The following is a 72089-nucleotide window of genomic DNA, read 5'->3' as shown; positions in this document are numbered from 1 at the left end:
GTGATGCTGATCAAGATGTATTGTATTCATAAACTTCTTTGTTATATGGTACCTCCTTTGTACAACAACTTTAAAATAATTTTAGAAAATAAAATAAAAAAAGGTGACAATTGGGTGCTGATGGCTCATGCCTGTAATCTTAGGAACTCAAGAGTCTGCGATCTGAGGATTTGGTTCAATGCCAGCCCAGACAGGAGAGTCCAGTGAGACCTTACCTCCAATTAATCATCTCCAATTGGAAGTAGCACTGTGGCTAAAAGTGGTAGAGCACTAGCCTTGAATGAAAAAACTCAGGGACAGCGCTTAGTTCCTGAGTTCAAACCCCATGAGCAATAAAAAATAAAGTAAAATTTTAAAAAAGAGTTCCCCAAAATATAAACAATGTAAACTCTTTCTTACAGATATAAATAAATAAAATTACCTGTAGAAAATTAATAGATATTCTTTTTTTTTTCCAGGGGCTGAGGACCGAACCCAGGGCCTTGCGCACAGCCGGGCAGGCGCCCTTCCTCTGGGCTAAACCCCCAGCCCCTTAATAGATATTTCTAATATAAAACTACTCTTAAATAAAATATATATAACAATAACACTTGGACTCTGAGACCTAAAACGTATTAAATAATGAGTAGGCAAACCATAGTAGATCCTGCTCTTAGCTGAATTTTATGTCAACAGTGGCCAATTTTCTAATACTAAATGTCTATTAATTATCCCTAGTTTAAAAGTCACCAACAACAACAAAAAAACACCTTATGACCAGAAAATAAAGAAAAAAACTATAGATAAGACATAGATTTTATGTCTAATCTCTGAAAAGTCTTCCTTGTGGCTGCACGTTGCTCTCAAAAAATTATTCCCATGGAGCCAAGATGCAGGTGTGTGAACCAGTGGAATGGGTAGATGAGACTCTTAAGATACAGAGTTTGTGTCTCAGAAAGAATCAGTCAGTCATACTTAGTGGAGAGTAATGGGGACCAGATTCAAGAGGTGTATTGCAGGCTCTAGGGCAAGAATAATACAGGCAGTTCCTGCGTTTTCTGGTTACTCTCCACTCAGATTTTCTCTCTAGATTTGGGCTTTAGGCTTTTTCCTCTTTTGTTTTCCTTTACTAATCTACTCTTATTTGCTTCTCACCCTTCTCTTTTCTCCTTTATTTTCATATATAACTTCACTGTCTTCATTTTCTTCTTGCTTTTTCCTATTTATCTTTGGCTAGGACAATGAACTGAAGTAGATTTCTATTTGTTTATGTTTATGGACAAAGTTTCAAGTTCTATAATATTCACCTTATGATTGAGCAAATTAGACAACTGTTTTGTCTGTTCTCTCTCTGAAATTAGTTCATTTAAAATTAGTTTATCTTAAGTATATCTGGGATGCTATCCTTGAGCTGATTCTTGATAAATCTACCAGAACACAACCTGAGCGGCTCCCAGATAGGTGGGGTGTGGGGAAGGGACCAAAACATTGCAGAGAACATTCCTTTATAACAAGAGGCAGTCATTCTGTGCTAAAATGCACAAAGCACAGTTGTAAATTTTTGTTTGGGAACTCTCCTTCAATTTCTCATGGTTCTGATGGAATATAAAGATGAGAGGTATTTTACTGGTTTGTTTTTCCCTTTAAAATAACTTCCAGTGTTTAAAAGTCATGTGAAAATATGATATACATTTTCAACTCCATTTAGATTTTGGTTACTGACAAAAATAAGAAATTCACTGTTGCCTGAAAAATGTCTCGTTGTGATTCAGGTAATATACAGGGTAAATCAGTATGAATTTCAAACTCTTGAAAGCATTAAAGACAAAGGCCTCTATTCTAATGGGAATGTACGAAGTATGAATAAATCATAATGTCCTCAATCTTAAGGTATTACTAGAGGTCAAGTGGACTTTGAGTTATATGGCAATTTCTTATCCAGGTATTTTAATAGAATTTCATATCTCTTAAGAAAGATAAAAAAATTTTGCATCATGTATTTCAGATGAGGGATACTCATTTGAATTAATATCAAGATGCATCCCACGCAGAATTTTTAAAAATCATCAATCTGCCATCTTATCCACATTATTTTGTACCTTCAGGCTCTTGATGTAGTTTTTATGAACAGGATTCAAATAAATTGGCTCTTTTTCCTTGGTGGCTTCTTTAATTACTTTGTTATTATCCAAGGAACTGGGTTAATTTAAATGAACACTGTGTTCCTGCTACTACTATCCGGAGAAAACACAGACTCAGAACATGCTGTTTTGTAGTTAAAGTGTATGTCTCTGCATGGGGATGCCAGAATCAGTGGTTCAAATGTCTCTTTCTATTTTCTATAAAGAGAAAAACCCATTCTTTTCTGTGAAATTACTGACTGCCCCCACTTGCCATTCATCTCACTAGATACAAAGAACAAATAGTAAATACATAAATGAATGGTCTCCTTCAAGTAAATCTGAGAGTATTTCATTCAAGTTAGGCATTTTGATTCACTTATACAGTTTTTTTTTCTCCTAAACTTCTTCACATCTATAAACAAATTATGGGCCAAAGATGATGCAGAAGCCAGTCCTCTACCTCAACCCCTCTACTCCACCCCACATCTTTGACACTATATTAAAATCTTATTAAAACTCATCAAATCTTATTTATAACTGAGATGTTTGCTAACATGTGGAATTCTCTTCCCCTTGGTAGTTCTCAGCCAAAGTACATTGTAAATTTCAAAGGAACCTAATATGAACATCTCTCTCTCTCTCTCTATATATATATATATGTGTGTGTGTGTGTGTGTGTGTGTGTGTGTGTGTGTGTGTGTGTGTGTGCAAACATTAGGATGCTATAAAATATTTTACAGATATTATAAAAATAAAAAATTGTATTTCATTTCCTGAAATTATTTATTTCATTTATTATTCATTTCCTGAAAACATTTTCATCTCCCACTCTTGTGTGGTTAACCAAAGCCATGTGTGAGAAAAACAAGTTTCATCTTTGGAAATACACACTTGGAGACCATTGGCTGAAGCCCTCCACAAATCCTGGTGGAAGTAAAAGAGGAAACAGAGAAAGTAAATGGTGCTTTGGGGTAAGGGTTCACCTGTGACAAACTGCAGTCTCCTGTGTCATTTCATTTTAACCTTCATTTCAGAACTAAGATTTCTGTAAGGAACACAGCTTTTTTTTTAATGTTCAAAGAAGAATATTGACATATGACCTCTTTGCAGAGGTGATACAAAACCTGTGGTGCCTTTAAAACGATAGCATAAGGTGTGTGTGCTGAGGGAGGAGGAGAGGCTGTCACTATTTGCAAAGGATAGTTGTGTATTGCAAGGTCAAGCTACAATTACAGTTTAGGGCTTATCTCTTTGAATGGCATACAAATATATTTAAATTTCTGTTTTCCTCAATTGCTGTGCGAACATACTACAGTAAGCCTCAGTTTCCTTATTCCTACCAGGTGGATAAATCATCTACCTCTTTGGGTGGTATTGGACAGAATCAATGTGAAAATGAATGTAAAAAGCCTCCAGGCACACAAGAGCTCAACATCATCATCCTTATTAAATCAGGCTTAGAAAAGTCCCTTGATCCCCTGAAACAGACTGTCTGCTATGGTCCCATCAATTCCCCTAGATGCTATTTCTCAAAATGTCGTTTTGGACTCTGCACGAGACTCACTTCCACTGCTTGTTAACAGTGCAAAAATCCCGGGCCCCACCCCAGACACCAAAGGCTCCAAGGGTAGTGAGTCTTTACTTTTAACAAGTTTCAAGTTTGAAAGCCACTAACCTAAATGAGGTCACTTCTCAACCCATCCTCCAAAGCATCTGACCCTGACACAAAGCCACTTGATTCAGATAGCTCCAGTCATTACAGATACCTGCTGAGCCCCCTTTTATAAAGTACTTATTCAGATACAGAGTTAATGAGGAAATAGTGTTAATGGAACAAACTCTCCTAAAGTACTCCGCCTGGAACCCACTGTGCATTCCTCTCCCACTGGTCTTTTGCTGGGTCATTTTATGTACTCTCTGCATCTCTTCCCTTCTCTTTGCCTGGTAAATCCTGCTAATCCTTCAAATCTAGCTCAGCATTTGCTTCCTCAGGGAAAAGTGCCTAGCCACATTCCTTTCTCCCATTTTTGTATTCCTATACCAAACAGAATCTGTGAAATCTTCTGGCTCGTAATTATTTCTGTACTTTCCTTGTGTACTAAACCTTATATTGTTACTACTTCAAGTCTTATGCTAACTCTCTTATCTTTCTGTCTCTATTGTGGGAGTATAAATCTCTTAAAGGCAAATGCTGGACAGTAGAATTCTTAGACTTCTCAGTTATCCTTAAATTTTCAGCCCAGATCTTTTGAAGTTTGTTTCCTGGAAATGTCTGTTGGGCAGGTGAACGTGGACCACACTTTATTATTATTATTTTTGGCAAGGATAAGAAATAGAGATAAATCATCCCAGAAGCCACATTTTAAAATATAGAATATTGGAGTCTTTATTATACAGTTAACAGGCTGCAGGCCACCACTTGTTACAAAGGCCTGCAGCAGGCAAATACACAAAACACAGCTAGGAAACATGATAAAGAGGAAAGAAATAAAAACAATACCAACAAGCCAATTCAGCTCCAATGGACAGCTGGATTGGGATGCCATGCTGACTGGAGACTAACCAGGAGACAGGACACAGAACATGATCACAGAGACACACATGGCATGGAGTCCTGGCAGATAGGATGGTCGGGGGCCTAAGTAGGTGGGCGCAGGGGGCAGATCCTCAGGAAATTCCCAGTCCCAGGCACTGGACTGACAGCTTCAGTAACCTATCAGCTAAGTGCCTGCCCCTGCCTCCAGGGGTCCCAGCATGCCCATTACCTGGGGAACAGGTGATGGGGTGGAGAGGAAGGAGGAGTTCCTTCCCCCAGCATGAAGACAAGATGCCAGACCCTACCATCCACCATGTGGCCAATATGGCACTGGCCAGACCTGGCCTCCTTACTTCAGACTTTTACTCTCATTAACCTCAGAAACAATATTTTACCTGAATCCACATAAAGCCTCTAGATTTAACAATACAGAAAATATGGAGGAATGAATCAATAAGTTAAACAGCACATTGCAAATTCATCCGTCAAATTCCAAGAGTAGGAAGGGCTGTAGGACAGAGGATGAATGGGTAGCATGGAACAGTAGGGTAGGATGCTCTTAACAAGTAAAATTCTCGGAAGAGACTTTATGAAAGTTTGAGTGGCACTGTTTACAATATCAGAATTTTGTGATAATCAGGGAAGTTTGATTGTGGATTAACCTTTTCAATGAAATGATTAAACACTCTTAAATATTTTAGATGTGCCTTTATCTGTTCGATACTATTGAAATGTTGACAAGTTAAGTAGGATTTTAAAAACAATATGAGGCGGTGTGCCCATGAAACCACGGACAGTGTCAATAACTATGAAAGCTGATAGATCTAACATTCATGTGTGAGTAATTAAACCTGTAAAACACTTGCACAGAAAAACACTAATCTTCTGAAACAGGCTTCACACTCACCTTTTCAAATGCAGTGTGACTAGAAATGCTTATTTCAAGTATATAAAGTATATAAAGTATATAAAGAAGCAGTAAGATTTTTGTTTACAGCAACCACTTGGAATACTTTAAATTTATTATTTATGGATATGTCTATATGCTGGCTAGTTCTACAAAGGATTGAGGAAGAAGTTTTTGGAGTGGATATAATTGCTACAGAAAACATTGCTTATGCATTCATTCATTTAGGTCACTTGGAGGCGGCTGCTGCACCAGAGGTCTCTGGTTGCTTGTTCAAAGAGATGGAGATAATAATCTCAGGGACCCCTCACCTGGATGATTCTCCCATGTCAATCAGGCAAAAAGCTTGATTGAACAGATGGGCCTTAAGCTGTGCCCTGAAGGCCAGCTGACTGTGTCAGAGCAGAGGGCAAAACAAACCAAGTCACATGCCCTCCCTGCAAGATCTTTTCTTTTTGGCAGAAGCAAGTAAGTGAAGTTCAGGCATTAAAGCCCCAGTTGGCTGATTAAAAATTTATTCCATTGCTACTTCCAAAGAGGATTTGAAGTGGTGTCACGGAAATATATTCCCATGGCCTCCTGCCCCAAATCTGGGAGTAAAAGATGTTGGGGAGGGTTAGTAAGATATACGGCTACAGGAATGCCTGAATTAATTATGTAAGTGCAACTAGAAAGCCAAGCACTCCAGAGCACAAGAAAAATGCTTCAAATGTTGAGAGTTAAGACAAGGTTGAGTTGTTTCCTAAAGGGACCTGAATCTAAACTTCATTAATTTCTCATAAATCCTGAGAGACAGTTCTGAGCTGCTACTGTGTTGGAATGATCCATTTGAAATTGCCTCTATTTGGCCATGTTTGACATATAAGATTGGCAATTTCATAAGATTCAACTTAATAACTCAATTGTTGGTGAATTGTGGGGTGGCAGTACAAAAGTACACAAAGGATTGCTAGAAAAGAACTGACAATACGGAAACAACGAGGACAAAAGTCAAACTTTTACTTTCTGGTCTTTTATTTGTTTATTTTGAGGCTAAGTGTTTGGAATATTATGAAAACATTAATAGAAATCAGAAAAGACTCCAGACTGGAATGAAGAGGATAATAAATGTATCATAGGCATGTTCAAGATGATAAAACTGTATTTAGATAAAATGCTCCTTTGGCAGTTGGAGAGATGAAAGACAACAATTTGGAAATGATCTGGTGTATTAACATGAGCCACATATAAATATTTGTTGACAAAAAGTACATATGACAAAGAAAAGAATAATAATTTGAACATTAGATCAGAGCCAGAAATTTTGCTTGCCACCAAGGAGAGAGAGGGCTAAATAGGTGTAAACAGATAAAAACCTCTAACAGGAGAAGAACACATACCAAGTACTGCAATCTGATATGCAGAAACAGCAATTCATAGAAGGAGATTTAAGACAGAGGACTCAATCAAGCCAGAGAATTCATAGGGTATGACAACTTCTAAAACAATAAAATTATAATGCAGAATTTGTACAGAAAACCCTAGTTGGTTTGAATAATGCAACTCAAGGTCAGTCTTATCCTCTTATCATTATAATTAGTATTTGTTCCTGAGAGGACACTAGTACATACAAAAGTTATTTCAGCCATAACATTGGAATTTGTAAAGCAAATGTGTAAAGCTTACTTTTTTGTGTCTTTTTTTAAAAGAATTGTTATGATAAAGGTGATGTACAGAGGGGTTACAGTTACACAAGTCAGGTAATCTGTACATTTTTTTGTGTATGGGTGTCGGTCCTGGGGCTTGAACCTGAGCACTGTCCCTCAGCTCTTCAGCTCAAAGCTAGCGCTCTACCACTTGAGCCACAGTGCCACTTCTGGTTTTCTAGTGGTTAATTTGAGATAAGAGTCTCACAGACTTTCCTCCTGGGCTGGCTTTGAACTGTCATTCAGATCTCAGCCTCCTGAGTAGCTAGGATTGCAGGTGTGAGCCACCGGCGCTCAGCATGAGTGCATTTCTTTATGGACAATGTCACACCTTCCCACACTCTCTTCCAGTTTTCCCTCCCATGGCTGCCTACAAGTTGTATAGCTCATCTTGAAAGTAGTGTGGAGGGAGTACCACTGCTGCATTTGTTCACCCTTTGTCACTCCATTTCTTTACCATTATATTTAATTTGAAATCCATGTTTTATTTCCTTATGAGTGTCTTAAACCCTGCTGCAATGGCATGGTGGCAAAATGAGTTGCCAACAAGAGTGGATCCATCCAGCCCCTGCCCCAGCTGTTGGTGTCATAGCATTGATTGGAGGCTGTGCCTGAGTAGAGCCATCACAGTCCTTGCTACAGCCCAAGTCATACTTTCTTCTTCCCTCACATATCTGAGCTCATCAGAGTTTCCATGATTGCTCTTTTTTTTCAAGGACTTTTCCCCCAAGGAGAGTTTCTGTCCATTTGGGAGAATTCTATGAAATCAGGCTGCTATGTTTTCCTTTTTACCAGTACTGGGAATTATCTGAGCCCTGGAAGCGGTGTACATTTTGAAGATTCCCGAGGGTTTCATCCTGATTTGGAAGGATGCCATTGTTTAGGTTGTTGATAATCATCTGAAGTCTTCCCTAGTTAAACTTTTGCTGCCAGGACACAGGAGGAGGAGAGAGAAGAGAAGGGGAAGACATTGCTTTCATTTAACTTGACCTCCAATCACATAAAGCCCAGCAGGTCTTGCTGAACAGCTCAAGCTGGTGTTTCATTCCATCTGACCTCCCAGCAAGAAAGGCTTCATGCTGAACACCTGGGCTCAGCCCCAGCATTTTTGGGCCCAGTCCCAGTCCTGGCACATCTCTCTATTATATGTATCCTGGTCTTTGTTCTCTTGTAAATGGAACCATCCAAACTGGAAAGGGTGGCTAGGATAAGAAGGAGCTAATATGCTCTACAGGGTCTGTGGTCTTTGGAATACATAGAGATTGTACTTGCTAATTAGTTCTGCCCTGCTATCAGTGCAAAGAACCCAGGGAGCATCATGATTGGTTTGACAAAGTTAATGGATGATCTGCTATGAAAGCTAGATCACTGAGGAGCCAGCCACAGCTCTACCTGGAGGCCAAGTCCCAGCTACAGCCAGCCTTTCTGCACTTCATCTCACACTTCTTGAGCCTGCACAGAAATCCCTCTTGCAGAAGCCTGCACTTCCTTGTTCCATGAAATATAAGCAATCCCCAACTTTTCTCTTTCATGCTAAGTCCCCACGGCCTGCAGCTGGCTACATTTGGAACAAGCACCCAATCTGAGACTGTTCCAAGATCCTGAAAGAAAGAAACCTTTGGACCTTCATTGTCAGAGGGAGAACAGAGAGTTAAACATCACTTAGCTCCAGGCCATGCTTCTGATACTTGTCCATTATTTCACTGTTTGACACGGTGAAATATAATGCCTCCCAGATCAACAGCAGCCCAGAAGCCTGTGAATAAGGGTAGCTGAGAAAGTTCATTCCTGTACATTCTTGGACTTTGTTAGATTCTCCGTATTCTGTCTGCCCCAAACTTACCAGAAGTTGTGGTTGGCGCTGATGAACATATCACACAAAAGCCACACAGGTCTTGGCAACTCTAACAGTAGTAAGGATCTGTCCAGAAAGAGAAAAACATTAAGTAATATATGCTATGGGTGACTATCTTAAGCATTCCCTTATTTATCTGATCAGCCATTAATTGAATACTTTTGCTAGGTTATAGTCTAATTTCTGAGGATAAAATAGTGAACTAGATTGAGTGTTTTTCCTGAAGGAGCTTTTACAGTCTAATGGGGAAAACAGGCCTGTATCTTATCCTTTTTGCCATCCCCTGTCCATTATTCCAGACATACCATTTACAGGAAATAGAAGCAGGATAAGGAGTGGCTCTGGTTTCCCAACACACAGAGAAAAGAAAGATTCTCTGCTTAGTTTTACTCTAGCAGACTGTCTGGAACATTACTCTCTGGGATAATTCATCCTTCAATGATTATGGCCAGCCTGTGACTTGCATTTCCAGTATGTTATCTATAGTTCTGGTGTGACAAAATCGTAAGTTCAAACATAACACAATGCCTAAAAGAAGAAACTGTGGCCAAATCATCAATCATGTGGAAAATGGATCTGAAGTAGTAAGTGTTCTTTAAATATCTGAAAACTCAACCCACAAAAAGAATTTGTTAATACTCAAGAGACTGAGATCTGGAGGATATGGTTTGTGGTTAGTCCAGGCCAAAAGTAACCAAATAAACAAAAAAAGAAGTCATATCTAAAATATAATTAAAGCAAAATGGACTGAAGGTATGACTCACGTGGTAAAGTACCTATACAGCAAACCTAAGGCCCCGAGTTTAAATCTCTGTTCTGCAATAAAATAAAATAAAGCTATTAGCAAATATAACTGGAAATAATAGAGCTTGAGTAATTCAGTCATGACTGGTATAGGGAAACTCAAATAATTCCATCAGAACTAATAGTGGCTATATCTCTTTTTCCTGCATTCTTCTGAATTAGACTTATTTATAGGCAATCTCCCTAAACAATTGGAAGCAAGATGACTCCAAACATTCTCCCAGTAAAAAAATCCAATGTAAAAAGGTTCTGCCCTCATTAGCTCCCAAAAAGATTTTTAACAAAACACCAAACTTTTTTCTTATTGAATTAAATTGATCACCTTTGCAAATCTGCATTAATTATTCTAGACAGAGAAATTACTATGTTTCTTGTTTCCAGTTACATATCCAGTATGGAGGTAGGTATAGTTTCAAAATAACTTGAAGCCACACAGAATGAGCAACAAGAGTAGTTATCTTCCAAGAGAACAAAAGGCTACCTTTCTCAGGAAAAAGTAGACATAGATTACCTGTCCATAGAGAAATCACACAAACATCAATTGTAAAAACTTCTACTTGACCTGTGCAATGCAGTTTTGTGTTTATTTTATATTAAAAATAAACAGAAATAAAAATGTGAGGTATTCCTCATTTCTAATATATACTTGGGTAAAATGCATCCAAAGAGAAAGTAAGATTAGCCAATATTGCAAAAGCATAGAGCCAAAGGACAGAGCAGAATATCAGATGAATACTGAGGGCTTCAATCCTAGGAGCCCAGAGTAACTGATGCAAGCTTAAGGCAGGGAGACGACCAACTAGAGTGGTCATTGATATTGACTTACAAAATTACAACAAGGGGCTACAGCCTGTAGAGGATGCAGAAAATACCAGGTACATCAGTATTTGACCTAGAAAAGGTAGACATAGATCTATTTTAAGCTCTTCACAGTAGAAGTTACCTTTTACAATCTTTCTACTAGCAAGGGTGTGAAAAGTCCATCCTGACTTCTTTACTTTGTAGTCCGTAATTCCTCACGTCATACCAGCATAGAGTTAAGTTAGAGCCACTTCATATATCAGCAATAGATGCCTACCATTATAGGGCCTCTAGCTTCTGATTCTCCCCCAAATAACTTATAGTTTTGCCTCTGGAAGCAAGCTTCCTCAAGAGTCTGTAGAGCAGATCATTTAGAACAGCATACTCAGTAGCTCCTTCATGTTGGCCTACATATATCAGGTACCTGTGACCAATTCAACCATCCAATATGTTTTCTGCATCCCTACTTCGTGACAAAAACTGTGTTGAACTTGGGAAATCTTAGTATTTGTGAGATAGGGTTTAATCTGGACCTCTTGTTATACTTTGGAAATCCATTTTTTAACTTTGGAGAGATCTATTACTTAAGAAAATAGAAATTTTAACTTATTGGCATATATATACTAAATTATCATTGTAGAGGGCAGCTACATACATAGAAATAGGCCCTACTTCTACATATTCTGTAATCTGCATACCAATTTTTACCAAACAGTTGTGGACAGATGAAGAACTTGCTTCAGTGAGGGCAAAATAATCATCTTAATTTGTCTCCCAGGATCACTATGAAAACCTAAAGGAAATCCAGAGAAATTCCCTTAGGGATAGAAATGATAGGATCACCTTTACTGCATGTGATAGTGGTAGAAATAATTTCTTACATAACCTCCACATTTATATTAAGGTTCTGGGTTGAAATACCTGTATCTCTTGGTCATTTGAACCCATGGCCTGCCTTTGGATAGAACTATCTTATCAGAAAAGAAATTTTACATTTCATCATGAAACAATAATGACAATAATAATAATAATTCAATAATATAAAATGCTTCCTATAGCTAATTTTAAATGCACAATTCCATTTAGCGATAAAGTCAGGGTGGTTGAGGGAGTGTAGGTGAGCGAGAAGGGAATGGGAAGTAGATATGATCAAATGAAATTTAAAAGATGGAAATCACAGGAAGGTTATATCCCAGAGCCATGCTCCATCTGGTCATCATTGTTCATGTGTAGTAGGTCTCCAGAAAGCCACAATAGCCTAAAATAAGACGTAGGCAACTGTAGAAGGGTAAGAGTGCTACCATCTAGTCACCACAAATGCATCAACTAAGTCATGAAACCTTCTGTGCTATTTCTGTGATCTTGTTATTTCATGACAGAAAAGGGCTGACAAAAGAGCCCACTTTGAAATTCATGCCATTGCTGTAAAGAGAAAATTGTGGACAAGAAATGTTCGAGCTATGGAGCAGAGGGGAGCTGAGAAAAGAACATCTGGGGGCCATCCGTGACACTGCAGCAGATTTATTCCTCGCTGAGCCTACTGTTGTATCATTTCACCCTTCCAGAAAATGGAGATTAAGTGCTCATTTATTATACCTTACCAAGAGAAGCACCACACATTAATGTAAAATATTCTGAAAATGTCACATAAAATCTATTATAGAAATACAAGATGTTACCAATGATTTTTCTTTAGCAGGATATACCAGAGGGGAATTGGCTCCAACCAAACTGGAATTGTAGTTTCTAGCCCCCCTTGCTGGACACTCGATGTAAAAACATCATCTTCTCAGCCTTCCAGCTGCACGGCAGATGTTAATGGAGAGAGGTTGGGGCAGTGCAACTGGTTTGGTTCAACCATCAGGATCTTCATTCCTAGTCTCACTTCAAGAAACCTCAGTGGGTTCCCCATTTCAGCTGGGGTTATTTAGATGGGAAGACTTCCTCGTTTCTCTTTCAAGGGGAGAAAAGAGAAACAATAAAACTCATTGGAAAGCAATATGTTCTGCTTCAAAAAAAAAAAAAAAAGTGTACCAGAGCATTTTATAGCATGTCTGTGAAATTTTATAATCACATTCAAGAAAACCACCTGCCTCTACTGGAGTAACAGCTTTAATACAGTAGACAGAAAAGGATGGGAGGTACTGACATCTAAGGAGGGGGAAAGACACATTGAAGTCAGTACAATGCAATTCCTGGGATGGAAATATGTGGCTAAGACCTTAGGGTTTATAACACATGTGATCATAGGCGAGGTATCATCTGATCTTTCCTAGTGACATGGACACACTGAGTAAGAAAGGGCATATGGAAGGCTTTCAGTAGAGGCTCTCCTCTCCTCTCTGCCACCTTCTTGCATGTCTGAGAGAGGTTAGTGAACCAAACCTTTGAAGGACATTTTGAAGACCACAGACACAGCTTGGAGGTTGAGTTGTTGGTTTTTAATGGACTTGTCAGCAGCCACTCTCATTTGCAACAGAATTCCTTTTCTCCCTTACCCTTTCTCGGGTTTGTGTTTTCCCAGTGCTGTGCCAATGCTGAATAATTTACAAGGGTAGAAAAAAAAAACTGTCACTATCACAGTCCCAAGGCTCTCCACTCACTCATCTGTCACATGGTCAAATGTCACCCCGCCATTATTTGTGAGGGGGGAGATTAACACCACACAGCTACTTGCCTCTTTTCTACCTATTGTTAATAGCACTGAACCCCAATGTATTTTTTTTAAAGATCTGGTTGCCATTTCTGCAACAAATGTCCCACCAAAAGAAATCCAAATAATTGACCTCCTCCTTTTACCCCACCCTTTCATCTCCCTCATCTGTTTCTTCTTATCTGGCATTTCCACCCACAGCATAAAAATACAAATCTAGTTAGGGCTGTATTCAGAAGAAATGCCAGCATTCAAAATGATACCAGTCATGTTGGGTCTGTTTCTTATTAGGGGAGAGAGAGAGAGAGAGAGGGAGAGAGGAGAGAAAAAAAGGCCATCCTAGTTGCAATATTAAGGAGTCACAGTGAATCACAGAAGGAGCTGACAAAAAATTTCTTCCACACAGATGGCACTTACAGAAGGAAATCAGAGGTAATGCTCTCCAAGGAATTACAAAAGTGCAGAAATTCAGGGATCAACATTTTTTTCTTACCCAAAGAGTAAAATACTAGTATCAATTATGTAAAGAAATAGGAGGAAAAATTGTATTATAACAAGCATGTGTGTGTGTGTGTGTGTGTGTGTGTGTGTGTGTGTGTGTGTGTGTGTGTGTGTAAGAGAGACAGACAGACAGACAGATAGACAGACAGACAGAGTCTTAGGGCTTGATCTAAGGGCCTGGATGCTGTCTCTGAGGTTTATTTGCTCAAGGCTAGTAGTCTACCACTTGAACCATAGCTCCATTTCTGACTTTTTATTATTTAATTGGAGTTAAGAGTCTCACCTTCCCAGGCTGGCTTCAAACCAGGATCTTCAGATATCATCCTCCTCAGTAGCTAGGATTATAAGCATGAGCCACTGGCACTGGGATAACAAATATCTAGTTTTAATGTAACAGAAAATAAATACCAGATAATCAGATGCTGGTGTTGAAATCTCAGATAGCAATTCTCACCCCTAATTAAAGGCTAGGCTCTGAAAGGAATGATGAAAATTCTTAGAAGTTTCTACTTTGGTATGTCAAGTATAAATATGCAAAATAATATTAAGTACTCCATAAGTGTTTTAAATGCATTATAACTCATACTCTGGAAGATTGCTACTATTACTCCCATTTCTCTTTGAATATTGGCAAACTAGGGAACAAATGAAAATTTTAATTTACCCATGAGTTTGAGTCAGGCTAACCACCTTACAAAGATTGTATCATTTGTTTCTATCTTTCCCTGTTTGAGTGTCAATTGACTGAATTAAATGTTTAAGAATTAACTGTGGCCAGCCTGTTGAGAGAGCTAATTTGAAGTGACTACATTTATTTGCTTACTGCTCTTGTTTATGACATATGATTGGACTATATTTCTAGTTAATTAACAAGTAAGCTACAGGCACAAGTTATCCTTTCCCAAGTTGTCTTCTCATCCTTTACAGTTTCTTTGTTTCTTTTTGGTTTGCTTTGGGGGAAACCCTGATAACTTATCTCATGTGGTAGAGTAGAAGGGCAGATAAAAACACTAAGCAGCTGATTTCATTTGCTGCCTTTGAAGGGCACAGAGAAACTGTGAAGATCTGCTATCATATTCACTGCTAAGGAGATAAGTGCTCTGGGAGAGACACAAAGACAAAATCCCTAAGGAACCTACAGAGTGACACTTAGGTCCTTGGTGAAGAGACCCAGTCTGAAAATCAGAGGCTTTTTTATGAACGTATAAAATGACCTGGAAAATCCAAGTTGATCCTGACATACAGGTCATTTTAGTTTTTCAAATGCCAACTGAAAACTTGAAAATTTTTTCAAGTAAACATATATAGAACCTTCAATGCCTGTGCTAAGTGAATAGAATTTGACAGTAAAGCAGTCATCTGGGGTGTTATCAAGCATATGAACAAGTGAATGCTGTGGGGAACATACGATCAGCACATGGACAGGGCCCAAACCAGATTCAGGCATTTGCTACAGTTGATCTCCACTTAACTAATACTGAAACGAAGCCATCAAAGCTGATAGGAAATTGCCATAATGTGGACAAAACCTAATGGTGAATATAGGGGTATTAAACAAATGCTAACAAATGCACAGTTTCTTGGTATTGAAGCCATCTTCTTTTGTTTTTTCAATTCCAGATACTCTGAACTAAAAAAGAAAGAAAGAAATTAAAAAGAACAACAGCTTGGAAAAGTGAATGTGCAGTCAATATAGGAAACCATTCTCGATAAGCCATAAACACTAATAAATGTATGTGTTCTCAGGGGAAAAAATGAATGCTTTATGCAAAACTAACAACTGCTGGTCACAAAATTTATCATCTATGTGACCACCAGCCCACCATTAACCCCTGGAATAACAATACAGAGCTTCTTATGCAGCTCACTAAAGAATAATTCTTTGCAATATTCTTGCTCAACAAAATGTTACTGTCATCAAATCCACTTAGAAAAGTTGACTCAAAAAACCATGCCTTGGAGTGGAAATCCAAGAGCAATGAATGGTCATAGGTCTTGCTTTAATTTCCAAAATTCCCCTTACTTTGTGTTTTCTGATCAAGATTCTTTAGCATTCACGGGATTAGACTTTCAATCTTTTCAGCCAATAAACATACATTGCTAGCAAACCAATGTTTTGTGGTGAACTATGAAATAATGTACATTTAAGTGGCATTGCAAGTAACTCATTGGGTGGCTTCACTACCTGACAGAATCTGACATGAAAATTGTCAATAACTGCCAAACATACTAATTCTTTCACCTATCCTTCCATCTATTCAACAAATGATTGTTGTGGCATATATTACATTGAAGGCTTTGCCTTATTCATGCATGGATGATCAATAAATAAGACTTATTCCTGACCTCAAAAAGTCTAGGGCTGGGAAGGTGGCTCACTGGTAGAACACTTGCCTTGCATGCATGAAGCCCTGGGTTTGATTCCTCAGCACCACATAAGCAAAAAGAAAAAAGGCGGAAGTGGCACTGTGGCTCAAGTGGTAGAGCGCTAGCCTTGAGATGAAGAGCTTAGGGACAGCGCCCAGGCCAGAGTTCAGGCCCCACGACTAGATCCCTCCCCCCCCCCCAAAAAAAAGTGTTGTCTAGTGGAAGAAAAGATCACACAAACTTCTGAGTAACATGTTGGGATTGAGCCAGAATATTATAGAAAACAGTAAATTATATATTTCCTATGTTGTTTTCTTTCTTTTTTCCTTTCCTTTCCGTTTCTTTTCTTTTTTCTAGTCCTGGGACTTGAACTCATGTCCTGGGTACTGTCTCTGAGCTTCTTTTGCTCAAGGCTAGCACTCTACAATTTGAGCCACAGCTCCACTTCCAGAATCTTTAGTAATTGGAGACAAGCATCTCATAGGCTTTTCTGTCCAGGCTGTCTTTGAATTGGCTCTGAACCTCAGATCTCAGGCTCCTGAGTAGCTAGGATTGCAGGCATGAGCCACTGGGGCCCTCCTGGTTTTTTTTTTTTTTTATATAGTAGGGGATGTGTTGAAGCTGAGATAGTTTCCTATGCAAGGATATCAAGGTATAATTTTAAAAGTAAATAGAACCATATCTGTAGAAACACCTTCTCTCCAAGAAGTTTTAAAGTATTATAGTATTTTCATATATGGTAATAAATGTGGCTTATTAACAGTTAAATTTATCATTAATTAAAGTGGACTTAAAAGAATTCTAACTTAACAATATGCTATTATTTATCACATAGTATTAAATGTCATACTTTACATGAATTCCTATAACTGGTAATATATTATGTATTTCTTGTTTTTTAAGAAGTCACAGATCAATATTGACATTTATACATATTCCCTAAAATGACTGGACAAAATAATAGACGTGAACATTTTTTTATAATGGAAGATTTCTTTTGTATGATTAGTACAGTGGATACTGTGACCTTCTGCAAGGAAAATTGTTTCTAACCAAATGGAATTCATTTAAATAAGAAAAGAAGAGTGTGGACAGAAAAGCAATGCCTCACAATATTATCATATAACAGTCCTGTCCAGATCTTATCAATAGCAGCATAGCAAATTACAGTCAAGTGAGGTGACCATGATGTCTCTTATTCTAATAATCCATTGCTGAACATTGCATACTGGTAAGGTGTGGAGTTTTTAAACCTTTCTGATTTTTATTAAGTACTATTTTACTGTTGTTGGTATTATTACAGTTCTCACCTTACTTCATATAGTATTTCTTTTTTATGTTAATTTCCACAACTCAGTAAAGCAAATGTACCATGTGTTCAAGATTTCAATACAACTTATATTTTTAGCCACCACCATCATTCAGTAATATAGCTGATTCTGTGTATATGCACATGCGTGTTCATACATGCACACGCATGTGCATATATGTATATGTGTGTGCCTGCCAAAAATAGCAATGCATTAGGCTTTTTAAAATTAGAAAGCGGGGGGGGGGGGGAGGAGGGAGAAGGGGAGATGGGAAGGGATGGGAAGGGGAAACAAAGGAGGCAACAAAGCTTGATAAGAAATGTACTCATTACCTTGCTCATGTAATTGTAACGCCTCTGTATGGTGTTTTCACAATAAAATATTAAAATAAAATAAAATTACAGCAGAACAGTAAGCAATTTATTAATGTTAAGATTAATGTTAATGATTAAAACCACAGAGATTTTTGTTAAGATGCTGAAGAGGCCACTTGAATTCAGTCACATTTTCTCTGTAATCAGCTTCATCTTTCCCCTATTGACTATTTTTCTTTGCTTTGTGATAACATGTGGATTCATTATGATGTCCCATAGTTCCTTGGTACAGGCCTGTCATCCAAAGGGTCAACTTAGTCTGAACTTACATTTTTTGATCTAAATTCTAAAATCTCTGGAAGAAAAATCTAATTGGCTGAACAAAAGTCAGATGTCCACTCTTAGTACAATGAAGGCTAAGGGGGTTGGACCCAGAAGAGTTTCAGATGATTTCCAAGTTCTAGGTGTACAAACGAAAGACATTTTTAAGGGATGAAAAGTATTACTCATTATAAACGTCTTAATCTTGGATGTGACAATGATAAATTTACAGCATTTTAATACTTTACATTATTTTGTATTTTGCAAAAACCCTGATATATGTATGCTATTAAATTCATCCTCATAACACTGTTCGGTATATATTGGTATTCTTGTATTTCAGATAAAAAATAAAAGTGCAAAGATTCAGTTATCCTGTTAAACATTAAGAATGTGAAAGAGCTATGACAACATCTCAGATCTTTTGATTCCCTAAGCAGCACCTTTTACTTACTCTAGGAATAATAATTTCCAAATTTGTCAGACGATAGCTGAAACTTGAAGAAATGCTTTTGTTCCTTATTTTCTTTCTCTGAAGCAGCACCTCCAGTATCTTCCCTGAGGAGTCCCTCCAACTCCTCACTAAATATGTTTATGGCTCTTCTAATGCCTGCCCCCCATATGTTTACAGGTAGTTTACTACCAGGCTTATCATGAAGTGTCTCTCTGCTTTATTCAACTTTTCCTTCTATTGCTTTGTCCATTAATTTCCATCCACTGCTCTTAACGTGAAGACCCTCACCATCACCTCAGTGGGCAAGGTTCATCTGTAGGACGCTCATGTTTCTCTCCAAAAGCAGTCTCTGAGGCTCTCAAAGCTGTCCCCCTTTTAAGTTTCAGAACCATGCAAGATCCCAGTAAAATGAGATGATGGCCCTGACTCTCACCATACTTTTGTCATCTGGGCTTTGAAGAAACAATGGAGTCAAGTCAATGTTAAAAGAAATTGTCTTACTAGCTCTCATAATAATAGCTCCAATAAAGTCAAAAGAACACATGAGCAGAGGACATAATCCTTGACCTACATATGACCTCTTTTCCTCTTCTTTAGGCTTCTGTCCCTCTCTCATTCATTCATTGATTCATCCATCCATCCATCCATCCATCCATCTGTTCATTCATTAACCTTTACTTATTATATGGCAGCAAACAATCTGAATATTGGGGAGACACAATAGTCAACTGTGAAGAATCAGAAAACAAACACTAAAAACAATTTCTAATAGAGATGGAGAAAATATATCAAGATATTGGGGCACATGTTAGTGGTGATGGGCACGTTTAGATGTGTTTCCTTTGAAAAATCGGCATAATCTCTCAATCTGATATCTATCTGTCATCTATCTATCTATCTATCTATCTATCTATCTATCTATCTATCTATCTACCTATCTATCTACTTATCTATCTAACACCAACCTTGCACAAAAGGAAAAAGAAAAATTATAGTCATCCCTTAAAAGCACCATCTACAAATGTCACAATTGAGACTGGGAATGGTAGATGAAAAAGAACTCAGAGAACTGGGCTAGGATGAAGCTCACGAACAAAGCACTTGTCATGCTTTCCAAAATGAAAAGACACACCAAAGAATACAGTTAACCCCACACTCCACCTCAAAAAAAAAAAAGATTTCAAAGAACCTTTGGCAGAAGGAAAAGCTGGGGAAATATCCCTTCAAATAAGGAAATGTGATGTATTGCATAGGCAGAAGTACGACACCTCACCAAAGTCTAGTTATCAGTTGGTCTTTCATTTTATATATCTCTTAAATACTACAAAGAAACAATAGTGAGGCTACTTAGAAATGATGAACCATTGGTTGTAAAACACAGGTGAATTCCAGAGATGTGAAAAATGAAATAAAACTGTACTTTAGGATCAGTGGAATTGATAATGTGATATTGGTAAAGGAATGAGAATGAGGAGCTTGAAGACAGAAAGGTAACAGGGCAGGAAGATAAAGGATCCTGGGAACCTATACATTCAATCTTTTATCTATCATTAATGGGAAGTCTTCGAGGTTTTAAATTGATGGTGAGTAATCAATCAGACTTGTATTTTAGAAAAATCATTGTTATTTCAATGCATAAAACTGAATTGAAGGATGGCAACAATACCAGTTAGGCACTGACTGCAGTAACAATTCAGAGCAGATAAGAAGGTGACTTGAGCAACGTTTAGTGACAGTAGATGGATTGTAGAGATACTAAAGGAAAAAAATCAACCAGAGTTAGTGATTAATTGGATATGGGTGCCGGAGAAGAGAGAATGGGTTCTCTAGTAATAAAGCATTGCACTGCTATAAATTTTATATAATGACAATATGTAGACTTTTAATACTATTCTGATTGTTATTAATTACCATTATTGGCATCATTATTCTTACCACTTCATATTTTATTATCTGGCTGGGACTAGCTGAATTCACATTATTTAGAGAGACAGCATGAGATAGTGAGGAATGCAAAGACTTGGGAGACAAAAGCAAGATCAAAATGCAATGCTGCCTTTAAGCAGTAATAGCAAGTGACTTGGAGCAAGATGCATGGCCTCTCCCAGGCTTGTGTCACATTTCAAGTGAAGATAGCAATTCTTTCTCTACTGGAAGAACAGGAAAACTTCATGTCAAGTGCCTGACTTAATACCTTATTGCGTGACATACCGTGGGTACGCAATTAATGGTTGCTATTATTATTACATTCGTGTAGCACTTAATTTGATGAGCCAAATGACCATTTAGTTAGTTATTTTTCACTGTAATTTTATGAAATAATGGAGAAGATAATGAAAATAGATGAAGCTATTAAGACAGGTGAGGAATAGAGGGCTTCCAACTGTTGCTTCTACCTTGGGTTGCCAAATGTACCACACAGAAATGACCATCTATGCTAAAGCTTAAGAGATTAGGTGCAGTACATCTTCCCCGTCAGTAAGGAAATTTTGCAAAGGCTATAGAACTCCAATTTCCCATGCAACTAAGCAGATATTAATGAGTATTTCATGAATCTTTTAAGATAACTTTCATTTTCAAGCTTAAGAAATGCTAGGCTTTGTCAAAATTCACTAATGAGTTAACTATTCTGAAGTGTGCTGTGAATCGCCAAGAAACAAAATCAAATGCAGCACCTCCCAAGTTCATCTGATGATGGAACTCTTTTGAGACTCATTTCCACTAACTACAATTTTGCAGCAGACTCTGCGTTCTCGAATATAGGAATCTCATATGCATCCTGTCTCTGCCCTACTTTAGAAATAGCCACCATTTCTGAGAGACACATAAAATAAATTGTTTTCATGACTCAGGAAAAAGCACTCAAACCTGAAGACCTTTTGGTTTTCATTTCTGGTTATTGCCAGAAGAAACAGAAAAGAAAGAAAATTCACAGAAAAACTAGAAAAATTAATCATTCTCATTTTATATTCTATGACCATATAGAATAAGTAATTCTTATACAACCATTTAAGTAGTAATGAAGCTTATCTGTGTATATATTTAAACCTCTGAGAGCTAAGAAGACACAATCTTTAAAAATGTGTCCTCATCCTTGTATCCATTTATTTTTGAATACTTAAAATAGATACAGATATAATTTTGGAGATCACTGCTATCTCCAATACTATAGCAGAAATAAGGGATATCACAGAAATTAGAGTGATCCAGAAAAAAAAATAAGTCAAAGGTTGACCATTACATTTCTTTTTTTGTTTGTTTGTTTGCCTGTCATAGGTCTGGAACTCTGGGCCTGGGAGTTTCCTCAGCTCTTCAGCTCAAGGTGAGTGCTCTACCACCACTTCTGAGAGCCATACCACCACTTCTGGTTTTCTGGTGGTTAATTGGAGAGAAGAGTCTCACAGATTTTCCTGCCTGGGCTGACTTTGAACTATGATCCTCAGATCTCAGCCTCCTAGTAGCTAGAATTACAGGCGTGAGCCACCGGCACCCAGCTTACATTTCATTTTTTAAATTTAATTTTATTGTAAAGTTGATGTACATAAAAGTTATGGTTATATATGTAAGGTAATGAATACATTTCTTATCCAACATTGTTACCTCCTCCTTCATTTTTCTCTCACCTTCCTTCCTCCCAACTCCCCAGTTGTAACCTTCATTTCCAACATAGTGTTTTGTGAGTATGGCTGTTGTATTGGTTCACCCTTTGAATCCTTTGTCTCACCATTTTGTTGTTCCACTTCCCTCCCCAAATCAGATAAGTGTATATACAAGACATAGGGTACCAAAATCAAATACAGTGACAACAGGAGATAAACCAAAGGGGGGGGGAGGGGAGAAGGAAAAAAGAATAACTTTACACAGTACATTAAAAGCAACAAGGAAAATCCTCTTGTTTCTATATCTTGGATTTCTTTTTGATTAGCACCATTTTATAGTGACCACTACATGTCATTTCCAACTAACACTTGTATTAACAATAAATCTAGAAATTTTGGTTAAGTAAATCTAGGTTATAAAGTCTACACTGAAGGCACAAGTTAGTGGTAGAGCAAGGGTAAAGCCCCAAGTTCAAACCCTACAACTGCCCCTGTCCTCCAAAAAGAAAATATTTGAAAATCTACTCAACTTCTTTCTGATGGTGTGACACTTGTGACGGTGGCCATATTTTTCTCAGGCAATCAAACTCACAAGGTTCGAATGGCCTTTATCTTGATTGTTAGTGTTTTTCAATATGGCTTTTGAGACTGATCTGTGTTTAGTAGCCTATCAGGCATCAAACTGTGGATGGGGCCATCTCAACATATGGCCAGAATGTTTTCCACCCCATATATGCCTTGTAAAATTAGTTTTCTCGGAAAATGTTACCCTGGATCCTTCATTGTTTCAGAAACAGAACTTTGCTTTACAACAGGCTGTCTGCATTTTTCTAGTGCTAATGTCTCCATGCAGCTCATTCACCTTTTTAACTTGTGAAGCAATTCTTTGTGTTGATTTTCAAAAGTATATGTACTATACATTAGATGCTGTCCAACAAGCATTCCCTGTGCAGTGATCCCTTGTATCATCGCTGCAAATTGTCAGTGCCCCAGTGAAATGAAGATATTGATTTCACCATAACTCCTTTCACCACCTCCATAGGCGGCTCTTTCTGTGGATGCAGAAAATGCATTAAAACCCCATGCTGTCATGAGGTAGATTAATGCCCTCATGTCACAGCTCTCCTTGGAAACTGCGTGAAACAACCAGCATTAGAACTTGATTACGAGCTGCTGAGACTTTTGAGCATCCCAAGATTGCCACTCTGTTCTCTTCCAGGTGAACAGTAACTCCATTTACAAAGACGTGTGGAAATAAAGCTGAAAGTGCCCGGGGAAACGAATGCAGGACATTCGTGGGATAACTCCTCACACACAAAGCAAAGTGGACAGTGAATCAGGCCCAGTATCAAACTGAGTAACGAAAAGGGAAAACGGAAGATGTCAGATATCTGAACATATTTTTTAAATATAGCACCATAAAAAGATGCCAGTGAAAAGAATGACTTACCCAAATGCCTTCTTGACCCATTAGAGGCATGATTAAAGTTTTTATCCAATACCTGTTTCTTCATCACAGCCTTCGGCACTAACAGGTTTTGCAGCTTCTTGGTTAAAGCACAACCTGATTTTTATCCCTTGGAACTAATCCTCATTCATGGATGCCTACTAAGCTCAACCTCTCCAGGGTGTTTACAACCTGTTTTGGTATTCTTTTCTAATTTAGAACATTCCAAATTTCATCCTACTCCAAGAACTCTTTTATGTGACATTTCTGCTATCATATAAACCATCCTTCTATTCTTCCTAACTGTGGGACAGTGCCTATTAGGAAGAATGTAAGGTTCTGCCTTCTGAGCACCTGAAACAGTTAAAATGAAAATTACTGGGTTTCTATCTTTTAGCTAATAACCATTACAAGGTCTCAAGGGATACAAAAGTTCATAGGTGAAATGTTGGACAAAAGGGATTGTATTAAACTGCAGAGCTTCTGCATGGCAAAGGACATAGCTACAATATCAATAGAGAGTCCACAGATTAGGAGAAGATCTTCACTAGCCATACAAAAGACAAGGGCCTCATAGCTAAAATATACTTAGAACTCAAAAAATTAAGTCCTCCAAAAACAAATTCTCAAAGAAACAATAGCCCCATTAATAAGTGGGCTAAAGACTTAAAGAAAGACTTTTCTGAAGAACAAATAAGAATGGCCAACAGACACATGAAGTAATGCTCAACTTTTCTGGACATAAAAGAAATGCAAATCAGGGGCTGGGAAGTTGGCTCAGTGGTAGAGTGCTAGTCTTGCATGCATGAGGCCCTGGGTTCAATTCCTCAGCACCACATAAGCAGAAAAAGTGGGAAGTGGTGCTGTGGCTCAAGTGGTAGAGCACTCGCCTTGAGCTGAAGAGCTGAAGAGCACGTAGGCCCAGAGTTCAGGCCCCACAACCAAAAAAAAAAAAAAAACAAGAAGAAGAAGAAAGAAAGAAAGAAAGAAAGAAAGAAAGAAAGAAAGAAAGAAAGAAAGAAAGAAAGAAAGAAAGAAAGAAAGAAAGAAAGAAAGAAAGAAAGAAAGAAAGAAAGAAAGAAAGAAAGAAAGGAAAGAAAGAAAGAAAGAAAGAAAGAAAGAAAGAAAGAAAGAAAGAAAGAAAGAAAGAAATGCAAATCAAAACAACATTGAGATTCCACCTCACCCCAGTTAGACTGGTTATAATCAAGAAAAATAATAACAACAGATGCTGGAAAGGATGTGGCCAAAAGGGAATGTAAACTTGTTCAACAATTCTGGAAAGCAGTATGGAGGTTCCTGAAAAGACTACACATAGAGCTCTCCTATTACCTAGCAATCCTACTTCTGGGCATTTACCCAAATGATTACAAACAAGGCCATACTAAAGCTACCAGCACAACTATGTTTATTGCAGCATTATTTACCATAGCTAAGATCTGGAAGCAACCCAGATGCCTCTCAGGAGTTGAATGGATCAAGGAAATGTGGTATATATACACAATGGAATTCTATTCCTCCATCAGAAAGAATGGCATTGCCCCATTTGTTAGGAAATGGAAAGACTTGGAGAAAATTATATTAAGTGAAGTAAGCCAGGCCCAAAGAAACATAGGTCCCATGGTTTCCCTTATTTGCAATAAATAATATACATCTAGGATAATCTCACCAGACAAATAGAAAAGGTCAAAAGCTATGCATATATGACTATATAAGATGGTGCTAAGTGAAATGAACCCCAAGATAGGGACAGAAGAGATTTTTTTCTTTGTTGTTGTTTTTAAAGTACTTATAATATGCTATGTGATTTCTTTTGTTTCTTTTGTATGTTCTTCCCCATGATATAACCCCTGTTTTCACTGAATTTGATTCCAGTGCCCTGCATCTTATACATACATTTTTCTAATTTGGGGAGGGGAAGGGAAATAACAAAATGCTGAAACAAGGATACAGGTTGACCTATTGTTACAATGAGATGTAGAAGACACTATGTTAAATAAGAACTTTACAACTTCGGGGGGGGGGGAAGGGAGGAGTTAGGGAAGTAAAAAGGGAAGGGATGGTAAAAGAAAACAAAGGAAGGGGTAACGTTACAATGCTAGAGCGGAAATGTACTCATTACCTTGCTCATGTAACTGTAACCCTTCTGTACAGTACCTTTACAATAAAAATATATAGTAAAACATAAAATGTGAAGCACACACACAATAGAAGTCTATGCTTCCATCAGAAAGAATAACAATGTCCATTTGTAAGGAAATGGAAAGACTTGAAAAAAATCATATTAAGTGAAGTAAGCCCAAAGAAACATATGTCCCATGGCTTCCCTTATTTTCGATAATTAGTAAATGTCTAGGCTAAATCTTATCAGATTAGCAGCTCAATAACTATGTACATATGACCATATGAGATGATACTAAGTGAAATAAACCCCAAGACATGGACACAAGAGATTTCTCTTTGTTGTTGTTGTTTTTAATGTGCTATGTGATATTTTTGTTTCTGTGGTGTGCTCTTCCCCCTATGGTGTATCCCCTGTTGTCATCGTATTTGATTTTGGTACCCTGGTATTGTATATATGTTTATAGAGTAGGGAAGGAGAACATCAGAATGGTGAGACAATGGACAAGGGGGAAACAATGCAACAGCGATATACACAAGACAAAAAGTTGGAAATGATCTGCACAACTTGGGGAGGGGGGTTGTGGGAAGGGAAAGGAGGAGATAAATGAGGGAAGGGGTAACAAGTTTGACAAGAAATGTACTTGTTACCTTACTTATATAACTATAACCCCTTGTATATCACCTTGACAATAAATCACATCCATAGATGAGAACCAGAGTTTATATGGCCGCTACTTGTATCCTTGCAGGCTCATGTATTTGCAAAGTATGTAATGTAGCTGTGCTACAATACAATTGGTATCTATGTAGTATGAAGGTTATAATAGGAGTTGTGATATATAGGAATCTATTTATAGCCAGTGAAAGGTTGTGTAGAACTTGCAAATGAAATCTTCTTTAGGGTGAATTGACAATTTTTTTGGCACTGCAGAAAACATTCATTAATTCAAAATATGAAATTTCTACAATGTCCAACAAGAAATGTACTCATTGCCTTACTTATGTAACTGTAACCCCTCTATACAGCATCTTTAAAATAAAATAAAAAATTTTAAAAAGATACACACACACACACACACACACACACAAAGAAATTTCTAGTCTTCCATACTGTTCACCTACCAACCCAAAGTGACATATTAACAATCTTTAAAATCTTTCCTCATATTAGACCCTGGACAAAATTAAATCATGATCTGGTATCTATTTCAGGAGACTTTGAATGATTCAGTTTGTGACTAAATGACATGCAGAGTCGTTTTGGACAACTTCCAGGATCAACACTTGGCATTTTGTGCGGTGGAAATAGGATTTCAATCCTAAAGTTTATTTCCAAAAGTAATTCAGATTGTGGAGATAACAGGTGTAATCTACTAGGACCAGGATAAGCATTTTATGGAAGATTCCATCATTAAATTGGTGGGGGCAAGTCAGGTAATTCTTGCCCATCTCACCTAGTGTTTTGAATCAGATGCCATAGTTTTGGTTCTCAAAGTTGGAGACTGAGCCTGCAGCTCCTGTGAAACTGATATTTCAATACTCTGACATATTTAAAAGAACTTCACAAACCAAGTTCTAGCTCTTTAAGGAATACTCACCACCCACAGGAAACTAGTTATTTGTCAACTGGTTTATTATTGATGATCCCACAAATGTGGGAGAGGCCCTCCATACAGACAGCTGACTGGGTAAGTGCCTTTATCTGCAGTTCTCTGCTGAGAGTTCCTGGGTAGAAGATACTTCTATTATCCAAGAGAACAGTGATGTCATCCCCAGCACTGATCTAGCTCACCAAGATGAGAAGAAGGTCTATACCATCCCAACAAAATAAAAGAGATTATTTTCAATGTTTTCAGGATAAATAAAAATCATATTGCAATAAATAGCTCATGTATTTATTATTTGATTTGACCTCAGAGTTGACCTTAAAAGAATATATGTTTTATGGCAGCTTGCTACTATCTCAGGCGTATGCTCATCTGCACACAGCCTTCTCATAAAGGCCCATACAACAAACATATTCTTAAAAGAAATTTTCAGAAGTGCTGGAATTATTTAAACCATTCAATTTTAGACTATGGACTCCACCTCTGATGGCTTCCGATTAGAAATCAAACTATGCATGACCTCTGCCTAAACATATTCCCAGACTAAGAGCCAACAGAACAAATTAATGGATTTCTATACTGTCAATGGGGCTACATCTCCTATCCCACTAATGCTCATGACATCTGTCCTCATTCCAGTGTTTCATCCTCCAACTGGCCTTTTACAATACAATCCTCACATTGAATTCCTGTTTGTGCCTATTAAGCTGTATGATGTTGTATGTAACCAGCCAGCAGTTCTGAATGACAGACTATGCAGTAGAAAGGAAGCCATGATCAGAGATAAATCAGGGGACAGGAAAACTAAATCATGAATGGCATCAGAGAAAGAAGGAGTAAGTATAATACTATGGTTATATTTGCAGCAGATTTCTCTGACTGGACTTAAGGGAGCAAAATAGCAAAGAGGGAACCAGTTAAAGAATTCAATCACCAAAGGAGGATCATCCTAGGAGAGGATCACAAAGGCTCAATAGCTATATGGATATGATCATATTAAACATTGCTCATCAAAATAAACTCCAAGAAATGGAAACGAGAGGATTTTTGTATTTTACCTTTCATGTTTTTATTTTCTTTTTTCTGTTGTTCCCCTTTTGTCGCTGTTTTTTTTTTTTTTTTCTGTACCTATTGTCTTGTATGTAAGTTTATCTGATTTGGAGAGGGGAAGCACTGGAATGGGGGAAGAAAAGGTGAACTAATTCAACAGAGATATTCACTAGACACAATGTTGAAAATAAACTTGTGGATGTGGGGATGGTTCAGGAGGGGAAAATCTGGGAGAAAACGAGGGAAGAGGTGACACTGTTAAAAAAGAAATGTACTCATTGCCTGACACATAACTGTAAGCCCTCTGTAATCACCTTGGTAATAAAAAGTAAAATAATAAGCAAATTTAAAAGTCAAGAGATCATCAGAGCTGGAAGAAAATAGAGGTGGTGAGGAAATAGGTTTGTAAAATGTAGGAAGGTAGAAAATGGTGGGATTTCATGGAAAATTAGATCAAAGGAATGTGAATAACCAATAGGGGAGAGGTGTACACTGAAACCAAGACTTCTGGTTTAGGATAATTAGTTAAACCATGGTATCACTCACCAACAGAGAAAAAAGCTGGAAAAGCACCATCTTGGGGATCAACTATAATGGGAATGTATATGTAGAACACCTTGTGGCCAGCTGTTGACCATGTCTACCTATAGACCAGAGGAGAACTATTAGTTTGTTTGTTATTAGCATAGGTTTGGTTACTGGGACAGTTTGGTAGGTTATCTGTAAGAAAATATCACAGGCTTAAGCGGCTTAAAGAACAAAAAAATTATTGCCTTACAGTTCTTGTGGTTAGAAATAGAGATCAAGAACTCTGTTGGTTCTTTCTTAGTGCCACAAACAAAGGTTCTGGTCTAAGCCTCTCTCCTAGCTTTGTCTTTTCCTTATATATTTGCATTGACTTCCAAATGTGTACATACCTGTTTCTAAAGTTTCTCTTCTTCCACAGATAACAATCATAGTGGATTAGGGTCTACCCTAATGGCCTTATTTTAATTCAATTACCTCTATAAAGGCACTGCCTGCAAATATGGCCACATCTGAGGTATCAAGGGTTGGGACTTCATGATATGAATTTTGTGGGGAGAAACAATTCAGTCTGTAAGAAAAGGCAAAGCCCCAGGGAAGCAGGGTTCTATCAAGTAGGTGTGAAATGGAAAAAGGAAGAATAGACTCAGGAAAATATTCATATTTGGGTGGGAAAAGAAAAGACTAGCAAGTTGGAGACCTGATGAGAGATTTTGGGGGAGAAGCATCAGGATGAGACATATTGCAGAGGCCAAGAAAGTTCCAAGAAGGAAGTAATCTCCCAGTCTAGTATCTCTGAGGAACCAAGTAAAGTAAGACTGTATTTGATGGTAGAGGTCTTCTCTAGAAAAATCTCTAGATAAAATTAGATTCAGACTATGTATCTCTGCTTAAACAGGACTGATTGAGGACTAGGGCCTCAAGGTTGCCCTTAAGAACAGAATAAAATACTTAAAAGCACTATATTCAAGTGGCAGGCATGATCGATGTTGATAAAGATTATGACAATTCCAAGTCATTATCTATCAAAATTCAAGAGCTAAAATGACTTTAATTATGTAAACATCAAGTTCTTTAAAGCAATTGGCTGTTTTATTCATTTTTTGTTTTTGTTTTTTTATTTTTTTATTGTAAAAAGAGTATACAGAGGGGTTACAGTTACATGAATAACATAATGAGTACATTTCCTATTGAGCATTGTTGCCTCCTCCTTTGTTTTTCCCCTGCTATCCCTTCCCTCATTACTTTTATTATTTTATTAAAGCATTCAAGGTACACAGTGAGAAATATGACAAGTGGTCTGAGTACCAAAAGCTGGTATTTATATTACCACCACCCATCCTCATCCTTGATTTCAGCAACTTGAGTATTACTATCAAACCCTTCAGTTATGGACTCCTTCTACAGTTTCCTAAGTATCAATCCTGCAGCTCATCTGTCGACTGTGTGTTGTTATAACCAGGAGATGCTACTGATGTCATATTATTCACTTCCCATTTTTTTCCCCAACAAATGTGCTACTCCCAGTTCCACTCAGGTTACCTTTAGTGCTGCCAGCAGCTCATTTATTTTGTGTGTGTGTGTGTGTGTGTGTGTGTGTGTGTGTGTGTATGTGTGTGTGTGTGTGTGTGTGTGTGTGTGTGTGTGTGTGTGTATGCGCGCATGTGCAGGTCCTGGGGCTTAAATTCAGGGCCTGGGCACTGTCATTGAGTTTTTTTTTTTTAATTTTGGTTTGGTTTGGTTTTTGCTCAAGGCTAGCACTCTACCACTGAAGCCACAGTTCCACTTATGGATTTTTGGTTGGGTAACTGGAGATAAGAGTCTCATGGACTTTTCCGCTCAGGCTGGTTTAAAACATCCTCAGATCTCAACCTTCTGAATAGCTAGGATTACAGGCCTGAGTCACTGGCACCTCATAGCACAATTGTTAAGTTAATTGATGTCTTCACGTGTGACAAACAGAAAACATTTTTTTTATTATTTGGTTTAAAGCAGAACTTTATTTTTGGAAATTGTAGCATTCACTGACGACTTTTGAACACACCTCTAATTGCATTACAACACAGAATGTGAATAAGTAAAATGGAAGCTTGATTAAAATGAGGGCCTGAACGCAAAAGCGAAGAGCCTAAATGGTTTTTTAAAAAATTGGATTTCTATACTTACTTTTGCTTTGATCACGAGAGGTGTTATATATTACATTCTGAGGTTCAGAGAATGACTGAAGTGGTAAATTTATAAAGTATCATTCCATTTAAATGAACAGCAGGGTGTATTTGCAAAAACAGATTAATGTTTCTTGGAAGTTTATTAACACCTGTTTGTTTTCCTGCACTCCTGGTGCTATGTGGATTTTCTATCTATCATATGTGAATTCCATTCTTATTTTTTTAATAAAAGGAAATGACACTGAAAAATGTTTCACACATTACAGGTAGTAAAGAATGCAGTAAAGAGGCTGGGAAGGTGGCTCAGTGGTAGAGTGCTTGCCTTGCATACATGAGGCCCTGGGTTCAATTCCTCAGCACCACATAAGCAGAAAATGCCGGAAGTGTTGCTGTGGCTCAAGTGGTAGAGAACTAGCCTTGAACTGAAGAGCTGAGGGACAGGACCCAGACCCAGAGTTCAGGCCCCACAACTGACAAAAAAAAAAAAAAGAAGAATGCAGTGAAATGTAGTCATGTGTCATTGCTGTAAAAGGTGATGAGGGATATGGAAAGCTTAAAGTGTCTGATACAAAAAGGCAACAAAAAGGAAACTTTTTTATTTCTCTCTTGCTACTAAAGAGGTATATCACCTACCTCTGCCCTGGATTGAGGAGGAAGAAAATTCTATCTCAAAATATGTAGCTTTCACAGCTTCTAGCAAGAAAGTTGTCTTCAATATTCTAAAATCAATGCATTCATCCATGACTCGCACTCATGCCTGCCTGTAGTCTGTAATGCTAGCTACTCAGGAAGCTGAGATCTGAGGGTCACAATTTGAAGTCAGGCCGAGCAGGAAAGTCTGTGAGACTCCAAACCACTAGAAAACCAGAAGTGGCACCGTGGCTTAAAGTAGTAGAACACTAGCCTTGAGCAAAAAAGTTCAGAGGCAGCACTCAGGCCTTGAGTTCAAGCCCCACAACTGATTAAAAAATAAAATCAGAGTAATGACCGTTGGAAAGGTTGAGAAAGAGCCTCCCTTTCAAAAGATTCATTAAAGTGCAGTATTGTCACTGCCCCCCCCCCCAAAAAAATGTTGAAAAGTATCCACATTATTGAAGCAGAGCTAGAAGCTAAGTATTTATGAGTGAAAGGGGCAGCCCTTGACACCCTCAATCTGTACTTACTCTTACAAATAATCTGAGAAGGGCAGAAAAGACCCATATCCTCTGGGAGTACACTTATGAAGATGCATTCTGAGAGCTGATGTGCTGTATCTATTCTCTGCTGTATCTATTCTCAATCCTGCAGATTCTCCTCCATCCTCACAATTTCAGCAGCCTTTCCATGCACATCGGTGTCTGAGGATATGACTCGGCGTTTGAATCTGATACAGATTCAGTTTCTAATAAATTCCAGTTGCTATTTATGAATGATTCTGAAAAGTTTGAGAAAGAGTTGCTGAATCTCGTCCCTCATAAAAGCATTCTTCCAATGACTCAAAGGGAGAATATTTAGGACTTGCGAATGAATAGTGAGAAAGAACAAAGGTGTGCAAAGCTGTATTCAATTAGCGTTAACTAAAGGCAGTCATTATTTTGTTCACATTTTATCAGCTAATTCATTTATAATTTGCATTGACATGATAAATAGGCATTTTTTCTTTTACTTATGAATTTTGCATGTAGAGTCTGTTTCAGTTTAGTTGACATTTTTCCCTAAAAAGAAGCCTAAAATACAAGCTAGGGTGGATAAGAGCTCTTTTCCTCACTCTTTCTCAATACCCTTAAATTGTTTTACATTCTGTCCACATTCCCTCCAGCATCTGTTGCTATTAGAGTTCTTGATTATAGCCATTCTAACTGGGGTGAGGTGGTATCTCAGTGTTGTTTTGATATGCATTTCTTTTTTTTTTTTTAAATTTTATTTTATTTTATTTGAGAACATACTGTACAGAGGGGTTACAATTACATGGGCAGGATAATGCATACATTTCTTACCAAGCATTGCAGCCTCCTCCTTTGTTTACCCTTCACCTCCCTTCCCAGCCTCCCCCCTCCCCCCCCACCCAATCATACCCCCCCTTCCCCCCCCCCCCCACCGACATTGTAAAGCTGGTTTTGACATGACATTTTGTACTTCTCATTGTTGCAACAGGTCCACCTGAATCCTTAAACGACTTGTTTGTCCCCGTCTCCTCCACATGTTATACTGACATCAAATATAGTGAAAGCGGGGGTTACACTGTGGGGGAGGGACATACAAAGCAACAAAGAAATAATCTTATAAATGCGTTAGAAACACATGCATGAAAGAAACAAAAACATTAAAATACATATTTGAGGGTTCGTTTTCCTAACATCACATTCTCTGACTTTTTCCGCTTGACTCATACCTATACTAGATATTGATATGCATTTCTTTTATGGCTAGGGAGGTTTAGCATTTCTTCATATGTCTATTGGCCATCCTTCTTTCCTCTTCAGAGAAGTTTCTCTGTAAGTCTTTAGCCCATTTATTTATTGGGCAGTTGTTTCTTTGAGGATTTGTTGTTGGGGGATTTAATTTTTTGAGTTTGGAAAGTAGTATGGAGGTTCCTCAAAAGACCCCACATAGAGCTCCCCTATGACCCAGCAATCCCACTTTGGGGCATTTACCCAAATGATCACAAACAAGACCATACTAAAGCTACCAGCACAACTATGTTTATTGCAGCATTATTTACCATAGCTAAGATCTGGAAGCAACCTAGATGCTTCTGAGGGGATGAATGGATCAAGAAAATGTGATATATATATATAGATATATGGCATATATCTATATCAACATCTTTAGAAACATATTACTAGCAATCTTAAAATAAGAGCTAATATTAATTGTACATATTAATTGCTTTACATGAAGTATTATATGGCAACTTTATGAGGAATGGACATTATCATCAGTCAGTATGTCCATAATCAAGAAATCTAACAACAACAGATGCTGAAGGGGATGTGACCAAAGGGGAACACTACTACGCTGTTGGTGGGAGTGCAAACTTGTTCAACCACTCTGGAAAGCAGTGTGGAGGTTCCTCAAAAAACTACATAGATACATAAAGCTCCCCTATGACCCAGCAATCCTACTTCTGGGAATCTACCCAAATGTCCATAAACAAGGTCACACCATGACGATGTTCATCACAGCATTATTTACCATAGCCAAGATATGGAACCAACCCAAATGCCCCTTGGTAGATGAATGGATCAAGAAAATGTGGTACATATATACACTGCTTTCATCAGAAAGAATAACACTGTTCCATTCATAAGGAAATGGAAAGACTTGGAAAAAATTATTATTAAGTGAAGTAAGCCAGATCCAAAGAAAAACAAGTCACATGATCTCCCTTATCTGTAAGAACTAGCATATGCATAAGGGGATCTCAAGATCCCAAACGCTTAGTGCAAAGGACTATATATATAATGAAGCATATTAACACGAACTCCAACTTTTGGGAATAAAAGAGGCTCTCATTAGACTCTGTATAAGTTTGTTCTTTTTTCTCTATTGTTTCTTTCCATGGTTTCCCTCATTTGCAATAATTAGTATATGCCTAGGATAATTTTATCAGATGAGCAGAAAAGTTCAAAAGCTATGTACATATGTACATATGACCGTATAACTGAAACAATCCCCAAGATATGAACACAAGTGCTTCTTCTTTGTTGTTGTTTTTAATGTACTATGCAATTGTTTGTTTTCCTTTGTATGTTCTTCCCCCTATGGTATATCTCTTTTTGTCACGGTACTCGATATTGGTACCCTGCATCTTTTTTTTTCAAGTAAGGGGAGAGAGAGAGACAGAGACAGAGAGACTGCTTAGACTGCTTAGGCACTGGACTTAGATAATTTGGATGAATCTTGGCTTCACCACTTTACCATATATATGCTCTTAAGTAGTTTAACCTCCACATGCTCTTCTAACTCTGATCTTTACAAAAAGATGAGCCAGTGGCTCATGCCTATAATCCTTGCTATTCAGGAGGCTGAGATCTCAAGATTATAATTCAAAGCTGCCCAAGTACCCAGGTAGGAAAGTCCATGAGATTCTTATCCACATTTAACCAAAAAATAAAGCCAGAAGTGGAGCTGTGGGTCAAGTGGTACAGTGCTAGTCTTGAGCTCACGAACATTGCCCAGGTCTTAGATCCCCCCATCTCCTATCCCTTACATACACACACACACACACACACACACACACACACACACACACACACACACACGCACACACGCACACACACTTGCTTTAACTATTCTTAGCCCTTAGCATATACACATGGAAATCGCATTTTCACCACAACACATACATTGAAAATAGAAGATCAGAAATGTCGGATTCAATACATGAAAATACATCTTTCCCTATTAAATTGGAATTCACATAAACAATGATGTGGGTGTGTACTTATGTCCTCTGCAATATTTAAGAAATATTTACATGAACACATCATTTGTTATTTCTCAGAAATCAAAGTTTAACTAAGAATCTTGTATTTTTATCTGGCAATCTAAGCATGATGCTCCGTAAAGAAAAATTGGGGTGGTATTGCAGATTGCAGAATTGGTGCTCAACAGAAATGTAAATGTCTAGAGAAGCTAGAGTAGAAGTGAGTATAGACATCCCTCAGTATCTGGAGGAGTTTTAGAAGTTGGTAACCAGGATACCATGGGAGTCCAGGACTCCATTTGGCCCATAGATACCAAATCCATGGATGCTCAAGTCTCTTATACAAAATGGCATAGTACTTTCATATACCTCCACAAACCCTACACTTTAAATTATCTTTAGATTATTTATAATGCCTAAGATAATGTAAATGCTATGTCAACTGTTGCAATACTGTTTTGTTGTTTGTTGGTTAGTAGTGGGACTTGAACCCATAACTTAGGTGCTGTCCTTCAGCTCCATGTTAGTGCTCTACCACATTGAGCCACAGTGCCACTTCCAGTTTTCTGGTAGTTTATTGGAGATAAGAGTCTCATGGACTTTCTTACCCTAGCTGGCTTTGAACTGTGATCCTCAGATTTCAGTCTCCTGAGTAGCTAAGATTATAGGCATGAGCCACCAGCACCTGACATTGCAATACTGTTTTATTTAGAGAATGACAGAAAAATATCTGTTCATGCTCATTCCAATATGTGTGTGCACACACACATGCACACACCCACATGTGTGCATACCAGTGCTTGAACTAGGGCCTGGGTGCTATCCCTGAGCTTTTGTGCTCAAGACTAACACTCTACCACTTGAGCTACAACTCCACTAATGGCTTTTTAGAGGTTAATTGAAGATAAGAGGCTCACAGAACTTTCCTGCCCAGGCTGTCTTTGAACTATGATCCTCAAATCTCAATCTCCTGAGTAACTAGTATTATAGGCGCGAGCCACTGGTATGTGGCTCATTCAATAATTTTTTTCAATGTTTTCAATTCAAGGATTGTTTACTCTGCAGGAGCAATCAACATGAATACTCAAGGCTAACCATTTATTACTGTTTCCTCTAGAAACTCTACCAAGAGAAAAAATATTCTAATGACTAGAAATTTGTAATCCTAACTTTTTAATTTAGTTTTATTGTCAAGGTGATGTACAGAGGGGTTATAGTTCCATAAGTAAAGGTGATGAGTACATTTCTTGTCAAACATTGCTACACACTGCCTCGTTTTTCTCCCACTTTTCCTCCCTCCCCAGTCCCAAAGTTCACTTCCAACATAATGTCTTGTGAGTATTGTTGCTTTGGTTCACCCTTTGTCCTTTGTCTCACCATTTTGTTGTTTCCCTTCCCTTCCCTAATTCAGATAAACATATATGTAAGACGCAGGGTACCAAAATCAAATACAGTGACAATGGGGATAAACCAAAGGAAAAAAATGAAAGAAAAAGAAATAACTTCACACAGTACATTAAATACAACCACAAAGGAAAACCGCTTGTTTCAGTATCTTGGAGTTCAGTTTGCTTAGTATCATCTGGTCATATGTACATGGCTCTTGAGCTATTGTGATCCTCTTCTAGGAATATCCTAGACCTATCCTAATTATTACAAATGATGGAAACCACAGAGCTTATGTTTCTTTGGGTCTGGCTTCCTTTGGTTTCTCTTCAGAGCACATATATCTTTCACCTTTTACTAACTTTTAAAGAATTAATTGATGAATCAGTCCTCAAAATGTCTACAGAAATAAATAGTTCATTAAAACAGAAAGAATCAGAGACGTGTCATCACAACTCTGTGAAGAATTACCTAAGCTGGCTGGTTGTGATGACTTCTGGATCCACAGCTTACACTTGATGTAGGAAACAAAGTTCTATTTGTCACTTGCACTACCCACCCTGCAAATTAAATCCCAGACTGACATAATGATTGGAGAAATAGAAGTTTTCTAAGTCTTGTGATTACAGCACACTTGTATACAGTGTTCCATAACAAAGGTACTTCACAGAGGGACAAAATGCGCCACACAAAATAAACTATACAGTAAATAAAAATGTGTCCATATGTGTCTGTGCATAGAAACCGTTACAGAGAAATATTTATTCATACCTATTTCCCATGGGAATATATATGCGATTTTTTTAAGTGAGTTAATTTTACAATTACAAATCTTCCATTTGGCTCATTCTTGGTTCCCATCCAAAGAAACGCACTTTCATCAGTTTTCCAACTCCTCACTGAAATAACCTTCATTCCTAGTCCTCAACACACACTGGTACCTATCCATGCTCAGGTGGGCCTTTCTGAAATCAGATGGCAGTAGCTAAAGAGTAAGGCAGATGCCCCACTGAGACATTACTGAGACATCTATTTTCCATCCCTAAAGAATAAAACATGCTATTTTGTGATTTTGTGGTTTCCAGTGTTGTACATATCACCCCTCCCCTCTCTTCCTCTTTCCTTTTCTTCCTTCTCACACCTGTGTTTGTGAAACAACCTTAAGATCTTTTTACAAAAGCAAAGCATAGCAGCTGGGGGTTGTTTGTTTCACACACCTTCTGGCGTGTGCTGCTCCACAAATGTCCAATTCGCACTTCCGTGGTGCCTGTCTACAGGGAATTTTCTGCTGTTCATTGCCTTATTTGTGGGCATTTCTTTTAGTGTGGGGGGATGTATGTGGAGGGGGTAGAGGAGGGGTGATGTGCTCTTTGGTGACTGAATTTAACCAGTATCATGTGTCAAGCAAGACCGCTGCCAAAGTGCAGTGGAACTACCCCAGCTTCTCTACCAAGAGAATAGACAGGTACGTACTAGAAACAGGCATTTGCTTCTAGGGAAACAGCCAACATCTTATTTGCATCCATGCATATCAACAATGCAATTAGGACAAACTTCTTAGAGAATTAGATTGAGATGGTAATTAAAGAATTGTGTCATGAATGTTAATGTGATTGTGGGGAGGTAAGTGATTGGGTAGAGCTGTCTTCATGCACTTTAGTGAAAAAAGAAAGAAAGAAAAAAAGAAAGAAAAAACGCCCTGGGACTTTTAAATGAAAAGTCCCTCAAATTTCACTGGTACTGGGGAATTGATGAAAGCAGATACTACTTGCTTCAGATTCAAGTCGCTCCGAGGTTCTCAGTATTCCCCTGCTGTCTTCTCACAGCGCCGGAGTGCATGATGGCATCCTGATATGGTGGAATTACAGCTCAAGCATCAAAGCTACAGGAATTGGGGGGGGGAGGGAGGGAGAACGTCGACATTCTAAATAAAATTACTAAGTAGTAGCCCCACGCTGGATTTACCAACAGTTAACAGACTCCATGTTCAATCATCAGCACTCATTGTCTACACCATGCACTCCCATTTAAAGGAGAGTAAAGGAGTTGTTGAGTTTGAACATGATAGAACTACTTCTATGGCATTTTCCTTTGGTACTAGGCTAAGAGAAGGGATTTTGGACTAGGATCATTTATATAAGGAGCATTAAAACCCACTGTCTAGAACTAAGTTCTGTAGCTACCATCATGAGCCAGAAACAGTTATTGTGAATGATATGGGACCCAGAGTATGGAGACTGGTACTTGTGTTCCATTCTGGTGAGTATATAAAAGCTGAGATTGGCTAAAGTTACCCAAGAAATCAATTGTGGCTATAAGGGGAATCATGCTCTTATGCCAGTTGTTTTGGAGGAATGTGCTGGTTACCTTGGTTCAGGTCACCATGACTAGATCAAAAGAAAGAGGAGAGAGAGAGAGAGAGAGAGAGAGAGAGAGAGAGAGAGAGAGAGAGAGAGAGAGGAAAAAAAGAAAGAAGGAAGGAAGGAAGGAAGGAAGGAAGGAAGGAAGGAAGGAAGGAAGGAAGGAAGGAAGGAAGGAAGGAAGGAAGGAAGGAAGGAGGGAAGGAAGGAAGGAAGGAAGGGAGGGAGGGAGGGAGGGAGAGAAGGAGGGAGGAAAAAAAATTAGTATAAATAAGCAGATACCACTGGTATGAGGTTGACCAGTATGAGGGAGACTCCCAAGGTCATCCATACAGTACATTATCACATTAGGAATGAGCCATGTCTTGAGGGCATTGTGTATGTTTTAAAGGTGTCTGAGAGTTGATTTGGTTAGTTAGATATGGTAAGGAACACAGACATGAAAATTCCTCTTATGAAGGAAAAAGAGTGCACTAAACTGAAATGTTCCTAGCTATAGAAAGCATAGCTGCTATCCAAGGGTCCATCTGGGGAAATTCTCAAGAGTTGGTCATAAGGCAGATGGGGCAGAGGAATTCATGGTTTCTACTGGGGCAGGAGGGAAACAGGTGAGGTAAGGTAGAGGATTAGTTTGAAATTTTTCAGACATTACTGGACTGTAGTGGCTATCTTTTTGTCTAATATCTGACCCTAGAGGGAATCAAGGCGTGTAGATCATGATAGATCATACTCTAAAGGCAGTGGCTAAAAAGGTGGGTTTGAGATTGGTATACAAAATCTTATTCCTGAAGTGAGCTGTTGACGGTTCCAGAAATTGTCCCTCAGGGACAGCAAGGTTGAGATTTCAAAGTGATAGAATATATAGGATGGGTACAAAATATATTAGTTCACTTTGGATGACCCTAAGGAAGGCATGTCTGAGCTGAGTGTTCTGGTACTTGCCTGACTGCCCCAGATGAAGGAAGATAACTAGAGTGGAAAATGTGTGGCCAACCATGGTAAAGAAAAGTGGGGATTTTGCTCCAGAAGTTAAATCTGGGAAGTAAATCTCAAAATTACTGATGCTGTTTACATAAAACCAAATGTATCGTCACTATTCTGTGGCCATCATAAACTGTTTATTTAAAAACTCATTGAGCATTATCTGTCATTCTAGCTTTCTCTACTTTTTTTATTCATCATTTTAATTGTTTTCCTTTAGTATCTGATGTCTTGGAGAAATGTTTTTCCTTTGGCAATGATATGAAAGTGGTAGTTCTTTTTCTGAGCTTTTATATAATTAAATATCTTTCTTTTGTGTTCACATGAAAAATTCTGCCTGGGCTTTTGAATTTGAATCAAAGCTATTAATATAATTGTTAATATGGCAACATGTGTTCTGCAGTTGAGTTCTGCAGAGATAAAAAGACTAGAAACTATTCCTAGTGTTTATTCATTTTTAAATAATCTCCTTTTTTTAGCTTGATACATAGAACTTTTTTCTTTTCTTTTTTAAAATTACAACAAACAAAATCCCCACAACTCCCCATCTACATTTGAAATGAGAAAATGGTCATTGGTTTGGTCTGATACAAGATCATACCTTTTGGTCAGTTGGCTCATATTTATCTTACCAGGTAAATTTTCTTCCATTATATAGTTTATTTTTGCTTTAATTTTTTTCTGGTTTATAATTGAAATGTTCTGGTACTCTTAGAGTGAACAGATTTCTATTTTCTGTTTATTATTATTTACTATAATTTACTGTCCCTATTATAATTTTTACTCTTTATCAGTTAGGAATATATTTAGATATAAGTAACAGAATATTAGCGAATAATGAATGTTTTGTTTCATACAGAAAAAAGGTCAGCATCTAGCAGATTGGAACTAGTATAATGGTTATAAAATAACATTGTTAATAAGTAACATCATTGGCCCTCTGTCTTGCTGATTTCCTGCCTCCCCAATCCACAGCTCCCATGCCACCCACCCCAGAAAGGGACTGGATGTATTGCTGAGCGGTATAGTGCCACCTAACAAGTGAAAGACCTTGAGTTTGATACCCAGCTCCATCAAAATAAACGAGTAAATAATACATGTAAATAAATGTTGCAGTTCTACTCCAAAGGGTAGAAGATTAATGTTTTAAGGAAATATCCAGGATTTGGGGCATGTGAATTTACCTTCTGAGGAGGCCTGACCTTATGGCAGATGGGAGCCTTGGATTTGCTAATTTCCCAATGACCTAGTCTACTGAGTTGTATGTCGTCTGTCCTGAAATTGCCTCCATTCCTGTGGTCAGTGAGATATGGAGAGAGCTGTGGTGACAACTGTCTAGGGCTGGAAAGACCTTTTGTTCCTTCATAGGATGAGGATGGGACAGAGGAGGCAAAAATAAAAGAAAAAATGTACATTTGACAACTTTTTAAAACTTAGGTAATCAAAAACAAGCTGGCTAGTACAGTAAGTTATTACACTACAATGGCCATTTTGAACATAGTTAGGTATCTGTTACCACAGCAGTTTCTTTTAGTAACTATGTTAGTTTTCTGAAATCAGTTCTGGAAGTTTCATTTTCCAGTTTTCCAGTCCTAATTCTATGGTTTTTTTTCTTTTCAGTTTCTCTGATTTGGTAATTTATAGTTTTGCTTTTTTTTTAAATTTCATTTGGCATTCCCACATAACTTTTACAACTTTGTTATGATCTCTCCCGATTTCTTTTGCTATTTTCCCTTGTCAACCACTAGTTTGTAATGTCTTACTGAGACTATGTAGTCTGTTTTATTTTCCATAATAAACCATTTATAGTAATAAGTTTATAATTTCCTGAGACTTGAATATGATACTCCACTTTTCTTAAACCAAAGCCTCTCCCCCACCAAAGGTCCTGTGTCATTAATTTGTATTTTTATTTCATCCTTAATTAAAGTCAATCTACACATATACAGCATTGCCCCCATTCCTTTGCTCTCTCTGGGCTTAGAGAGTCTGATAGCTGATAGCTCATGCAGATAATCCTAGCTACTTGGGAAACTGAAATTGGGAGGCTGATGTTTAAAGAGAGCAAAACATTTTACATGGTGAGCTGGATGCTTCTGTTATCATAGCTATGACAGGAAGCCTAACACAGGTGGTGAATCATGAATAGTACCCAGGTTCTTAACTGGGTAGGAAGCAAAACCCTATCTCTAAACTCACTTAATAAAACAGCATGGCACTGGTGGCTCACACCGGGAGGCTGAGATCTGAGGATAATTGTTTGAAGCCAACTCTGGCAGGAAAGTCTATGAAAGCCTTATCTCCAATTAACCATCAGATAACCAGAAGTGGTGCTGTGGCTCAAAGTGGTAAAACATTAGCCTTGAGTGAAAAAAGCTCAGGGACAGCACCCAGGTCTCTAGTTCAAGTCCTATGACTGAAAAAAAACAAACAAAAAAACCCAAGGCTGGGGCTGGGAAGGTGGCTCAGTGGTAGAGCTCTTGCCTTGCATGCATGAGGCCCTGGGTTCGATTCCTCAGCACCACATATGCAGAAAAAAATAAATAAAAAAAGCCGGAAGTGGCGCTGTGGCTGAAGTGGTAGAGTGCTAGCCTTGAGCTGAAGAGCTGAGGGACAGCGTCCAGGCCCAGAGTTCAGGCCCACGACCAGACCTCCCCCCCCCCAAAAAAAAAAAAAAAACCCAAGGCTGAAAACATGACTCAGTGGTAAGAGTTCCTATTTAGTAAGAAGAGGCCTTGAGTTCAAAGCCCAGGAGAAAGAGGAGAGAGGAACAAAAGAACTTGAAAGGGAGAACAGGGAAATATGTGGCTATAGCTATGGTTTTGTCTGACATTGTTGAGAAAAATGAAACATTACCTGAGATGAGAAAGACGACTTGGTAGTTTCTTTTTTTTTTGGGGGGGGGGGGGGTCCAGCCCTGAACTCTTGGCCTGGGCACTGTCCCTCAGCTCTTCAGCTCAAGGATAATGTTCTACCACTTGAGCCACAGCGCCACTTCCAGCTTTTTTCTTTTTGCTTATGTGGTGCTGAGGAATCGAACCCAGGGCCTCATGCATGCAAGGCAAGCACTCTACCACTGAGCCACCTTCCCAGCCCCAGATTTGGTGGTTTTTATAACACGGGTTTCAATTAAATGGTACTGGTTGACTCGAGGCATTGGACATGATTCAAGGAATTGACAAGTACAAGAAAGCTGAAATTTCAGGCAGGCAGGGCTGGATCCAAGTAGTTTGTTTCTTTGCTCCCTAACTGCCATTGTCTGTGTTGGCTTACTCTGCTAATAGATCCTTCCGAAGTCCCATAAAGTCCAAAAGCAAGTTCAGAGTCACCTTCCAGTGTATTTGTTACCCTAACAAGAAAAAGAGTTCTCATTCCCAATAATTCTAAGCTAAGCCTTAGAAATAAGCCTTTTTAACCAAGATGGATCACATGCTTTTCTCCAAATGAACTGTTCACACAGGAGGAATAGCATGCCGAAGTTGACAAAGTCTAGATCCTGTTCTCACCTGGAGCGAGGACTGAAATGAAAGGAAGATGGCAATAAGGGAAACTTGGGGTGGTAGTAATGGCAGTTCCACAGCAATGTCAAAGCATCTTTCAAGCCATAAATATCTCTATCCAATCCAACATTATTGTAAATATCTGTTGCATCTGGTTAGTAAAGGAACCAAAAATAGTTTTAATCTGTTGTCCCTTTTCTATCTATAGTGCATTGAAAAAAGTACAGTTACAAGCAAACTAAGGAAATAATACACTTAGAGTGAACCCATGACTTCCGTATGCCAGTTATTGGCCAAATGTATAGAAAGGGATGTTATTATATCCATCTTAGAGAAAAAGAAATCAAAACTTCAGAGTACATCATTAATTTACCCAAAATAGAGAGGTGAATAGAGAGATAGGTACATAGATGAATAAGTGCATGTAGATAGATAGACAGCGGACAGACACTAGATAGAGGAATTGGGAATTGGGTATTGGATATTTGATGAGCATAATGGAAAATAAAATACAAAAGCAGATAGCGTTGGGGGAAGGTGGCATGGCTCAAGTGGTAAAGTGCCTATGTAGCAGTGCAATTGAATTTAGAAAACCACAACAATTTAGAGCCTGAAGAAGGTATTCAGGTTTATTTTTTTTCATTTTAATTAATTAATCTATACTTCTGGTGCTGATTATACATCATTCAGTCCTGAGTGACGATGGGTAATACAAAAGGACTGTCACAAGGCACCATGGCCATTGTGGCTGAGGGAATTGAGGGGCTCCTGTGAGCCTCTGTGTGTTTCTATACTGTAACCCTATCAGACCATGTTTTTGTTGAGCGATCTCAACATCCATGCTTCTAAAATATCAAACACCCACTCTACCCAAGGAGCAAATATCTGATCTAAAACGTAATGCAGATAATTACTGAATCAGATATCCCTGGGAAGCAATTATTTTTAAATAGCCATAGCTATTTTGATTACATGGATATTTAGGTTCTCTCTTTGCCTTGTTGGGCTTCAAAAGTGAGATGGCAGGATCAAAAGAAAAGTGTAGTATTGATTTCATGACAATGTCAGAGAGACTTTTAACTATTCAGGACACAGAGTAAAAACCCAGAATTATTTTAGCTGGAAGATATGTAAAGATGCCACCATGTGTATTTAATAATTGAAGAAAGTCTTTGATTTTGGTTTGTTTTTCATTTTTCTTTTTCCCTATATCACGGGAACTCAGTTTTAAAATTTGCAAGTATTATCATACTTAAAATAAACTTAGATGCTTCAGAGACCTTAACTAGCCAGGAAATTTATTGTGTTCTAGGTTGTTTTTCTTTTTAACTTTCCATCTATAAAATGAGTTTAATGGTGTTCTCTGATCTGCTTTCCCAAGGAATAACTTTGTACATTGTTCTAAACAGTAAGGCATGATGGAGAATGGTTGAAAAGCTTTACAAATTCAATTACACATCTAATTTTTATTACAAAACTCTGAAACAGGTTTTTAATTCCTGAAACCCACTCTGGGAATTCTCCACCGTCTCCTGATGTCGTTTGCTGAGCTGCTCTTATCTTTTTGACTCTGCATTTCACATCATGTCTGTCTGTCACGTGATCTCTCAATGTCCCTTGCATGTTTGCATGGTTCTTTCTTTCTCTTCCTGTACTTTCCCCCATTTCCTGTTAGCCTTCCATAGTCTTCACTTCCACTCTATAAATAAACCATTGCATACTGCTTACAAACTTTTCTATATTTAAAATACTCCTTTTACTCATAACTAAGCATCTAATCCTATTTTATTTTAAATATTAAGAGAAAGAAAGCTGGCTACCAGTGGTTCATGCCTGTACTCGTTGCTACTCAGGAGACTGGGATCCAGAATATCACACACTGAGGCCAGCCCAAGCAGAAAAGTCCACAAGACTCCACCTCCAGAATAACCAGCAAAAACCTGAACTAGAGGCCTGGATCAAATAGTAGGGCACCAACTAAGTAAGCAAACTGAGTAGCACTAGGCCCTGAATTCAAACCCTGGTACTGCCAATAACAAAAAAAGATCACAAACAAGGCCATACTAAGGCTACCAGCACAACTATGTTTATTGCAGCATTATTCACCATAACTAAGATATGGAACCAACCCAGATGCCCCTCAGTAGATGAATGGATCAAGAAAATGTGATATATATACATATATACATATATATATATATATATATATATATATATATATATATATATATGTGTGTGCATATGTATGTAATGGAATTCTATGCCTCCATCAGAAAGAATGACATTGCCCCATTTGTTAGGAAATGGAAAGACTGAAAAAATTATATTAAGTGAATGAGCCAGGCCCAAAGAAACATAGGTCCCATGGTTTCCCTTATTTGCAATAACTAGTACATGTGTAGGACAAGCAGAAAGGCCAAAAGCTATGTACATATGACCAGATAAGACGATGTTAAGCAAAATGAACCCCAAGATAGGGACACAGATATCTTTTTTCTTTCTTGCTATTGTTTCTAATGTATTTATAAGGTACCATGTGATTTTTTTTTGTCGCTTTGTATGTTCCTCCCCCACGGTACAACCCCTGTTTTCACTGTATTTGATGTTGTTATAATTTGGGGAGGGGAAGGGAAAAAACAAAAAGCTTAAATAAGGATACAGGTTGACCCATTGTAATAATGAGATGTACCAAACACTATGTTGAAAACAAACAACTTCGGGGGCAGTAAGAGGGAAGGGATGGTAGGGGGAAAAGAAAGGAGGAGGCAACAATGCTCAATTGGAAATGTACTCATTACCGTGCTCATATAACTAAACCCTTGTACAGCATTTTTACAATAAAAGAGTACAAAAAAATTAAGTGAATGGGCTGGGAAGATGGCTCCACTGAGACACTGAGTGTGCTTGCCTTGCATGCATGAGGCCCTGGGTTCAATTCCTCAGCACCACAGAAGCAGAAAAAGCCAGAAGTGGTGCTGTGGTTCAAGTGGTAGAGTGCTACCCTTGAGCTGAAGATCTGAGTGACAGTGCCCTGGCCCAGAGTTCAGGCCCCAAGACCCCCTTCTACCACTCCCCCGCCACACACACAAATTAAGTGAGGTTCATATCTTATATTCTGTACCAAAATGAAACAAAACAATTCAACCAAATTATAATTTGTGTGTGCACGTATGTGTTGTGTATGTGAGAGAGAGACAGAGAAAAAAAGAGAAAACTTAATGTTATCTACCCATTTTTTTATCTTAGATTTTTCTTCTCTGCAGACAAAGGGAAAGAATTGGAAGCCAAAGGAAGAGGAAGGGGAGACACAGATATTGAAACCTTTACTGTTACATTAGAGCTCAGCAATGTGTCATGTGCATCTCATTCCAGTATTCTTTAAATACATGCTAGGTCTGGAGAGTGCTCAATTTTCCTATCACTGATGAGGCCATTATGAGTGATGATGGCCTGATCTTTTCACATCATTTCAGATTTCCCATTTTTACTTTTGATTCTTCAAGAATAGATATTAAGACTATTTATACTTATACCATGAGTTAACTTACATTAATTAAGGCTACTATATTAGAACTATTGAGAACATAATTTAACAGGGTGTTTATAAAACACATGAATTGCAATTTTTAAATAATGCTTGCTGCACTAAAGTTAATTTTTCAAAATATCATAAAGGTTTAATTCATATTCTAATGAAAACACAATCACATTATGACTAAATGAGAATAAATGTACTTTGTGTGCTATTAAATAATCATCAGAATTAATTCTTTTTGCTCTTTTTAGCAAAAATGAGTATGCATATATCACTTTCTAGGTTTTTTAAATCTCACGTGGTACTTCACATTAAGTAAAATCTAATATAGATTATTTTACAATAGTACTATTTTTGTATGTATCTTTATATATATTCCACATGGGTATAAGAAAAATATATTATTTTTTGTACAGAACAAGTCAAAATTATATATCCTATACATTTTGTCAACCATCTTAATCCTAGTTAATGTAAAACATCATTTGAGAACCAGTGAAAGAATTATTACCTTTGTGATTCCAATATTTCATGTTAACTCATGAACTAAATCAAACTGTCAGTTAATTCAGATGTATAAAATTTGATAAAAGTCAGTCCTACTTTGGGCAGTAAAATTTCAACTGCAGCATACCCTTTGCCAAGTTTAGTTCAAACAACTCAACATGTGTGAGTTGTGTGACCAGATTTCCACAGTGTTCCAGCTTGTTTCTAAAACCTTTATTTCCAGAGTGCACCTCCTCCTCTGCTCTTAATCCATGCAAAGTCTAGTGAAAATGACAGAATCCCACCCATCTACAGCTGTTTCCTACGGTCCACAGGAGTTGTAACTGGCTTTTCTCCTTCTACCTTACTGGCCCTGTTCCTTTCTGTATCCTCCGGTCATGTCCCTTCCATGTGACCAACAACATTATCTAACTGGTTCTTTGATATTCAATAGGTCTACTTTGTCTTTATTCCACAGGCTCATCTATAACTGTTGTTGTTAATACAAATGAGGAATTTAGTATGTGTCATTTGCTGAGTGAGGTTCCTCATAAATCTCTGGAGATAGGTGCATTTGTTATTTTTCTTTTATAAATAATAACACTCAGCCTTAGAACAGTCTAAAATCACACACTGAACAATGATAGAAGTTAGAACTCAACACCAGAAAAAAAATGGATTTCTAAATTACTTTCTTTATTTTGGTTGTTGCCTTTCCTTTTGTTGTTTTTACTGTTTTCCTTTGTTTGTTTGAGACAGGATCTCAACTCTGTATCCCAGATTGGGCTTGAACCTGTAGTCCTCCTATTTCAAACTTCCAAAGTTAGGATTATGGGTGTTTACCCTCATTCTATGTGCTAAATTATTTATTTCACTGAACCCTTTATTTCAATCAACTAAATATATTGCTTCTTAATAAAAAATAATGTTGATAATAATAATTAGAACAGTTTTTTTGGGGGGGTCCAGTCGTGGGGCCTGAACTCTGGGCCTGGGCGCTGTCCCTCGGCTCTTCAGCTCAAGGCTAGTGCTCTACCACTTGAGCCACAGCGCCACTTCCAGCTTTTTTCTTTTTGCTTATGTGGTGCTGAGGAATCGAACCCAGGGCCTCATGCATGTAAGGCAAGCACTCTACCACTGAGCCACCTTCCCAGCCCAATTAGAACAGTTTTTATGAAAGTCTCTGAATACTATCAAATATTCTACTCATGCCTTTTACCCTCTTAGTATACCTTATTATAATACCTGTCTCATTATATGCTGTAAGATAATGATAATTTTTATATCACCTTTTATACCACCTCACTTATTCATTGTCTGGGAATTAGCCTGATGATTCTAGTAATATGATTAAAAACAATCCATATAAAATATCTATAGGCTAGCAATTTCAAAGAATTGGAAGAGCAAATATTTTCTTCCATCTCAGGGTGACTTTAATAAGATTCCCCCTTTCTTTAGTAAGTAAAGAAGATCTTACAAGAGCATCTTTGTAGGTCACGAGCTTGTAATCTATGAAACTACATTATTGCACAATAAGCACACATTAATTAGGCAGCACCAGTAATCAACATGAAAGAATAAGAACAAGCTTTTACCATTAAAGCACTGCTATTGATTTTTATAAACACACCAAAATAATATCCCTTCCAGGCCCATTACACAGGTAATAATAACCATTCATTTAATTAATACTGACTCACAGTGAAAAATTCAATCTGAGTAGTTACAACACTCACATTAATATCAAGAAGGTTCATTAGAATTAATACCACAATAAATATAAAATGAATTAGTAATGATTACACTATTATTTTAAAGCATTCCTATTTGTACTCCTGTATTTACTTTAATCGCCTTCACTCTAAATAGCAATTAACAAAAGCCAGGCTGGGCATATTTATGTAAGAATAACAAGACATATAAATGTGACCTACTACAAGCCATGCACATTTTATCTGCATTCATACATCACCATATCTAATAGCATGGGAGGTTACTATTTTTTTTAAAGACACATTCTTTATAACATTAATGAGGAAAATTAAAATCATTCTGTGGCTTGGCTTTTTTCTGGTTTGAAACTGTTCATGCTTTTGGAATAACCATATTCAGATCCAAGATGCTACCAGAGGGCCTGGATCATAGAAAGAACACCATAGTAAGAACACCTTAACTTCTGTGCCTTTATGAAACATACTTATCAAAAAGATTACTGGCCCCACTGGAAGGTCTTTAATTTTATACTCCATCATGACTAAGAATTTGTGGATGATTATCTACATAAATAAACAACATTGGATAGAATTTTCTTAATAGAGGAAAAGGGAGAAAGAAAGAAATTCTGTTTCTCACAACCACTCATACTGTGATGTAAACAAAGGCACCTACTACATTGCTTTCTTTTTTTTTTCTGAAGTGGGTGAGGAAAACATTAAGAAAATTGCCATGGCTTTTTCTTCTTTCTGACTTTCTTCCTTTTTCCTTTCTTTCATTGCCTATGGCTAAATTATTATCTATCAGGATGTGAAGCAGAACTCTGACAAAAGGAGACAAGAAGGTAAAGACAAATAAAACTCTTCTCCCTTCCTTAACTATCTTTCCTAGTAATGGATGTTTTCACCCTGGCTCTTGTAGAATCTTAAAACTTAATTACATTTGGACTCAAGAGAGCTGGATGGAATAGAAAAGAGTTGTTATCCATTTCAAACATCATCTGTATTTGCTCTTAAGTATCAGGTAGTCAGAACCATGGCACTTCATAAATTATTGATGATGTGGCCAAGGGAAAATTCCTCCAAAATAATTCTGTAGCATTTCGCAGAAGCCTTAGCATCTTAGAGGCAGGAAAATGCATTGGTTGGCTTCCATGGGAGGGAAAGGATGTTTCTCTTTGGAGATCTGATTCTAGTTGGAGTTCACATGCTAGTTGATGAATACTGGCTAAGTCTTGCTCCATGCTAGCACTCTAAATAATCTGCCATTGATTTTGTTTTGCTTTGTTTCATGTTGTTGCCATTGTTTTATTTGTTTATTTATTTATTTTGCATTACTGAGGTTTGCTGTCAGGGCCTCATGCTTGCTAAGAAGGTGCTCTGCCATTTGAGTCACTCCTTGAACCTCTTTGCTTCCTGTTGTTTAAATTTTATGTGCTTTTCACTCCCTGGACTCTTTGTCCAACAGAGAAGCTAAGGATTTGTGACTATGGAAAGAATAGCTGTGGGTGTCAAGACACTGTGAGTCCTGAAAACCAGAGAAGCAATGAACAGGCTAACATTTATTCTAAAGGCAAACATAAGATCCAAGTAAAGAAACAAAACACTATTTATTATCTTATTGATCACTAAGAGACTAATGCCTTCCTTTCTCCTAAAGACATTTATCCAATAAGCTCTGTACACACCACAGCAGCAATCTGTAATCTACTTACAGAAGTGTCACTAACGTGGCATTAATTACCACAGTGTGTGACTTTGAATTGGTATCATCAAAAAAGTGGGGTATACAGTCCACAGTTGGGAATCAAACCTCATCAAGGTCTTTTCTACTCCTGCTTGAGGCCATTATCTTCTGAAAGTGATGGGAGGTAGAATGTTCTAAAGAGTGAAAGATCAATATCAGGACATTCTTTCTCATCTATTCTCAATTCATACCTTCAGGTCAATACTCTAAAATGTCTGAGAAGAATCTCCTTTTTTCTATACATTTATTTCTTTTATCTTTATAATGACTAACATATTAGCATAACCATTTACAGATGAGATTCTATGAAAATAATTCAAAGAAAGATTATTCTATGTTATGACAAAGAGAAACAAATTATACATGAGAACTTCCACCTGCAGAAGCCACTTTTTGTTTAGGGATGAAGTTCACAAAGAGAAAATATTGGTGATATAATAATAAAATGACATAGGTGTCAACACACACTAGTACGTACCACTAGTTGCACAGAGCCATCTTGACAAGCACCTGTGAAAAATCAGGAGGACCCATATTGGATGTTAGTCCTATCTGTGAAGTGAGATGACCTTTCTCATCACCCTCATATAGTATTTTATATAAACCATGTTCAAGTACAGAAATGTTATGCTAGGTACTGTAGGAGAGTTACCACTTAGCTCTATATGTAAGAACACAAGCCTGTCTCATTTTGGATCAAGTTATTGCCTCTCTTCAATTTGCATGATAGCTTTTTAGAAATAATAAAAGTATCCAGGCATTCTGCCACCATCTCTTTTAAACCATATCATGGGGTGGGGGGGGGAGTGAGAGTGAGGAAAATGGATGGGTCAGACTTTAAATAGATGATGTAAATAAATTAAGAGAAAGAGAATGGAAGAAGAGAGAAATCAAGGTAAATAGAATGTTAATAATGGTGTCTGATCTTTATTAAAGCTGACTATATAGACTAAGTGGGATGCTAAGTGCTTTATGTGCATTATTTAATAAATCCTCACAATAATCCTTTCACTTAAGAACTAGCATTATCCCGATTACCAATGAAAAGGCTGAGGTTTAATAAAAGTTAGTAGCTAGCCCAAGATTGCTAGTAAATGGCCAACTCTGGATTTGAATCTAGTATGTCAATTCCCATGCTCATTATGTCAAATCCCATGTCATTCCCATTACTCATTTATCATTCCATGTCTGAAAGCAGAAAGAGATAAAGAGAACCTTCAACCACTTTATAAAGCAATGTGATAGATGTGAGCCTGTGCTCTTAGTGTTTCCTTATGTCAAGGTCTGTATTCAGGATGAACTTGTGTCCATTTGGAAGGGCATGATAGTAACCCTCTCTCTGTCTCTTGGTCCCTTCTCTTTGAGTTGGCAATACATATTAATAGAGAAAGAATGTAATATATGATCAATGGATTTGAAGGTCAACAAAAAAACTTTTTGTTGAAATATAACATCCATACAGAAAACAAATTTTGTATGTTTTTCTATTGTAAAAATACTGGACAGAGAGGTTAGTTACATGAGCAAGGTAATGAGTACATTTCCTATAGAGCATTGTTTATCTCAATGAATTTTCACAAAATGAACACACCGTTGCCTGACCATATTTGTATAATACTTATACCATGCAATACTAACATCACTAATATATAATCACTAATCTGACTTTTAAAAGCATAGATTACTTTCATCTATTTTTTTCAAAATTCTTATAAATGGGACCATATACTATAATATTTTCATCTAGTTTTTTTTCCACCTAACATTTTGTTTTAAAGTATAAATAACAAGTTGTAGGAACTAAGGGATGGTTTATTCTATTTGGTGTGTTATTTTCACTGCATACACACCTAGTCTATATTCTATAAATGAATAGTTGCTTTTTTTTACAAAGCTCAGTGCAAACTAGAGAAAAATCTTAGAGTTTAAAAATCCAAGGCAACAATTTGATTGGAAACCAAGCAGAATCCTGGACTATACATTTCATAGAAGGACAAATAAAAAGTAAATTCATTGCATGGAAGGAGCAGCAGCAATCTTGCCTATCCAGACCTCTATATTGGTTGATAACACAAATAAATATAGCCTGGAGAACATATAAATGTTGTTGGCATTCATGTATCTTTATGACTTAAATCCACATTATCTGAGGAAAACACAACTCAGTTCAGAATCAAAGTATTTCTGCCCATTAGGAGTTGAGATTGTTATCAAAGACAACAGGACTACCTAAGGACATGCAGTCCTACAAATGATAATCTGTTGAAGGCATCTCCATGGCTTATTGTTTAAAAAATATGAGCAAGAAATCATAAGTCAGAGCATAGGACAATAATATTCTTTAAAGACCAAACAGATTCAAAACAAGATCCAGGTAAAACTCTATAAATTATACATATAAAAACAAATTTCAAATTCAAGGAAAAACCAAAGAAGAATGACTTTCAAAAATAATATTAACTATGTAGCAAGACAAATAAATGGAAATTTTTCAAAGATGAAAAGATAGAGTGGATTAAAAGAGCAAGTTTTAGTATACCCAAATGATGCTTCAGGAGAAGATATTGTAACCTGGAAAAAGAAAATATTCAAGAGAATGGATATAACTTGTTGAGAAATAACAATCCTAGACTTTGAGAAAATGAACAAACTCTAACAGGATAAAATAATCAAGACCCAGGAAATATCACACTGACAAAAAAAGTAAAAGCAAAGTGAGCATCTTAAAACTAGTCAATGTGAACAAATAACATGCTAACAAAGAATAGCACTTAAAATAATAGCTCATATCCTGCTCACCTCCAAACAGAAGTGAAACACTATATTGAGTAAACATTGTGAAAGATATTGCCATGCGTAGAATTCCATACTCAAAGCCTTTTAGAACTTAGGTTAAGTAAAACATTTTCTGAAAATCAACAACTGTGTTTACAACTAACAGTCTGTCACTAAAGAAAATTTTGTACATTTTGGGCAGGAGACATCTCAAGTATAAAACAAGATGCAAAAGGCAGGGGTAGAAAAAAATTATATAAATATTTGAGTAAATCTAAATATATACTGGCTACATACATTCATAATAATAGCTAATGGATACACTTAAAAAATAAGATGTACCAACACCTAGACAACAATTATATACATATTGAGAATAAATGCTCAAAATCTAAAAAATGCAAAATTATTCATTGAGTAGAGCAGTAAAGTTTTTGATGATGGTAAAATACATTCATGTTAAAATAGGCAGATTTTTATTGCTGAAGAAATATTATAAAATTAACATTTAAACTAGAGAAAGAAAATAAGCTTTATATATGTTAATTTATATATTATAATCATATAAATTTGAAAAACATGCCTATAAATTTGTAAAGCATCTATCTATATATATGAAGTTATAAAAATTACATTGAAGGACATTTTAAAGGATTTAAATAATAAAAGGTGCTAAAAAGTGGTTAGAGAATTTAAAGTTTATTTAAAGCATCTAAAAAACCTTAAGAGTTTGGAGCAAAACCCATTAAAATATTTCTAAATTTTTAATTTAGATTTCTTTCTTAAAACAAGAATAGCTTTTATTCACTGTTTCAAGACTTCTTATAAAACCATAGTGTATAGGACAGTGCAACATTTATTCAGATTGATAAATACAGCAAACAACAGAACCATGAGTGAAAAGAAATCTAATTAAATATAAAAATCAATCAAGAAAGACAATTCAAAGATGATAAATAAATAAATATAGATATATAGATATGCATATATATATATATATATATATATATATATATATATAAATCGGGATAGGAATGTGGCTTAGTTGTAGAGTGCTTGCTTAGCATGCATGAAGCCCTGGGTTCCATTGCTCAGTACCACATAAACAGAAAAAGCCAGAAGTGGCACTGTGGCTCAAGTGGTAGAATGCTAATCTTGAGCAAAAACAGCTCAGGTATAGTGGCTAGGCCCTGAGATCAAGTCCCAGGATTGACAAAAAATAATTAATTAATTAATTAAATGTACACATACACACACACACACACACACATATATAGTCTGTAACTACCATCAGAACTGAAAGTCAACATTGGGTATATTAAAGATGTAAACATTTTAGTAAGGCACAGGTATGATTTATGATATTAGAAGTAAGTAAGCAACTAATTGCAAGTTTAAAAAAAAATTTAAATTGCACTACCTGAAAAAATAACTTCAGGTAATAATAGAAAGAGTTAGTGAGGCTTTGGAGTCTTACTCCTATCATCCTTGCTATTCAACAGGCTGAGACCTGGAGGATTGCAATTTGAAGCCAGCCCAGATAGATAAAGTCTATGAGATGCCATCTCAGTTTATCCACCAAAAAGCCAGGTTGGAGGTCTGGTTCAAATGGTAGAGCAACAGCTATGAGCAAGCAACCTGAGCAAGCATAAAGCTCTGACTTCAAACTCCCAAAATGGCCAATAAATAAATAATGTCACAAGAGAACAGAAGCTATCTCTAATGCTTTTAACTTATAAAGGATTAGTTACTAGACAATACAAAAATTTACTATGAATCAATAAAAACTTTTGGAGAAATTTTTTTCTAAACCAAGTAAAAACTATGATCAAACATTCCTAAAACAGGAGAAATGAAAAGTCTGCTTTCATTTATAAAAGTTCCCCAATCTTATTAGACATCATAAGGATACAAATTATGACCACAGTGAAATTCTATTTCTCACAAATCAGAATGGAAGGATTAGAAAGATAGGCAATACTCTATAACCAGCAATGCAGATTAATGTACACAAAGCATAGCTAGAGGATGTGCATTTTGGTAAAAACTACATTATAGCATGTGCCGTTAATCAATCAAATGTTGTCAAACATGTCCCCTAAAGCCCAGCAATTTTACTCAGGTGAAATTAACTTTCAGAAAAATCCTTACAATGACATATCGAAAGCCATTCAAAATTGGTCCTAAGAGCATTATTCATTTTTTTGCCAAAATTTGGGAACCAACTTAATTGTCCATTCACAATGTATAAATAAAGTTGAAATATGATTGCAATGCAGCAGCATGTAGAGATGAAAAGTATGAATAAATACATAAATGAATGTATCACAGAACATTGGGCTACAGCAGAACATGTAGATATAATAACCTAATTTACATAAAATTCAAAAATAAAATTAAATAGTACTTTTCGATATGCATAAATATAACTTCTAGAAAGCAAAGCAGGAAGATATTTACAAAAATATCTTTATGTGAGGTAGGCTAAGGAAAAAATGAACAGGAATAGAAGGCAAAATAAAAGTATGAACTGGGATTTCAATTTTCTAAAACCTTCTATTTCATAAACTAGATGATGAGTACTTGGAGGTTAACCTTATTTTTTAAAGCTGTATATATGCTCTCTATTTACCTTCTCAATTTTAAGATTTTTTAAAGATTTTTTTATGTTAAAAGAACAGCAGAGATGTCAATAAGGATTATGAATGAAGGAATTCCATGTAAATACAAGAAACAAAAAGTGTGAAAATTACCATTAACCACACATTGGTTTATCCATGAGCATTAGGCTATAAATAAAATTACAGCAGAGAAGGGTTATTGTGATTCCCCCAAAATGAAATGTGTTAAATAAGTACTAAGCTATTTTATCTTCTTTTTATTTTATGGTACTTTAAAAATGATACAGGCTTAAACGGGGTGCCAGTGTCTTATGCCTGTAATCCTTGCTACTCAGGAGGCTGAGATCTAAGGATTATATTTCAAAACCACTCCAATCAGGAAAGTCTGTGAGACTCATATCTCCAACTAACCACCAGGAAGCTGGAAGTGAAGTCAAAAGCTAAAAGACAGTGCTCTGTGTTCAAGATCTAGTACCAGCATAGATAGATAAATTAGATAGATAGATAGAGAGAGAAAGAGAGAGAGAGAGAGAGAGAGATGGAGAGATAGATAGATAGACAGATAGAGAGAGAGAGACATCACATAAAAATCAAACATTACTACTGAGATAAAAAGTGTTAAGTAAGAAAGTTAGTGTTACATAAAATATCACCACCCCAAACCAATGATTTTAAATGGAATGACCATCTATACGGGGTTGGGGGGAAATAAGTACTACTTTTCAATTAAAAACCACAAAAAATTTCTATGTAAGTTTAGCAGAAAGAATAGCTAAAGTGAAATTACTTAACACTGACATATCCTTCAGTCTTCCTCTCCTCCTCTGCCCTGATCCTCTCACCTGTACCTTCCCATTTTCAAGGATGGAGCACTTTATATTCCTGTTCATTTGTGCATAACCAGTGCCCTACTTCTGTAAGGGTTTCATGCCATTTACTATGCTTTCTTATTCTTAACTTGAGAAAACACAAATTTAAAAGCAATAGGCTCTGTAAGTATTTCATAAGATATCTTTAAAACATAGAAAATAAAAATGATATTTTTTTCAGTAACATTTTTGTGTCCGGAATAATTGACAGACTTTATTTGCTTTAAAAAAAATTGAAAAAGTGAGTTACAATCACACAATTTCCTTCTTATTAGCTTTACCTAGGTATTTTTTGAAACACGATGTAACATCGGGGCATTGCAGTAACAGCTGGTTATATGTCTCCTACTTCTTTATGCTTGTGTGTGTGCACATGTATATCTCTGAGTGTGTGTGCTCAAATTCACAAGTGATAAAGTGGAGAGAATGAGTTATTCTCTCTCTCTCTCTCTCTCTCTCTCTCTCTCTCTTTCAAGTGACCTATACCAAAATTGATGCCACATTGAACAGTTCTAAGAAATATGTTACACAAAGGCCAGCACAATAGTTCAACTCCTGTTGTACCAGCTATGCAGGAGACCAACATCAAGAAGACTGAAGTTCAACATTGCCCTGGGAAAAAGTTAGTAAGATCCTATCTCAAAAATAAGCTAGGCCTGGCATTTGATGCTTGTGATTCCAGCAACATAGGGTAGGCCTAGATAGAAGGATCACTATCCAGGGCTGGCCTTAGGCAAAAAATGTGAGACCCTTATCCAAAAATACCCAAGTTTGAAGTGGAAGAGCAAGAAAGAGAAAGAGACTCTATTCACCAATCGATAAAGCCAGATTTTGTGTCAATTGAAGATTTTCCTGAAGTTTCATTTTCTTTAAATTTTGCACTGAAAACATTGGTTACATTTGATAATAAATTTCATTTTAAACATATCAATTCATTTATAGGTACAAAAGAAAGTTGTTCAACCCAAAGGGATTGGTAAGAACTTAAGAAGGAATATAAAGAGTATTCTAAATGTAAATGTCAAATTCCTAGTGCTGAGGACTCTTTCTTAGACAGGAAGTCTATTTCTTTATTTCAACACTCTATAGCTTTTAGTTCATAGGTGCTCAGGGTGGCCTATCAGTCCTTTGCCAAAGTTATTCCCTTATCATGTGAGAAGAGGATGCTTAACATTCTGAAGTTTCTCTAACCGAAATTAGAATTCTCCTTATAATATATGCAAACTGTCAGTCTCCTGAAAGGAGGTGTGGCTCAGGATGGAGGAGCTTCACAGAACTTGGCACTTGAACTGGAAAGGGGCCTCTGAGGGTGCAAGGCCCTCTGATGATTCCTGTGAAAATTGACAGGTTTTTCACAAATTGGCCTAAGCCTGGTCTTGCTTCCCTGAGAAATGCTTTTCCCAGTGGCAACTGTGCGTGGGTAGGACATGGTCAATCGATGAATTTCAGCTGTCATCATGATCGACATGGATCGCTGAGCAATTGACTAGACTGTGATGATCAGTATTGATTGCGAATGTGTCTGAAATTAAAATATTGGCAATACGATGGGCTATTCATTTCATGAATGTGGAATAGTCATTGAGCCATGACTTTCAATTCCCACACTGGTCACATCATTTTATACAGACCAAAATGTCTACTTTCTTCCAGTTTTCTTTTTGAAGGAGAAATTTAAATGATTACATAGGGTATGGAAGTAAGTGTTTACAATACCATGAATTCAATATCTTTAAAAGGAGAAAACAAAAAAAAATACTCTTTAAAATTCACACTAATCCATGCTAGGGAATTGTCCTAACTAGAGTTTACTGTAAAAGCAGCATTTATCAATTTATTCAACAGCTGTGCAGGCCCTTTCTAGGTGCAGATATAAAATACAGCCTCACCTTCCGTCACTAGTCGGCTACAGGGAGACTAACCTGGTAAAGTAATTGCAACAGTAGAAGTCAGCTTCAGAAAAGCAAAGGTGCAGAATGGAGGACTGGCTAAATAAGACTGAAAGGGTAAAGTCTCCTGACAACATCAGTAACTGAGCATAATATCAGTGTTAGATGTCACTTACGGGCTGGAGTGGGTGCAAGGATGATTCTGACAGAGGAAAAAGTACTCCTGACAGGTCTGTGAGTTTGAGAGTAGGCTAGTAGTGTTAATGGTAGAAAGAAGGAAGCAACAGAACATGAGGCTGGAAAAAGAGGAAAGGGCAAGCCAAGGGCAGAGAGGTAGAGTAGCGTGGCGTTTGTCTCCATCTATCAAAAATGTCCTCAGTGATACCACTGACCCAGAGTAAATAATAGGAGCACAGACTTTCCCTCCCAAATACATACCAATTTACTGAGAACATTGTATGGTCGGTATACTTAAGGAATTAAAGATTTTTGTCTTTGCACGAACCTTTAAAAAAAAAAATCGGGGAACCGGTGGGTTGAAGACGGGTGAGAATGTTGAAAGTAGTAACACTGATGAAGATGCATTGTGTTCATAAACTGCTTTGTTAAATGGCAACCCCTTCAGACAGCTACTTAAAGATAATTTTAAAGATGTTTAAACAAGAAAATGACTGCTCCTAGAAAAATAATTTGACCCCGAAACAAAACAAAAACCAAACAAACAAAATAAGCCAGGCACTGTTGGCTCACCCCTGTAATCCTAGCTGCTCGGGAGGCTGAGATCTAAGGATTGCAGTCCAAAGCCAGCGTGGACAAGAAACTCTATGAAACTCTTATCTCTAATTAACCACAAAAAAAAACTGGAGGTAGAGCAATGACTCAAGTGGTAGAGCACTGCCTTGAACAGAAAAGCTCAGGGACAATGCCCAGGCTCTGCATTCAAGCTTCACGACCAACAAAACACAAACAAACAACAACAACAAAAACAACAACAACTGGGAAAAGAGGACCCAAAAGACAGCCAAGACAGCAGGTGGAAGAACACCAGATAAGCTAGAAGATAGAGGGAAAACTCTTGACAAGTTTTAAACACAAAGGTCTTCCCTTGAGTTTAAAGAAAAAAACTATGACAGGCATACCATCATGCTTTCATACCACACATGACAGCAGTTCATCAGTAATCACAAGATAATTTAGTAAAATCTTAATTAGATTTCCTTGAATCCATGAATTAGATTGGGATACTTTTCCCATAGAGCTGAATGAAGTTGAGACAATATAGAGTCCCCTATTTGTGAACAGCAACAACAACAAACCCTGCCATTTGAAAACAGCATCCAGGCTACCAGGTGTGCAAAAGGTGGCCGGAGACAGTGGTGAACGCAAGGAGTGTTGCCAAAGGAAGAGTTAGAGTAAGGACAGTGATCAAATGGACACCGTGATACTAGAGCAAAAAAGAGTTAAAAACATAGGACATGGAGCCGTCGAATCATGTCTACTTCTGCCTAGACAAGCAATCAGGTGGATGGGAGCATGTTGGAACAGCCAGCTAACCAGAGACTGTGTACCAAGGATGAGAGGAGAAGACTTGGAATTGTAGTTCTATCACCCAACAGAAATCCGGACAGAGGGATAGGCATTGGCAGCTAGGATTGATGGAGGCTAGATGAGGAGCCTCATGTTCCGACACTGAAGGCCACAGAGGATCTGGTCCTGTTGTAGATTCTTCCCCTAAAATAATCTATAGCTTTGTGGGGAGTTCCTAAGAGTAACATAAAGACTGATGTGATGTCTGTAACCTGCCCTTTAGCAAAGAATCAGAAACTAAGGCAGGTTATAAACAATTGGCAGCAAGTGTTACTGAACAAACTTATGTTTCACCTCAAATCTTAGAGGGCATCAAAATATATGAGATTAGTAAACCTCACTTAAAACAGAGAAAGGGAATAACCTGGCCACCCTCAGAGATCAAGACCAAAGGAAAAAGTACAAAAACAGGTGGATTAGCTAGAATTTATACAAGAAATGATCACTATCTAACAGACTAGGGGATTTTCGTGAGATCGTGAAGGAATAGCTCAAGATGTAGGTTAATAATTGTGATTTCTCTTAGGTTTTTGACATGGCAGATTAGATACCAAGTAGAATTCCTATACATATATGCAATGAATCTCTGTGGCCCTGCAGTCTTCAACAGACTGTGCAATTTGTTTACTGGCAAGGAAATGACCCAGCACTTTAGGGGGTTGCTGATACCTAGATGATTATTTCACTTATGGCAAGAATGAATTCAGTGGGTGTGAATCTTCCCTTGCCATGGAGAATATTGGGGAGATTAAGTCTGGAACAGTTAGATTTGCACTCAAGAACATTTTCTATTTCTTTGGCTTACGATACAATAAAATAAACTTCAATATAGACAGTACAGGTAGAAAGACAAGGCTATGCTTAATAGCATTTGCGTCATCTTTCTCAACCTTGTGGGGGAAAGGAAAGAAAGATTTCCAAGACAAAAAAGTCTAGAGAGTAGATGTATTTCATCTTCAAAGATCTGAAGAATTCTCCACTCAGTATCTTGGTGGGTACAGTGAAAGACAGTGTGGCAATCAGTAATAATAATAATAAAGTTCATTCATCTTAGGCAGTCATTCAGCTACTAGTTGTTGAGTATGTAATGTGTCATACAATGCTCTAGGCTGAGGAATTATAGTTTTAGATATTAGTTTTAGATATTTAGATATTTAGTTTTAAAATATTTAGTTTTTAAATATTTAGATATTTAGTTTTAGAACAGAGTTCTTGTCTTCCTGGCATTTACTATCAAATAAGACACATGCCAGACAGACAGAAAAAAGAAAATGAATAAGTAAATACACAAAAAAGCAAAATGTTTACTCAGAATTAAGACTAACGTTAAGAAAATACCCAGAAGGAATTAAGACTAATGTTGAGAAAATAACTAGTCTAACTGGAAGTTTTTTCAGATAATACAGTAAGGGAATATTGCTCATTAGAGGTAAAAGTTGAGCTAATGCCCAAATATGAAATATAAGTACTCACTTGGAAGTAGGAAGAAGACTTTGGACATAGGATAAGCAAGGGAAAATGCCTTGCTGGGAACATCAAACAAGCTGAGATACAGCTGAATTACAGGGAAAAATGGAGGCACCAGTGGCTCATGCTTGTAATCCTAGCTACTCAGGAGGTTGAGATCTGAGGATCACAGTTCAAAGCTAGCCTGTGCAGGAAGTCTGAGAGTCTTCTCCACAAACTACTCAGAAAAAGCAAGAAGTGGCACTATGGCTCAAGTGGTAGGACAGAGAGGCTTGAGCAGGGACAGCATCTAGGCCCAGAGTTCAAGTTCCAGGACCAGCAAAAAAAAAAAAAAAAAAACACTGTCAGTATCAATAATCACGAATCCGTTTGTGGTGGTACATAGTCTAGACATGAGCACCATATTAGTGCACATACTCAACATGTTAACTAATGACCTTCTCTGTCACCAGCTTAGATAATTTAAAAATATTTGTTTTGATTGTTCTAAATAATTTTCTGCATTACAGTTTTCAGTTATGCAGATTTATAGACAACATTTTACAATACACTTGCACCAGGAAGAATCACCTATGTAGATATGTTTTACCTTCAAAGACCTGTGGCTTTCCTCCCATACTTTTCTCTGCTTCTGGCAGGTGTTATAAACTGTCTAATATTATACCTAAGGACCAAATTATGATTGAAATTCAGACATTTCTGCTATGTATCAGTGACTCGTGCCTATAATTCTAGCTTCTCAGTAGTCTGGAGTCCAGAGAAACACAATTGAAAGCCAGCATGGGCAGAAAAGTCTGTGAGACTCTATCTGCAATTAACAAGCAAAAAGCTGAGCCAGAGATGTGACTCAAGTTGTAGAGCACCAGGCAAACAAAGTGAGTTTGAAACCATGAGTTCAAGCTCTAGGACCATTCAAAAGTAAACTAATTAAATCAGGCTTTCCTTATATTCTTTCTTTCAAACTTGCTGACATGGAATTTAACATGTAACCCCTTTCTAATAGGCCCTAAGTAATTAAAATAAATGAATATCATTGGTTTCATCACCTATACTGTGAGATGATATTATACTCTACTAACCAGAATATTCTATTAATACTTTTTAAAAACCTATAAAATACTAGAGAATATTTTGGGATGCAAAGTAACATCACCTTTATTTAAGCACATATATATTCCTCTTGTGCCAAGATGGTTGTCAACACAGAAAAGTAAACATTTTGACTTTGAAGTCTTTAGTCTAATGTCTCCAACATACCTTTTATGTTGATATAACTGTGAAAGTCACTTGCCCATAATTAGTGACAAAACATATATTCAAAGCCCAAATTGTTGGTTATTACTCCTATTAATGGCAGCTACCAATTGTTGTGATTAGGTACTTGTGATCTATGAGATGTTTCCAGACATAAAGTAAGTTTGTATCTACATATTATTCTACATATCACTTCTATCCATCTATCACCATACTCCATTTTTCCATGTTTTAGGAAAACTCTCCATTTGTTCCAAAAACATATGCAAATTGAGTGGCTTAGAGTTTTACCTTAGAGGCTGTTAGGTTAGCTGTTTCTACAATATGCTGCACAAGAAGGGAAAATGGACCAAATATTCCCACTGGCCACACAGACTGTTCTTAGCCTTATTGCTTAATCAACTGACAACTTAAATCTGGCATTGTGCAAAATATCATGTATACATTTAGTGCAGTGTGTGAGCATCACATCAAAATTTCCCTCATTTCTTGCTGGTAGGGTTCCTCAGCCCCTAGGAAACAAAAGCTCGTTGTAAAGTTTTCTTTTGCCTCTGCACATTAAGTAGAAAAGTGATATACTCTGTTTTCATATATTATCATCATGAAAAGACAGATTTTGGAACAATTTCCTTTACCAATTACTCTCAACCTCATCAGAACTAAAGAAATCCTTTTTTTTTAATGCTAAGACACTTTTTCAATGTGAAGGTAAAAGAGGAATTACTTTATTAAAAAGTGACACAGTGGAATGTGATAAAGCAATTGATGACCAGTTTGAAAGAGATGAGTGAAAAAGAAAACAATGTCTTTGGCATTCGAACTGTCTGTCTGCCTCATGCTTTGATGTCTTTTCTAACACTGCAGAAGCAAGGTAGGTCATGCTCCTCCTCCCCGGCTGTTCACTTACCATCTGTCAATGTTGAAAAAATCACAAAGAATACAGTGCAATCATTTCCCATATGAAAAACATGCAAACTTTCTTACAGGGAAAGCTTCCTGAGAGCAGCAGTATCAGTTGCAAACCGTGTCTTCCAAAAGCTATGTTTAATATTTACTGCATATTTTAATATTTATCACAACACCACCTTATCAAAGGCAAGTATACATATCCATGTAGTGAAATTCTATGCAGGTAATCAAAGAATGCAAGATGTGCAACGTATTTCTAAGAGAGTCATAGAAGAAAAGGTTGCCTTGTTCGGTAAATATTTAGAATAATATACTATTTCAATGAAAACATAGCATCAATATATACACGCAAACATATTTCACAGCAGTGGGAGCAAAGATACGTTGTCTATCTTCTTCTTTTTCTATTTTTTCTTGGTCTCTTCTGGCTAAGAGAAAATTCAATCTTAATAATACTTTGAGTTTTGCCCTGTATTCTTCAGATTATACAAATGGTCTGAGGACTGTGAAGATAAACTCCTTCTTCTTTCTTCTTGAATCATACTGAGATGAACCATGCCTGAACCTGAGTAGAATTTTACACAGTGAACAGCATCTCTGTTTATAAAATTAATGCCTCTCAAGTCCACTTAGTCAACAGGAAGTTTATTAGGCCCCCAAGATCTGTAAAAGATCTTACAGTTCCTTCCCATCCCTCCATAAGGGATGGAGAAAACAAGGTACACTATATAATAATATTCATTGTTATCTACAGGACTAATAATTCAATAGAAAGAATAGGATCAGAAATCTTTTCCAAAGATAATATTTTAAATATAGTTTTCACATTTAAACAATATAAATACTGTAAGAATTAAACTTGAAAAAATTACATAAAATCTAACCCTAAAATTGAACACAACCTGGAAAAAAATCTTAAGCTTTAATCTATTGATACCATAGCTACAGAGGAAAATTAAATTAACTACATGCAAATAAAGCATCTTTAGTCAATATTGTTAGTGGGATATAATCAAATAAAGAATTATAAAGAATTCTTAAACTTCATATGGTTTTCCTGTTAGTAATGAATTAGGATACTAGTCTACATGTCACTTCATATATACAATAAAAAAGATCAGTATGTAGTTTTTGTGAATCATTGTTAATTCTCACAATTGGAACACAGAGAGGTAATTATGAAATGAAGAAAATATACTGATGATAAATTGGAGGGAGACATATGAACCTGGTAATACATATTTGTTGCAACTAGAAGAATGACATTCCAACAGCAATGAGCATACCTAGTGCTCAAATACTGATTTTTTTAAATAACACCCTTGTCTACATGAAATCAAAGTTTTTTGGTTGATTTCAATATAGACATGGAAAATACAAAGTAAATCTGGAAAACCCAATACTGAGTTGCTCAATGTTGGACATATGTGCCAAAGACACAGAAGTCAACTTTATGGCCTCCATCACCAAAATGCTTACAGTTTAAACACATATTGAATAAAAAGAGAACTCAGATGGTTGTCATTTAGGTAGATCCAGAAGCTAAAGATTTTGCTTAAATAACAATGACAAATAAATGTGGAAGTAACTAAAAAGCTAGAAAATCATCTCTTTTGCTTGTACTGGAACAGTAATGAGGGACGGACTATTCATACAATTTTTAAATATTTTATCACAGAATCCTTAGTTACACAAAGAAAACTGGAAGATACACTCTACTAGGTCTAAGTAATCAAGGTTAATATGCCCCATAATTAGACAAGCGATCATGACCTGCTTCCTGATAGAGTACAATGCAAAAATCTGAGAAGCATCTTGTGTGTATCATTGCCAAAACGTGCGAGTTAAATATAACAAGGATTCTACTTGACTTATCCACACTTGAAGGCATCATATGTAACTACTCCAACTTCTTCTAAAGCATAAAGATCAAGAACAAAAAGGCAAGAAAGTTGTACTCAATGAAAGGAAATGGGAATTACAAAACATAGCAAATAAAATGCCAGTGTGGCTCCTTAGATTCTGAATCAAGCCTGAAGGATGGAGAGGGTCAAGAGTGGGAGAATAAATTTGACTAGTGTTCTATCATTGTTCATTTGGGGAGTGCAGCTGTGGTTTTGTGTTCATGAAAGAGATTATCTTTATTTGAAAGGAATATATGTTGAAGTATCAAAGAATAAAGTGTTGTCAATATGTGCATTCTGCCACTTATTTTTGACTACTTTAGCAAAGTAAATGCATGTCAAAGAGATAAAATGTGGCAAGGTGACAGCATATAATTAGTGAATTCAATTGAATATTTATATGGGGATCTATTGTACCTCTTTGGAGATTTGAAGTAGAACATTTGACTATAAATAACAGGCAAATGAACAATAAAAATAACTAAAAATTTTGAAAACTGATAGTTAAAGCAGAGGAAAACCATCGGTTTGGTGGGGAGGGGTAGGAATAGTAGGTTGGAATAGCCAAATTTTTCATTGTCCTCTTGCAACTCAATATTATATAAAGTTAATTTGCTCTGAGTTCATTCTACTACACTAATACGTATAAGCAAAAGGAAAAGTTCAAAGCATATGCAACAAACCATGATAAATAATGGATAGAAGTATATGTGTGTATGTGTATGAATGTTTATGCATATGCACTTGTGTGTAAAAGTGGGGTAGGATGTGTAAATTCTTCTACCTATTAAGTCACAATCTGACCAATTTATAGCCCTTAAACCATCCAATTTGCTGTTCATATTCTGCAAATACAGAAATATAGCCATACTCATTCACTGATGCATTGTTTGAGGTTGCTTTTCATGCAGGGCTAATTTGAATACTTGTGACAGGGACTATATGCCCTACAGAGTCAATAATATTTACTGTCTATTCTCTGATCTAGATCATATATTTATCTATTTGCAGTTTTTAAAAATCAAATATTTTGTTCTTTGAAAGAAGAATAATGAAACTAACCAGTGCAGTATGATATCCACACTGCTGAGATCTGAGCTTTTCTCGGCTTTGCCTCATGGATGGAAGGCTGTAGAGTTGGATTTCTAGAAGAAAAAAAAAAAGAAGAAGAAGAAGGCATAAGTAAGTACATAAATAACAACCACAACAAACCCTGGTGGATTCATTTGAAATAGCACATTAGGACAGATGGACGAAGTATTTGATAAGACATTACCCAGTACTTATAAAAGAAAAATGTGAGCTTACTGTTCCAGGAATCATAAAACACATTTGCTGAATCATTTGCTAATTCCACTGGCGCCTTGGAAGAAATGTGTCAAGTATTTTGGAGTTTTCTAAATTCAGGTTCAGAAAGGTTAAGTGGCTTGCCAAGCAGCCCAGCACAGCTCAGCAAATTACTGGAAAGAAGAAAACTGGAAGTTCCATGCTTGAATCTTAGTTGAGCATACCCAGGAGAGTGTTGAGAATCCCCTTCCCCCTCTTGCTGGAGAACTTTACATGTATTTGAACTTACAGAACTTTAAAGAAAAAAAGAAAAAGAAAAACCACTGGCTATCACCTGTAAAATGTATTACTAACTACCTTTATGGGATTTGCTCTGCTACTTAGAGAAGGCAGCCCAGCTCAGCTGATTAAATTTGGCTTTAAAAGGTGTTAGGACTCCAAATCAAGGAAATCAAGATCCTTTAGAATCCTCTAATGCAATGCATCAGCATTGTGATAAAAAGCAGCTAACAGATCTCCTCCTGTTGCTCAGTAATTTATGCCTTCAAGAAATGAGGACTAAAGTGAGTAGAAATCGCCAGTCTCTTTCACTGCTTCTCTTGGGTAAGCTGAAATGGAAGAATTGGCAACGGCCCTGCCTTACAGTCTTCCTCCATAAAGGCAGCCTGTATCCCTGGATGGCACAGGGGGAGGAAAAAATCTAACACTTCCTCCCTCTCTCCTATGTTGCTCTTATTTTCGTTTCCTTCTTTCCTCCCTTCCTTCCTTCCTTCTTTTTTCTTTTATTTATATTTATGTTATTTTAAATTTATTCCATCTGATAAGCTCTCATGTCTCCTGGGATACTCTCTTCTTCTGGTTCAGGAACATTTTTCTCTTTTTCCAGGCAGAATCATCTCACTGTGGCAGAAGATCTCCTGCCCCAGGTTAAGCTAAGCAAGAGTTCCGTGCAGACTCCAGTTCATCTTGGGTAGTAGGTTCACCAGGATGTGTCCAATGACTAGAGAATCACTATCTGAACCCTTCGGTTTAGCATTACTCTCTGTATTCTTTAACAGTAAAAATACTCAACACTTTTTTGGGGCCACAAGCCATGTGTCGGGCCCCTGTTTAGCTTGAGCACACCTACTACTGCCACCCCTGGAAGTGATGAGTTTTCTAACATGCATAATCGCTTTTCATATAAACATAGCCTTAGTGGTCTGGACAGATTCTTAAGTGTTCTTAACTGAAAAAAAAAAATTTGAACCCTTCATTTGCATGATTTTGTGGGGTTTTCCGGATCAAGATAGTAACAAGACATTTTCACAGATTACCTCAGGCCACCTACAGAAGAGATTTTCCTTTCTTCCCTCCCTCCCTCCCTCCTTCCGTCCCTCCCTCCCTCCCTGCCTCTTCCTCCCTCCCTGCCTCTTCCTTCCTTCCTTTCTTCCTTCCTTCCTTCCTTCCTTCCTTCCTTCCTTCCTTCCTTCCTTCCTTCCTTCCTTCCTTCCTTCCTTCCTTTTCTTCAGCCTTCGCCTGTAAGGAGTGTTCTGGAGCCTGAATTCTACTATGTAGAATGACCTACCCTGCACCAGTAACCAGCATGTTGTACCCCATATCAGGCAGCCACTGACTAAGGGTTGTCTGAGCACAGTGCCATATCTTTGGTGTGTTTCAAGCAAGGAAGTTTATGAGTGGCTCCTTTCAGCCAGTGGTGATCCTCTAATAGGCAAGTGGGAGCCGTAAGTAGCAGCTGAGGTACAATTGCCCATCTTAGTTAAAGGGATCTACATAGGCTCCATAGCTTATTTATCAATAGCCAAATCTTCACTGAACATACGAAAATGGGCTACCAAAATACATACTCTAATTCAGTGAAATACCACATGCTCCATATGCATTTGAAAAGGATATGGATTTTGCAATTTAGTATAGTTTGGGTTTTTTTTGTTTTGTTTTGTTTTGTTTTTGCCACTCATGGGGCCTAAACTCTGGGCCTGGGCGCTGTCCCTCAGCTCTTCAGCTCAAGTCTAGCACTCTACCACTTGAGCCACAGCGCCACATCCAGCTTTTTTCTGCTTATGTGGTACTGAGGAATTGAACCCAGGGCCTCATGCATGCAAGGCAAGCACTCTAGTATAGCCCCCTAGTATAGCATTTAATAAATACCATTTGGGTCTGGTTAGACAGTCTGTCTACCTGTTCTAAGAGAGGACTGCCAAAGTCTTCAATTGTGTTTTTGTACTTTTCTGCTTTTTAAAAAAAATATATGACATTTTGCCTGATACCTTGGAGGTTTGGGGGTTTGGGGGGGAGGTCAGGTATGTACACATTTATGACTATTGCATGTTCTTAATAGAGTGGCTCTGTTACCATTGTGATATTGCTTTATCTCTAGACTACTTTTTAGTTTATCCTGGAGTACTAATTGATAATTAAAGGATCAATAATTATGTTCCTATGCTTTCTAACTGAGAAAAGAAGGGAGGGAGGGAGGAAGGAAGGAAGAAAGGAGGAAGGGAGGGAGGAAGGGAAGGAGGGAGGGAAGGAGGGAAGGAGGGATGGAGGGATGGAAGGAAAGAAGGAACTGAACTATGATTACTTTTTTCTGCATATGTGTGGACTACCTAACAAGGCATGCTATGGCCATACAAACCCTGTTCAAGTCCCTGATCTCAGTGTTTTACTTGAAGAAACTTACAGCGGCATTAATAACTAGTAAGACCATTTTTTAGGAATCATGGAATATATAATCACTTAGAATCTGAGTCTATTCTTAGTTCTATTTATGTATACATATTTCAGATTTTATGTGTTCTTTGTGGCTGAGAGTGGATTGGGATACATCTTCATCTAATTACACCATCTTAACAATTCATGTATTCAAAATAAGAGGAACTAGCATTTCTTTCTTTTAGAAAACTGGAGCTTTTGGAGAAAGGAATTCAGGGTAATGAACATAATCTACACAAGATTATAAAAAACCATGTATCTTGAAGAACTGTTCCTATGTTGTCTTAGAAGAAACTTGAAAATATTCTCAGTGGTTATACTGTCCACACACATCTAGATTTCCTAACAAAGCAGGGCATATGTCTTTTTAGTACTTCACAGTTGTTATGGAAGTACATAAATAATTGGGAAAGTTTAAGAAGTAAATGTATGAGGTACAAGTAATCTGGGATGGCCAATTTAAAATAATGATAATAATGTTGCTTTGACAACATTTTAATGCTGTTTTTGCCCTGACAATTTTATTTACAATAGATTCAGCATTGCACACTGATATTTGTCAGAATCAAACCCAGAATCAGAACCTGGGTTTATCTAGGTTCCTCCAAAACTACACTCGACACATTCCTCATTAGGCATCTGTTTATTCCAAAACACACACATACACAGGGGATAGAATTAGATAACACTTTTTTGGCTTACTAAATGGGTTAGACTTCGTAAATATGGTACTCGCTTTTCAACTGATTCTGCCATCTGTCAGCAAACTTACTGCTTTTAGCAGGGGTTTTTCTTGTGATAATTTACAAGTTTTTTTTTTTTTCTCCCTTTGTTCTTTTCAGGAAGATACGTGTCCTTAAATTTAAGGGGAAAATAACACACAAAAATACATTGATCCACAAAACAGAAACAGCAGAGAGCAAACAGCTACTGGAGAGTTAAAAGGCAGAACATGGAACTTAACCACAGATTTTTTTCATTGTTGTTGTTTATCTTGTGGAGATGGAAGGAAAGTGAGTCTCAACATTCTGCAGGTGACTCCTCAGTCTCAGCTCCAGCTGGGAGTCATCTGTACAAGAGAAACAGCACACAGTAGAAGGATTTCATAGAAAATGCTAAAATAGAGCGCCCCAGGAGTAGAGAGGTCTCCAATAGAGCCATCTAGGTTCTTGGTTCTGCCCTTCTGACTAAGTTCACGCCTCCATAATGCTTACCCTATTACTTAACACAAGTGATTTTATCAGGTTTTGTGTCTACCACTTCCTAACTGAATATCCCTGGACAAGTTACTTGGTCTTTCTTAGTTTTTCTAAGAAACGGCAAATGTGCTTAACATGATGCTTGCCATTTATGATGTATTCCATAGCTATTGGTAGCTAGAATTTACACATATTCTTCTTAGCATCTTTCCAAGGACCCAGCAGGAAAGCAAGAAGTTAAATGTTAAGTAAATGAATGGGCAAATAGGAAGAAAGATATGTATATAATCACATTATATTTACTTTGTTCTCAAAACAACTTTATAAATTAAATATTATTTCCCACATTTTATAGATGTAACTAC

Source organism: Dipodomys spectabilis, unplaced genomic scaffold, assembly GCF_019054845.1.
Source record: "Dipodomys spectabilis isolate Male_0828 unplaced genomic scaffold, ASM1905484v1 ptg000783l, whole genome shotgun sequence".
In the NCBI taxonomy this organism is placed as follows: Eukaryota; Metazoa; Chordata; class Mammalia; order Rodentia; family Heteromyidae; genus Dipodomys; species Dipodomys spectabilis.
The sequence above is the reverse complement of the archived record's forward strand: the minus strand, read 5'-3'. Positions refer to the sequence as shown.